Below are 72,089 nucleotides of genomic sequence, written 5' to 3'. Positions count from 1 at the left end.
CCTACACTGAATCAATGATTCAAATGCCATCCAACACTAGTCAAACATATGAGAGATATCTGATTTTCTGTAGTTGCTGTATAAGGGGCATCATAGCCAATCATTCTTCTAAAACTATCCTGTCCAATTCAATAGCCTCTAGATACCTGAAGCTACTGAGCACTTAAAATGTCACTAGTATTAATGGAAATGTTATATAAGTATAAAATACACACTGGATTATCAGAGTGCATAATATCATGCTAATAATTGTATATCTACTGTATGTTGAAATAACGTGTTGGATACATTGGGCTAAACAAAGTACATGATTAAAATTATTTACCTGCTTCTTTTCACTTTTTTTTTTTTTTTTTTTAGTGTGCCCACTGGAAAATAAGAATTAGCTAAGTGGCTTGTATTATATTTCTATCTGACAGTATTGTACTAGAGTCTTGAAGCTCTATTCCCATGATAGATCATATGATAGAGAGGGCTCTTATGATTGAGCCATGCTAATCTTTCTTTGGATTAGGCTGTCTCAGCAGATCTGTCCAGCTATGTTTCATAAATACTTCCAAAGGTTTCCATGCTCTGTTACTTCTCTGGCTGCCTTTTTTCTTCTTATATATATTTTTTAAATATAATATAAAAACACTGAGTCCAGATTTTGTATTAGTAACTAAAAATGTAAAATTTAAAAACCAAATTATAATAGCATTCATATTCATTGGCAGAAAACAGTAACATCTATGGTATGTGACTTAATGTGGTGTACATTCCATGTATACTTCTAGTTAGTTCTCAGTCATTTGCTGGAGGGCCCATGTTATATCATAGAAAAGATTATTAGTTTAGAAAAGAACTCTGTTTACAATGCATGTCTAGGAAATGAGAAACTAGATTTGTGTGTCTTTAAAGAACAAGAAACAAGATTTGTGTGTCTTCAAAACTAAAGATTCCAAGTAAAGACCTGTTTCACCAGCTTTTCAGCAGGTGGTAAAAGCAACAGATAGCAATAGTAAGTCATTTAGAAATGAGATGGAAGAACAGAAGCATAATTTAGAATAGGCAGCTGTAACCAAGCAGCAGATGGTCAACCTGCCTACAGTCTGCTAAGGGATAGAACTGCAGGAATCAAGCAACATGAAGCCAGAAGAGAGACAGACCCAACTGGAGGCCATACTGGTATGATATGGGGTTTTGTTTGTTTGTTTTTGTTGTATAAGGGGAGGGAAACTTATCCCTTTAATTATGATGGAGGATTTCACACTATGCCCCACATGCCCAATCACTGTGATGGTAGAAGGAACTTTGCAATAAGAAAACTAAGTAAACTATGCAGGATCATACCAATAAAGAAATGCTGGTTTATTTCAGCATTCCATCCCTGTTACCAGTTGTAAGGTCTGAAATCTCTATTCAATCTTGAAATTCTTGCCATTAGAAGGAACAAAGAATTAAGATATACTCTGAATTTTGTATGTCAGTACCCACATTTGCTATGGAGCTCAAGACTAAGAAGCAATGCATGGTCTTCAACAGGTTGCATTCTAGGATAAGCATACTGTGCCCTATAGTATCATTTCCTACCAACAGTGTATTTTATGGTATAGCTATAAAGGAACAATGCCTCTATCATGAATCTTACTGGATTAAGGCATTGAGTAATTTTAAAAGGGCTAAGGATAATGTATGTCTGACGTGTCATGTCAATGAAAAAAGAAGAAATATGCTCTCTTTCCTTCTGATCCCCTCTTAATTGTAAAACCAATCAAGCTCTAACATTAATCTAACGCCTTTGGTACTATGCATCTGATTATTCTGGGATATTTTCCCCCAGTGATCTCTTACCTCTTTTATAACGATTTGTAAATTCTCCAAAAAGAGTTGTGTGGACCTACCATAGAAGCACTGCAACATGCTTCTCTGCTGGCGGTGACCTAGTTGACTGGTCATCCAAGGAGACCTGGTTTGAAGACACTGGCTAGGAAACCAGACAAATGGTGTAAATGGGGTTCTTACTACCAGTTGGAAAAATAAGTGGTTTAGAGTCTTCATAAAATGAAGAAAAATAATCCACTATATAATCACCTCCATTTTTACACATTTGGAAACTAATATAAAAAAGTTAGAATAATAATCCTGCGAATATTACGAGCTTCCAAGGTCAGTAACAGAAAGAGGAATGACAGTTTTGTGCTTTGGCTACTAGTTGAATATACTGCCTTACTTCAACAGAAACTGTCTTACCTTAATGGAATCCAAGTATTCCCTAATGGAAAGAGAAAGAGGTTTTTCCTTTTTAGTCCTCCAACCTTTTATATACTCTTTACTTTGAAAATAAGCCCTTAAAATATTCAAAAATGTGAGTTAAGCCTGACAGGTAATACATAGACTTGAGTAAAGTCAGTAAATGTCGTCTCTTACATTTTCATCCAAATCCTTAATATTTCTGCCTCACAGTTTTCCTTACTGAAAATAATTTTTAAAATAACAGTAATAAGTAAAGTCCGGTGCAAATAAATAGTAAATAGAGGAGGATTGGTTTGAAGCAAATTTCAATTCATGTGAGCACAATTAACAAATAAATTATCTGCTGACTTGAATAAATCAGTCTTAAGACACTGACAATAAAGGAAAAATTCAATAGTAATATGCTTACCACAAAACTAATACACATTCAAATTAAAAGACCTCCAATTTAATTCCCAAATCTATTTTGTATATGAAAAAGTAACCTTTGCTTAGACTATTATAAATGATATTTAGCCAATTTGCTTTACAAATGATTCCTTTAAGATCTTTGGAGATCACACAAGTAGAAAAATCCCTACTTTCCTTTTATTCCATAGTACTCAGCGATTCATTTTGATATATCCTCACACCTAACCAAAGCAATAAAAATATGTATCTGAAATCAGTTGTCAATCACAGCAGCTACAAATCTCCAAGAGGCAGCCTGCCAGTTTTCTAAATATCAAAAATAATCTTCCATCAAAGTGCCTCAAAGTCTACAAATAGGCAGTACATTCTAGAAATATTAAAACCTACTGTGAGGTACAGAAACTGAGTTTGTATTCTGACTGGATCATTCCAGGTTTAAGAAACTCTGTGCCATTTTCAGGAACTGGTGTGTTTCGACTCCGCCATTACCCTTCTGATACTGGAGTTATACTACACAGAACCATGGAGATTTCCTGCCAGTCTCATTGCTGTAGGAAATTTCACTTTGTTTTTTTCTTGCCCATTCTCTCTTAGAAGCATAGTAATTACCTCAGTAAAACTATCGTAAGGAGAAAATTTACTTTAACGTATCTCCCCCCACTTTACATATTAGAAAATTAAGGGCAAAAGGATTAGATTAAAGCCAAGAGGCCAAGATCTCATAGTTCATGGAAAAGCCAGGCTTTCTAATGCCTAATTCCTAATATTTCCTCTAACCCATAATGCCACTTGAACCAGGAATGAGCTGCATGCCCTAGTTGAAATGGAGATGCATAGAAGAGCATGTGCTTCCTTAACCTGGATACCATGGGTGGGTCACAAGGCACATCATCCGTACCAGGATTCCTATCATTTGCTGCTTGAAGCTGTGCCTCTTCCACCACTAAATCATCACAGTTTAAATCCACATTATAAAGGACCAGTGAGGTGACATAATCTGGGGTTATATCAACCTGCTCAATATTATGCTCTTCACTTTGTCAGGTTTGTTAAAAATCAAATGACAAAGAATGAAAACAGCGTTGGATTACTTGGTTGTGCTGCCTCCTGTTGGCAAATTAAAATACAGATTTGTTGCGTTTTGTCCCAAAATCTACTAGTCTATCAGCTAAGGAGCATTTTGTTTTAAGTTCCATCCCATTCACATTAGTCCTCAGCTCTCTTATGGAAGTCAATCCATGAAGAAGCATAAAAGTAAAGGGCACTGCCCTGCCTGAATAAGGTGAAAAACGATCTCTAAGTATAGCTGGTACCTAACTATACGTAGAGATCTTTTTTTGGATAAATACCAAAAATAACTAGATCCACTTTGCATTTTCCATATTTTTCTCAAAAATATATTATTTTAGCACAATGTAATGAAGTCTACCAATTATAATCCTTTATTCAAATCATTATTATAGATGGTGTAATTAAAACACAAAAGAAAAAATGGTATTGGAGTCAAATGAATTAGGTTGTTGATCTGACTCAGTCCTGGTCCATGGTGATTCGACTACTTCGACCCCCATGGTCCTATCTGCAAAGCAGTGTGCAAAACTAGATGATCTCCAAGAACATTTTGCTTCTACAATATGTAATTGTAACACAATGATGAATATAATATATTTATTTATTTGACCATTATGAGTTAAAAAAATTCTATCATGTCTTTACATTATCATGGTAGATTAAATGAGGCTTTTCAGGGGAAATACCCCCATGCTGTGAGGAAAGCAAGCATCATTCTCTGAAATTGAAATGCTGGTTATTTATGGTCTCTCTAGGTTTTGGTCTCCAAATTAAATAGCAGAAAGATCCTTGTCCATTAAGAAATAACTACCTACAGTACTTGCTCCTGTGGCCTTTATTAATGTATCACTACAGGGGATATATTAAGATCTGAATTATTTTGACATTTACAATAAGGTTTGTGCTTATAAACACAAGACGATGCCATATTAAAACTTATTAGCATCTTATAACAGATGAGATGCTTGCAATGTGCAAAGTCAGTTGGTTCTACAACCCCCTTGGGGGAAAAAATCTAAGGGCAATAACAGCAATAATCTCAAATCACAGAAATGCCTTAGAAAGTGTGTCCCTGGTTTTATAGCATTAATTTAGGAGGAAAACATGGATAATAAAAAGAAAAATTTTCAATTGAAGTCATTTTTTAAGCCATTCATCAGCACCAGAATACAGAGCCAGCTTGTCTCATAATTCAACAGGATAGTTCAAGACCTGCTGACTGGGGCATCTACACAAAGAGACGCAGGAGCGCCAGGAAACTTGACAATGCACATGCATGTGTGTTTTTCCTCTGACAAGGGAAGTGCTAATAGGTTACTTCTTCTTGGGTTCATAAAAATGTATGTATATACTCACAATAAAGAGGTGAACAATTTGCTTTTCAGCATATGAGGAATATGTTTTAAAAGCCATGGGACCCTAAATTCCAGTGCTAAAAAGACTTTGGTTAGGTTGCTAGAATTCTATTTATCAAAAGTAAATAACTTCAAATAATATATTAAATATAAATATCTTCGAATAATAGTTAGAATGTATTCATTACCACATGCCGAGGATTGTTCTAAGCATTATATATTTAATGTCATAATTCTCTCAACATCCTTATGAAAAGATGTGTTTATTATTTCTATTTTTCAGGTGAAGAAACTGAGACAAAAGAAATCAACTTGCTCATGGATATACAACTAATAGGGGACAAAACTGATGTTTATAGCCAAAAAGTCTGGCCTCAGAGCAATTAATCCATCATACCACCCTTGCACACGGGCTGTCTCAGACACACTGCTAAGCAATTGCACTCACTGGCTCCTCCCAGAACCTAAATGAAAGGGCCAGCTCCAAAGAAAAACAACAGCTGGTACAACGAAAAAGTACAGGCAAATCTGCTCTTCTAAGATGGCGTATTATTGTACTCTAACTGCCACAACAAAGCACCACAGGCTGGTGGCTCAAACAACAACAAATTATTTTCTCATAGTTCTGGAGGTTCCAAGATCAAGGTGTCGGCAGATTTCGTTTCTTCTAAGGCCTCTCTCCTTGGCTTATAGATGGCTGTCTTTGCCTTGGGTCTTCACATGCCCCTTCCTCTTTATGTCTGTCTCCTAATCTCCTCGTTTTATGAAGACACTAGTCAGACTGGATTAGGGGCCACTTTAAAGATGTCACTTAACCTTAAATACAGTCATATCAGGAGATACTGGGCATTAGGGCTTCAACATATGAAATTTGGAAGAACACAATATAGTCCATAATGACTGTTTCTGTTAATTTTCATGAGAATTCATGCAGGTCAAGAAAAGGAAAAAAAGGTGATGCAAAGGTTGGGTTCTTTGAACATGCTCCAATGAGAACAGATGTAATATAAGTAATTATCATCATATTTACTAAACATTCACACTGTGCATAGTTCTATACTAACCACTCCTAAAACGATGATGAATTTTAGTACATATTAATGCGGTTGTTCTTTGGACTGTCCAGGTGCATAACACTCTGCTTGGCGCCATGAGAAATGTGAAGAAATGTAAGGGCCCCAACCTCTAGGTTGTAAAGAAAAAAAAGTCTTGGAAAGAAACGGAAAAGATATGTGTAAAACACACAAAAGCACAAAGCATTACAATAAGTGACAAAAAGAGTTTATAATTACAAACAGGTGAGGATGAGGAAAGCACAGTTTGAATTTAGAAGAGACAATACAAGTTATAAAGAAGATATCAGGGACTAGGAAGGGTATGGGAAGGAAACAAAATTGATTTATGGCTTCAAGTGGGACAAGATTGAAAAGACAAAGAGAAAAGAAGGCATTTCAGAGACACCAAGTCCAGAAGACTGATGAGAAAATGTTTACTAAAATTAAGGGTTCTACAGGAAAATGATAGAAGTTGATTAGAAAGATAGATTGGAAATGTCAAAAAGTTTAGTGAATTATCAATGGTTACAGTGTAGTAAAGTAGGTAATAAACAGCAGAGTTGAGATTAGGAAGACTTACTCCAAGTTTCAACAAATCTACAAGAAATTTTGGATATTGGGACAAATATACCCTGGAAATATCTTCATGTTTCTTTCCACCTAAACCAAAAATAGAATTTAATAATTTTTTGAAATACGTCCATTTTAGGCTCTATAATACAAAGACTCCATTATCAAGTTCACTATTCAAATGGTATAGAAAGTCTTTCTGAGAACCGGAACTAAACACTATTTTCAGGCTCAGCTTTAATTGGAATAGGAATGTAGTAGGATCTCTGGGTGTCAAGAATCCTTTGTCTCCCCGCAAAACTTCTTTTAAATGCTTCTGACGAAGAAGCAATGCCTTCCACTTCCCTCCTCGTCCTGTTTGGGTGTCTCTTTCAGTACTGCATTACATGTGCCTCTCATTGTCAGGTTGGGACCCACTGACTACACCTTGAGTGCTATGGAATGAATACATGAACAAAGTAACTATGTTAATTACTTACTAAAACATTTCAAAATTTGGTAACTCTGAATGGACCTAGGAGGATAACTTACTGACTTCCGTTCAGCCTGAGCCAGTGGGATGCAATGGAAAGATAGTAGGCTCTGAAATCATGCATACCTTGCATGGAAATTCAACTCCAGTTCTTATTATCTGTTTGACGTTGGGGAAATAACCTTTCTGAGCCACCATTTTTTAGTATGAAAGTGGAAGGAATATTTAACTGACTGAGTTGTCATAAACATCAAATAATATGTAGAACAAGCACTGTGCTTGATACATAACGGCTGCACAAGAGATATTAACTTCCTTCCCTTTCTCCATTCTTATGAGCTCTGTTTGATAAGAAAAAGGAAATAAATAACAGTTACACTGGGCATCTGAAAGAATAAGGATGAAATTTAGACAATCTCATCAAGGAGAAACAGGGCAGTGTGTGCTGGTAAACTGCATTAAAAAAAAGAAAAAATCCCTGATGTGTAGTATTTGTCAATTTCTGTGTAGATACACTCCACTATGACTAATTCCAAGCTACCAATAGTATAACTTCCAGTTCTCAAACTTCCTGAATATTTAATAATTAGTTCTCATAGCCATAATATCTGGCCCCACACCAGAGGAAACTGATAATTATTTTCCTCATGCAGTGTTGGGCAATTCCGTTCCTGTTTTCTGTCTTGTCTTCAAAGCCTGGGTGTAGGGAATGGTTAGGCTGAATTCAGAAAAAGCCAAAGTAAATGTTGATAGTTGGAAAGAAATACTAATAGCTGAGCAACTATAATGCCTACAGGCAAATATAGAGATATATAACAAAATAGTTAATTATGACGTCCCAGAGTTATATCTTCAGCACCTCGGATAGGGCTCGGCATGTAGTTTTGCTGTCTACAATCCTTTTATTGCAATTGCAATCAGAGTCAAGGTTTGCATTGTGTTTTTAGGTAAATAGAAGTTTCAACTATAACTGACATAGTTATGGTTTGTGGACACCAGGCATATCAATCTGAAAATTGGGATGATACATATTGTGCAGGATTGTGTAAATGATTAGGCCTAGAGATTCACTGTGAGGTTGGATGGCAAAGCATATAAGTGATGGGCTTGGAAAGCTACATTGCCTGGGTTTACATCTTCGCTGATCTGCATATTACCTGTGTAAAATAGTCTAGTGACATATTCTCCGTCTGTCTTGGTTTTCTCTTTGTTAAGATAAAAATGATAATGATACCTACTCACAGGATTGGTCTGAGAATTACAGAATATAAATTATGTAAGCTTCATAAAACAGTGTTTGGCACAGGGTAAACTAATAATACATGTTACCTATTATTATTTATAATATATGACCAGTAAATGTTTGTTCTCCTGCCCTTCTGTTTCTTCTTGCTTATATTAGTCTTCATGGTCTTAAGGTTCTTTGCATTCGGCCCCAGTTGCTAATTTAATCTTCGGTTCATGCTGTACTTCCATAAGTACCAATAGTTCTCCTCACAGACTCACATTCAATACCAAGCTTTTAGGACTGTCAGAAATATCTTTCCTACTTTCTCCCACTCTTCTAAGTCTTACCTACCCTTGCTGGATCAATCTTCATTCCAACTCCTGTAGGAAGAAAACCTGTGCCCCATAATTAATCATTTAATTATGTTTCCCCTGTATTTTTTTTTTCTGCTTGAGAAAGAGAAGTATGTTAGATATTTATCCTACCTCTAGAATTGTACAGGAAAGATAGTACTTCCCTAATAACTATGCATTAATTGATCTATTATTTAGAGTTAACTTCGACGTTATGGTATCAATAGAGCATTTATGAAAAGAATTTTTGTTTGCAACTGATACCATCTGTATTAAAATGTCAGTCATGTAAGAGTATAGTTAAAATATAATATTTAACTGTGTAACATTATTAAATCATTCATTGTACTAGTATGCATTTAAATGCCAGATATCTGTAAGGTTTTATTTTTTTAAGTCTATTATGGAATCAAAATCATTATATTATGATAAAAATTTATTTTAGTAGAGGTGGAAATTTTACATCCCAAATTGGAATGAAACTAGGCCACATGTGCTCTGATTTAAATTGCAACATAAAAAAGAAACAAAGAAACACCCTTAGCTGGATGTAACCTGAAGATTTCACTTTGATGGTGATGAATAAAGTGTGGTTGTTCAGGCTTCTAAAGTTGTAGAATATCACCCGGGATATCCTGAGATAGCAGAAAAAACAATTAGGAAGAAGTAATGTGCTTCCAAAGGGCTCAATTCTGCTCTTAAAAGTAAGCGAGTGCTGATGTCGGAGTGTCTGGGGAAATGCACAACTGCGTGGTGGGCTCATGTGCAGTTGCTATGTGAGACACACAGCAATGTCTGCCAGTTTATTTGCAGTCTAAAACTGATTTGTAATTTTCTTTTTCTTTTTTTGTTAACTCTCCTTGGTCCCATGAGATGAGTCTTTTGCCATACCAAAGAAATTTTGCGACTGCAAAATTAAGGCTATTTAGACCTGCAAATGTCACACATAATGTAAGAAAAGTACATTATTTCAACATTTAAAAAATTAAACTAAGATACACCAGGGCTCCTCAACTAATGATTTCCTGAATTAGCTATCTGGGACAGAGGATTTTCTTTTTTTCTTTAATTCCTTTCTGTAATGGACTCCATTTCTTCTTTATACAATCCTATTTTTCCAGGAAAGCAATGCCATAAAGCAGGCACTAAAGAAATGTCTGTTTCTCTATATTCTGACCTTTACAACATAGAACAACAGACTGAAAATAATCAAACTCTAAACCAATTACAGAGTGTTTACTTGTACACATGCAAATTAAATCTAAAATACATACATTTACAAAACTAAACACTCAAACACATACAGAATTTTAAAAGATCATGGTGGCTAGAAGCTTATAAATTTTGATAAGTAATACCAATCCAATTGGATAGTCCTGGCAGGAAACTATCGAGAAATTTGATGCTGGTTGCAGCATCTTGGGTGAGGCTAACCATCGCCATACATTACCTAATGTAGGACAGGTATCCCAGGGGCAGGACCTTGAGGATTGCATTTCCCTGGTATCCTCAGAGCCAAGCAGAGTGCCTGGCTCTCAGCAAATGTTTGTTAAAAGAATTAAAGTACAGTTCACCCTTGAACGATGGGGTTAGGTGTGCCAACACCCCAGGCCACCAAAAAATCCATGTACAACTTTTGGACTCCCCCAAAACTTAATGACTAATACCTACTGTTGACCAGAAGCCTTACTGATAACGTAAACAGTCTATTAACAGATATTTTGCATGTCATATGTATTGTATATTGTTGTCTCACAATAAAGTAAGCTATAGAAAATAAAACATTATTAAGAAAATCATAAGGAAGAGAAAATATATTTAGAGTATTTATTGAAAACAAATTTGAGTATAAGTGGACACTTGGAATTTAAACTCATGTTGTTCAAGTGACACGTGCAGCTAAGAAAAAAGAAAAGAAGGATTTCCAAAGTGACAGAATGGGAAGTTTTCTATTAGTACAGGCTAAGTTTCACACTAGGAAAGGGATGGGATGGAAAGAGAAGGGAGATCACTTTAACACGTGTCTCTCTTTTTGTCCCCTTATTACTCATTTCTCCCTCAGTTCTTTTGCTATTCTACTTTCTTCTTTATTTTAATGCCCTTTTGTCTGCTTCTATTGTATTTCATTGCTTTTCTTTATTCATTTTTTTTCTACCTCTCATCACCAGTACTACTGACTCTATTCTCTAACTTAATATTAATTATAGTTTGTTCCAATGTCCTGAAGCAAAGTGGCAATACATTGTTTTTAACAGGAATATTCTGTCAGTTTTCAACAGATTTAAATAGTGATAGATGAAAGTGTCAGGCAAAACCTGCAGCCAATAAAATAGAGAAAGAGAACAGTTATGTAAAGAAGTGCTCCTCTTCCTGGCATGAAGAGGAAATGGAGAGGAAGTGACGAGATCTTACTACTCAATCGTAACCAATTTCCAGAAACAAGCATCATTCCATTTGGTACTTTCATACTTGCAAAGCTCTGTGGAAGGGATATTTGTTACATGTGCAATCCTTTAGCAGTGGCAAAATTGTAGTAATTCCACAATGCTTCTTTAAAATGTAACCAAAATAAGGACATCACTGTAGATGAAATAACAATTCTTCCAGGTGAAACTCTGAAAATAGGTTTTACCTTTAAACCAGTTTGCTGAATGGATTTAATAGTTTAGAGAAATATGATTATAATTCCCAATAAGAAAGCATTCAACATGTAAACTTGCTATTGAAGTACAAGATACAGAAAAGAAGACTGATCATATGTATACAGAAGGGTGACTTTTCAACAATTATGTATCTAGTTCCCAAATCAAGAAACAAATCATTATCAGAATCCTAGAAGTAGCCGTTTTCCCTGTCCAGTTACAACATATCACAGCCCATGGGTAACCCCTGTCCTAACATCAAACACGATAGTTTCCTTTTGCCTGATTTTGTACATCACACAGTATTTAATATTTCATTTATTATTTATTTTACTATTGCTAATGTTTAATAGTTTTAAACAGTTTTCATTTGAGCAGGTTATTTTTCTTGGACGTAACATGAATGGAATGGAAAATCTCTATGAATGAATAACTCACATAAAAATTTACCAATAATGTGATTAACTTTGATATTTTTAAACAAGCATGTGAGTGATTATGTTGCATAGTTAGAAAATTTTATGTAATTCCAAGAAATCTAATAAATGGAAGGAAAAGAGAACTATTTCACTTATCAATAATATAAATTTATACACAAACACAACAAAATGCTTAATTTAAGCATTTTGTCATTTATTAATTTATTGTCATACTATTAAATTAATCTAAGTAATGTTTGCTTTGAAATAACAATGTGGAAGTTATTAAAAATGAACATGAAGTTCTATATTGTTTTCCAGAATTTTGTAAATAAGAAAAAGATAGATGAAGCCTGAGTTTGATAACACATTATGAGGAAAAGTCCTGGGAGATTTAGGTGATCCAATTACTTGTTCAACTTCTAAAAAGCTAATGTAATCCCAAACTGTAGTAACAGAAATAAAATACCCAAGAAGAGGAATCCTCATATAGTCTGAAACTGTCATATCCTTTCTCGAATATCACATGTTCTTGGTGTACCTTAAAAGAGACATTTCTAAACTAAGTTGTCTGGAGGAGAGCAATTAGTTTCATCCAAATGAGTGGTAAGGGTTTTCTGTAATGAATGGTTGAAGGAACAGAATATTTAGTGGGTAACATGACAGTTGTCTCCAAACATTTTAAAAATTGTCATGTGAACAGCATAGTGGATCTAATATAAACTTTCTTGAGGGTAGAATTTGCAAAAATTAAGTAACACGGAGAAGATTTTGCTAAATATTAAAAAAATAAAATGCAACTAATAATTATAGCTGACCAGCAGCAGAATTGGCTGACTCAGAAGACAATTTCCTACTAGAGTAGAACTTAACCTTCAGGAAAATAATTTTCTCCAAAGAAAGTTCCACGTAACAATTGTAATTTTCAACAACAGAATTTGCTGATTCAAAAAGGCAATGAGTTTCACAGAGGCAAGACCATATTTAGGGTTGTTTCTGCCTATACAGGGCAGTAGAATAGATAGACCTCTAAGGTCTCTTTGAATTTTAAGTTTCAATTATTTTTATATTTCCTAGTCATTGAGTAAATTTCCATATTACCTATTTTTCTTTTAGAAGGGTGATATTATGTGGTTAAATTGTGCAATATGTTTTAAACTTTGGGTACAATGTATCTTCTTAAGTAACTAAACCTATTGAAACATTCTGCACTAGCAATTAGTGAATTGCCAAATATTACCCCTTGTATCAATCAGGATGATCCAAGTTGTGATGCAGTAACCAATGGCCTCCCAATCTCAGTGGCTTTAAAGAATAAAATTTATTACTTTCCCTTACTACATGTGCATAGCAAGTTGCCTGGATCTAATCTCCACCTGGATCTAATCACATCTTCCTCGCCCCTGGGCCCAAGATGGCAGAGGAGCCATCCTCTGCCACATTGCTAGTTATTATGTCAGAGGGAGAAAGAGTGGCAATTGACACACATCTGCTCACATCTCACTGGTTAAAGAACATTTAATAATTAGGAAGTTTAACAAGGGCGGGAGGACCTCTCAACTACACTTCCTCTATTTTGTTATTTTGCTTAATATCAAGCCTACTCCCCAGTAGGATAATTCCTGTTTACATATGCACTGGGAAACACCGCCTTCCCACAATGATTCCTCTGTAGCCTTAAAAGCACTGTGCAGCACATCTATGACACAGTGTTCAAACTATAGCTGAAGTTGGAATGAAAGGTACTAGAACTTTGAAATCCGTATATTTTAGCTCATTTCATTTTCTTTCGGTGTATTAAGTAATGAGAGTTCTTAGTTATTAATTTGGTATTATTCAGTGATTAGAAGTGAACTTTTTCCGGAGAAATTATGAGGTTTACGTACTAATTTCATGCTAATATACACAAATCTTGAAAAGATTGTTTGATCTGTCTCACAAGAAAATGAAGTTGAACAATTGAGCTCTCTCTCTCTCTCTCTCTCTCTCACACACACACACACACACACACACACACACACACACACACACACAGACTATGACAAAAAAGCCTCACTGGTTACTGCTGCAGGAACTAAGAAATTAAATAAATTTTCATATATTATGACCCTTCCCTGCCTTCTATTACTGTGATTTTCTATCTGGAAATATAAAACAAAATTTAAAATTCTCCCCAAGGATGTCTATCTTGATTTTACCAAAATTCCATGTTTGGAGGCAACAAACTGGAAGATGTAACTGTGAGTAGGCTATCCCGTTACAACAGCGAAACATTCAACACACTGGGATATTTTAAGTTATCTTCAAAGGAAGGCGGCAGTTATATGTTGAATTTTAATGTTTTCAAGATCATTTCCTGCATGTCTCAAACATCTGCCTGTTTCTCTCCACATTTTTCCTCTCATGTGTTCTTTCCACTCACTCCTGCTCTGGAGGGGACTTCCTCTCTTGTTTAAATCATCTATCATTTTAAATGGAACTGGCTCCAGACTTGTCCTGACAGATTCCCACAAAGCTATAACCATTGATAAAAAGCCGTTCAGACAGTTTCTATACTCAACAAATCTGTGTGGAGGGTCCCCATGTGTCAAGGTGGAGACAAGGTGAAGTGATCTGGCCTCCAAAAACAGTCCTATAGGAGAGATTGAAAACAAACATGCATTAATAATGGAGTACCTCATAAATGTAAGAATGTTTCCCATCTTCATTATTTCATTTTCCTCAAGTATTTAAACACACTTAGTCCCAAATGGAAAAACCACTTAACACTAGTTCCCAAATATCTCTGTCCTAGAACTAATGCTGACTATCTCACCTAAGATTCCCAGTGGGGGCTTGTTACAAATATAGCTCTTGGGGTCTTTATCAGATAATTCAGATGTATGAGTCTGGAATGACTCCCTGAGAATCTAGTTTTCCCAAAGCTCCCCAAGTGATTCCTCTACACAAGCAAGTTTTGGAACTCCTGCCTTAGCATAGGAGTTCATATATGAGTCCATATAGTATAGTAAGATGGCCTCTCACATGAAAACAACTACACAACAGGATAAAACAGGCAATGAAGAACATTTTCATGAAATTCAGAAGAGCATACCAGTGTATTCCCATAAGCCAAAGTATCAGAGATAATCTAGGTCTAAGTAAAAATAAAAATTTTGTGAGTAACTTGTGGATATGAGAAAAATATTGTTTCTTAACATGAAGTGGTTAATATGGAGCAACACCTTACTTAAGTTGTAGTGATATGAATGACAGATTAGGAATATACAGAAGAGCTAAACTACTAACTAAAATGAATTGTTACCAGAGTAATATTAAATGGATAAATAGTTTATGTAAAACAAATTTTAGAGTATTACACAATGTAGGCGGGATAAAATATATGTAATCCTAAATCTATACAAAAGCTAAGAAAATGGGAATTGCTAAAGGATAATTTATCTTTCCCCAATGTTAGGAGGCTCATCTAGAAACGAAAGTACCCTGAATAAAAAATGGATAAATAAGAAAAACAAGAAGAATCAAGTTTGAGAAAGAGGCATTTGGGAGAGCTAAAAAGATTATACAATGAAGTTAAGGAAGTGATAAATCAATCAATATACATCAGCGGCTGGTAAGGAAAGGGAGATTGTGCAAGAGTTGGAAGTACGTGCTAAGGCATTTCTCAATTACCAGAGGAACTGATATGAAATTTTATTGAGCAAAAAGATGTACAGAATGCACATCTCATACATAACCACACAGCTAAGTCTCGTGCCGTGGCTTATTCCCAGAGCTGAATATGGGAACTCAACTAGCAAAGTGGGGTTTGGGAGAGGATCATTTAAATTCTATTGTATGTCCAGATACCATGCCCTGGGAATATAGCATCCATCCACAAAGAAAAGAATTGCAAATATTACATTCAAACCAGCTGATGGTGCAGAACTGAAAGGCATCAGACAAAGAAGAAATACAATAAACTCCATCAACTCATAAATAAACTAGGAGAGTCTATACAGTTCCAATAAATCTGTAAAGCCATGGAGTTAATGTTTAGGTTGAAATCAGCTGAGCTATATGATATCACAAAAGGCTATCACATGAAAAAAATGTGTATATTAATTCATCAAAATCAGAAACACAGAGTAAAAAGAAAAAAGACACAATGCACAATTTATAAAATTCAAAGCAGCCAAGTAATTGAGGGTTTAGTGAGACCTACAGTTGCAATGTTTTGCATAGTCCTTGAAGTAGAACATAATATTCTAGAACATATCAAATGCTCTCCAAGTATAAGAACACAGATTAACACTGTAAGCAGGTTTGAGAATTAAATCTGGCTTTGGAAAATTATGGACAGTTTGGGTCATCTCGTTAGGGGATTGGTCACAGTCCATTATGTGACATTTGACACTAACTGTTTTTAAGCACAGGCCTGCTTCTTCTATTATTAATTTCTACCTAAGGGCGAATGCCAAGAGAACTTACTTTAGTTTCTGCCTCCTGCTGCCATTTCAACTGTCAGGAACAGCAGGAGTCAAAAAATGAAAGGCACCACCTTAAAGAGAGACTGTGCCACAGTGTCATTTTTAAAACTGACAGCTTTGTGCAGTCCCAAATCTTAAGGAAATGGGGTTGTCACTTGTGCCTCCCATTGCCATTTTGACAAAGGAAGACATTCTCCCCCATCCAAAGGCAACAGTAATTTCAAAATGGCAAGTAGAGACATGTTTGCAAGTGGCAGGTGGGAACTTCTTTGCCCCAATGGCTAAACTATTGTGGGACAGGAAGCAGCTTAGAGTCTGTTCATGCAACAAAAAACAAAAACAAAAACAAAAACGAAAAAAAAACAAAACAAAAAAAGAGGAGGAGAAATAAATTTTTTGTCTGACTTTTAATGTAATAAAGACAGGCTAATTTACCGTGTGAGATAGCCATAATAAGCCAAGACAATTTTGGTTAAATTTACCAAAAATAATAAAGAGAAAATATATTAGCTGGGTAATTTGTAGAAAACATAATTAGGAAAAGATAGCTCTGAAGGAGTCGAGCTGCTGAAATAAACAGAGTGGGAACCGCTTCAAGGCTAATTGTTAAAACAGGATATATTTTTATTAAAAAAAAATTATTTTCAAATATCAAAATTCAATGTTTAAAAAGGGCCAAAGGGATTCTGGAATCGTTTCTTTCCTTCAAGTGTAGTTGATATGAAAGAGGTAAAGAAGTAGAATAGTTGTGATCATGAGGCAAAAGTGTTGTGGGATAATTGTACTAATTGAAAGGAAAACCAAGGTAGATATACATCCTTTTTCCCTTCAGACAACTATTGTCACAAAACATAAGCATTTTTAAGGAATACAAATTACCATAATTACTGGCCTTATTTTATAATAAAAGATGCATTGAGTTCAGTTCTGTCATCTTCATATGAGAATGGACAGTATTTTCACATGTGAGAAAACTGCAGTGAAAACTCTGGGTACTGTGTATGGCTGCACTGCTTTGGCATTCAACTGCAAACAAGGGGGATGGAGCCTGGGATAGAGAGAAACAGGGCCGAGGAGAGATGTCACCTTCCTCAAACATCTGTGTCCACGTTGCTACATTCCACTGGGATGTATAGACCCAAACCCATTTCAGAACTACACACCAGAGTGTATCCATGGGACAAAATATGTCATTCACGAGTGAAATGTATGGGAAGCCCAATTTGATTAGATCAGATGGAAAGATGGCCAAGGTAGCCTGGTCACCCACCCTCCAAATGTAATATGGAGTCAGATTATAAGAGGAAAATCACCATCACCAACTGTTGTAACTAGATGGCACAGAGCCATCCTTTCCCACAAGAAGTGTATTCTAACCTGAGTCGAGCAACAACACCATGCAGAGAGCTGCCAAAGGTTATCTTCAAAACTGCATGAAGTCGGCGAATGTTCACTTCCACTGAGCCAGTATTAGGATCTGCTTTGAAAGGATGAGCTGAGCATCACTCAGTAACTCCAGTCACAGTTTGTAAGGACCAGAGTGGTATATGAGGTTACCCGGGACAATTTTCTGGGCACTCTTCTTCTACCATCTTCTTTTCCAATCCGAGGAACCCCAAACCACCTTCATTCAGAGCAGCCAAGTAATTCAGGATTTAATTGTTATTTTCCTGTCACTGCATGGAGAAACAGATTATATTCTGCTTCTTTAGGAGCTTTCTGCGTCTATGAGTAGCCTAATTTCTGGCTTTTTAGCATGTGAAATAATAGCTACTCTTCTGACAGCAGCTGCCTTAAAGGTGTTGATCACAGCCTGCGTGCTAAATTAACTCTCCTATGCCACGATGCTATGAATGCACATTAGTAAATCTTAAATTATTTATGGCCTTTGAGTGAGAAATATCAAAAACAGGCCTTTCAAAAGTCTACCATTTGCTAATAGAATAACTTTGGAAAAACCAACTAATATCTTTCACCCCAACATGAGGAAAAGCCAAACCTCAAAGAATGGGAAAACTAAGCTATATAAAGTTCTTGGCACTTAAGCACACAATAGATAGCTACTTAATATGCCTTCACTGAAAATTCTTGATAGGAAGAAACATAATAAATTAGGCCTGAGGAGAATGTGTCTCTTCCTATGGGACGTGGCTACAAAAATTCACTAGTAAAACTGATTGTTTTTTATGTTTTAATTCATTTTTGCGTAAAGCAACTGGGTGAGTGTCCCTGGTGCCCATGTTCACCTGAGATCGAAATAAATCAAACTGATGACCCCTGACGCCCATCCTCAGTCCCTAAGTTCTGGGCTGCCCTCACCCAGATACCAAGTTTGGGCTCTTGCAAGAGTAAGGAGTGAATGAGGACTCCTGTGTGTCCAGGATGTGCCTGTTTCAATCTCCCCTCCTCCCTTCCCACTTGCCTGCTTTGTGGACTGCCCTTTCATGACCTACAAACAGCATGCGGTCTTGGGCTTTTGAGAAATCTCATTGCTTTGACTTTCTACTCCTTTCGACCTCTACCTTCTTGACCCACCTTCTTTTCAACCCAGCCCCAGGTTTAATTCTGAACTTTGAGCTTGCTCTCTGAGTCCAGTTTTCAGGTCAGCTCCAGCGAATGCTCAGGGTTGGTTGACAATTTAACATGAGATGGGTGTGTTTGTGTCATGATTCTTAAAAGACTTAGATATACGTTACACAGGGTATTTGAGCAGGTTTTACAATGAGGGGGACTTGTTCAATCACGGCTACATCATGCATTGTATGCCTGCTATTTGACAAGTGGCAATCAATTCTGTGTTCCTTTTTGGCTAGTTGCTACATCCACCCTCTATTTTGGAGCTTCTAAATAATATGTTCATTCCTTACTTTTTGACTCCTACCATAAATGTAGCAAATCATCCTTTTTATTCTTGCTATTTTTCTGTGAAGAAAAATACAGTATCACTTTTTATTGTTTTTCTAATCTTCTTATTTAGATGATCTAGAAAGTGATACACAGTGATTTTCAGTGTTTCTATTTCTTCCAGCCTCTTGAAATTGCATTGTTAGTGGTTACCCGTGACATTTTCATTGTTCTTATCCTCATTTTCTGTATTCCATGCCAGGCCATATATGTTGAATAAATACAAGGGGTGAAACAAGTAACCAGAACTAGAGCAAACATAGCACAAGTTTAAGGAGTACCAGAGGATGGATGATTTCCGTCCCAAAGCAATTCATCCTAAGGACAAGAGACACACCTGTCTGCCCATCAAAAATTGTAGGTGAGCAGCATATTCAAGTTCCAGGTGGGCAGCAATGCCAAAAACCACATTAGATTCAGAAAACAAAGGAGGTCGAGTCCAAGCATTATTAGATAACAGAGCTTACACAGAGTTAACAAGTTGTTCCACAGTGGGTTAAACGCCGACATCTGAGGATTAGCTATAGGAAACATGCAATGATCTACAGCCTGGACGAAGGGTGCTTCGCACTATCTTTTGCCAAGAGCAGGAACCCATTTCTGAGACTATTTGTGGAGGCAAAAATTAACTGGAGCAGGGAGTCAGAAGGTGGGAAATAATGACCGATCCTGACACCACCACAGAAGATGCTAAAGAATTTTGACCATCAATTCTATCTTAAAATTCTTCTTTCCTTTTTTTTCAAGACATGCTAATTTTCCTCTAACTTTTTTATTTTTCAATCTCTATATTCTTTGAAAAATGTCTTCTTTTTCTGAACACTAAATTTAGATCAGACTTTGGTTCTTAGGTAGATAGATAGATAGATAGATAGATAGATAGATAGATAGATAGATAGATAGATAGATATAGATAAATACATACAGATATAGAAGACAAACTGCATACAGAGTTAAGCATGTTGTTCCACAGGGGGTTAAACGTTTACATATATATGTGCATGTGTATGTATGTGTGCCTGTCTGTATGTATATATAGATATATAACATGTATAAAATATGTATTTGTGTCTATACATATTTTATATACACATGCACTATAATGTGTATATTGTATATGTGTAGGTGTCTGGGTCTTGGTACACGGGGGTGTATTTTTACTTTACAACATGTTATCTAATTATTATAAAACTATGACATATTAAGGTAGATAAATTGAGAGATAGGATAATTTTGTCATAATCTTACCATGACGGCATAGTCCTACATCATAGCAACTGAATGACTAGATCCAGTTTTGATCACCTACAATACCTCAAATTTAACATATCTGATACTAAACTCATCATCTTCAAAATCAACTTAATTAAGTTTTTTAAAAGAGGGTCGCAGAGGGACATTTATTGAACCCTATAACTGAAAATCTCACCGTGCACAACTGCATACAGATGCACATATGATGTGACTGAACATTCCTCTTTCCTTCACTGGGCTCTGTTTTCTTACATGATGGCTCCCTTCTCACTCAGGCTCTCACCTCACTGCATCCTCAGATGCTCCACAGTTACATCTTTCCAGGTTACCCCAATAGGAAGACAAAATTTTTTTCCCAGTAGATCCAATTAAAGGCCAGAAATTCAATGACATTTTCCTATTTTGGTTTAAATGTTCATCTTCAAAGAAATTATGGCAGCCAGACGAATATTGACTACTCAGTTGTGCACCACAGGGCCCTGAAAGATGAACCCAGATGATGCATGAGAGTTGTTCCCCAAAAAAGTGAAATGCCATTCCTAGATGTGGGAAATGAATACTGGACAAAGAAAAGAGATTTACTTCTAAAATTGTTTCTTCTTTTACTGTCTATGTAATCATATAACATTTTCTTGGCTAACTTTTCTAAAATAGGCTCTCTTTTAATTGCTTATCTTCACACATTTCCTTCATATAACATAATATTTGTAATTTTAAAAATTAGTTTTCACTCATTGATTATCTGCTAAAACACTAAAAGCAAGCTCCATGAGGGCAGAAACCTTACCAGTCTTTTTTTTTTTTTTTTTTAATCTCAAGTGACTAGCACAATACCTAGTACATTTTTTTAATTCAATATATTTAAAAATCAAATATATATATATATTTAATTAAAGTTTATCGGGTGACAATTGTTAGTAAAGTTAAATAGATTTCAGGTGTACAATTCTGTATTACATCATCTATAAATCCCATTGTTTGTTCACCACCCAGAGTCAGTTCTCCTTCCATCACCATATATTTGATCCCCTTATCCTCATCTATCACCCTCCTCCCCCCTTACCCTCTGGTAACCCATAAACTATTGTCTGTGTCTATGAGTTTTTGTTTCTCATTTGTTTGTCTTGTTCCTTTGTTGTTTTTGGTTTATATACCACATATCAGTTAAATCATATGGTTCTCTGCTTTTTCTGCCTGACTTATTTCACTTAGCATTATAACCTCAAGATCCATCCATGTTGTCATAAATGGTCTTATTTCATCTTTTCTTACCACTGAATAGTATTCCATTGTGTATATATACCACATCTTCTTTATCCATTCATCTATTGAAGGCCATTTTTGTTGTTTCCATGTCTTGGCCACCGTAAATAAAGCTGCAATGAACATTGGAGCACATGTGTCTTTATGCATAAATGTTTTCACATTTTTTGGGTAGATACCCAGGAGAGGGATTGCTGGGTCATACGGTAATTCTATTTGTAGTTTTTTGAGGAAACTCCACACTGCCTTCTATAGTGGCTGCACCAGTCTGCATTCCCACCGACAGTGTATGAGGGTTCCTTTTTCTCCACAGCCTCTCCAATACTTGTTACTATTTGTCTTGTTGATGATAGCCATTCTGACTGGGGTGAGGTGATATCTCATTGTGGTTTTGATTTGCATTTCTCTGATGAGTAGTGATGTTGAGCATTTTTTCATATGACTATTTGCCATTTGTATGTCCTCTTTGGAGAAATGTCTCTTCAGGTCCTCTGCCCATTTTTCAATTGGGTTGTTTGTTTTTTTGTTGTTGAGTTGCATGAGTTCCTTGTGTATTTTGGATGTTAGCCTCTTATCAGAGGTGCTGTTTGCAAAATCTCCCATTCAGTTGGTTGCCTCTTTCTTTTGTCGATGATTTCTTTTGCTGTGCAGAAGCTTTTAAGTTTGATATAGTTCCATTCATTTATTTTAGCTTTTACTTCCCTTGCCTTTGGAGTCAAATTCATAAATTGCTCTTTGAACCCAGGGTCCATAAATTTAGTACCTATGTTTTCTTCTATGCAGTTTATTGTTTCAGGTCTTATGCTTAAGTCTTTGATCCATTTTGATTTAATTTTGGTACATGGTGACAGATAGCAGTCCAGTTTCATTCTTTTGCACATGGCTATCCAATTCTCCCAACGCCATTTATTGAAGAGGCTGTCTTTTCTCCATTGTATGTTTTTTGCTCCTTTGTCAAAATTATCTGTCCATACTTATGTGGTTTTATTTCTGAATTCTCAATTCTATTCCATTGGTCTACGTGTCTGGTTTTCTGCCAATTACATGCTGTTTTGATTATTGTTGCCCTGTAGTACAAGCTAAAGTCAGGGATTGTAATACCTCCAGCATTGTTCTTTTTTCCTTAGATTGCTTTGGCTATTCAGGGTCTTTTGTGGTTCCAAACAAATCTGATGACTTTTGTTCTATTTCTTTAAAAAATGCCTTTGGGATTTTGATGGGGATTACATTAAATCTGTATATTGTTTTGGGTAATATGGCCATTTTAACTATGTTGATTCTTCCAATCCATGAGCATGGAATGTCTTTCCATTTCTTTGTGACAAATATATTTTTTAAATAAAAGAAGTGCACACAGTGCATACGAAAAATATCTAGCAATACGTATTTTGGATGGTCAACAGATATCAGTATGGTAAAATTCTGGGTAATTTATATATATATATATATATATATATATATATATATATATATATATATATATATATATATATATGCTATTTTCTTTGTTTCCGAAATGTCTAAGCACATTATAATGTTTAGAGGTTTTTTTTTTCATAAACAACATCCCATTTAAACACGTGTGTTAAAATTGTAAAAAGTCATGCAACTTTGCAGAATTTCCAGCAAGCAGGTGCATTCAAGGGGCAGGTATAGTTTCCCGGCAAAGATAGGAATGGCCTGGATTAGGTGGGGCCAGAAGATCTAGAAATTGAAAAAGAGATTCCATCAACAGCTCCCATCCCATTTTAACTAACGCCTTTGTTATTCTACCAAAATTCAAAGTATTTACCAAAAACCATATCTCACTCATATAATTTGGTTCATTCTTTGTATATATCCTTCCTTGAAGGTATATTCCGTGCTTCATTTTTATAAACATGTGATGCAGACAGCCCACAGAGCATATAAAATAGGCGATGTGGCAAAGGAGAAACAGCAGAACCTTTACAAACAAATACTATGAAAGGGCAAGTAGGCTTTGGCATCAGAGAAATGTGGTTTGACTTATGGGTCCCTGCACAAGCCACTGGACTTCATATTTACAAGTAGGGGACACTGAGTATGTATCGCATGTGGAGAGTTGTATGAGAGCTGGGATCATCAGTCATCTTCGAATATTCTCTTTCCCTTTTCTTCATGCTTACCAGTTACAAATGTCTGAAAATGTGTCCTTTTTACTGTATCCTTAAGTGACTTTCTTTTCACATCTATATCATCCTTACCTTATCCTGTCTTAATTGCCTCAATAAATCCATTTTGGGGCTACCCTACTTGTCCTTATATTTAAGTCCTTACCAAGACTTTCCCATTGTGATATGGTACTCAATCACTTAATCTGGTACAACAGTGAACTGGGGAGAACAGGAGAGCCTGAAATGACCTCTATCAAAGTGAATGTCAGATGCTTACAGAGACCACCAAATCGAGTCAAATTTCTTTTTTTTTAGACAAATAAGTTTAACACAAGCTTCATCATTTTTCTAGAGGTTTGATCTCACAATGACAAGTGTTGGATGTTAAAGAAAAGATTCTTAAGAATCACTTTTTAAAATATACAGTAAGTGGTTACATTGCAGAGATAACAAAAATACAACCAAAAAACAAATTTAAAAAAATAAAAGTAAATGAATTACTTTGTACAGGGATATATTTTCCAGTGACGCCATCATACATTTTAAAAAGTGCTTTGTCTCCAGTAACTTGGATGGAATTAAAGACTATCAGCTCTAAAACTTATGTGCCTGATAATGTATCTCAGATAATTTAGATGGAATTAAAGACAATCTGGTCTAAAAACTGTGTGGTTTTATGATAAAAACTGTGTGAGATACTTGTAGTGTAAAATACATGAGAAGAGTTTGAATAAATTGTTTCATTGAAATTGAGAAAATAAAAAATGTATTAATTTAATGAATTAAATTATCATTTTATATAATACATGTTTATAAAAACTTATCATATGACAAATGTCAATAAATTAAATATTTTAAGTGGCCTTTGACTATCTCTGCTACATCTCACAGAGAGGCAGTAGAAAAGAAGAGCAAGCATCAATTCTTAAGCCCGCCTCCCTATGAGTCCACACTCTATCACTTACAACCTCTCTGACCCTGGTCATATTTCTTAACTTTTCTATGCCTTAATTTTCCCCTTGGTGAATCAGGGATATAGATCTTACCTTGTAAGTTTATTCTAAGAATTCAATGAACTAACTTCTCTATATGGCAGCTAGTATGACTCTATACAAACTTACAGAGCATTTCTTGTCTATTCTACTCTTTTGGCACTTACATACCAACTTGATATTTAGTGGCATATTCATTTGTTTTGTCATTGTCCTGGTGAACTAGAAGCAAAAGAGAACAGAACTCATGTCATACATTTTCAGATCACCATCACACTACAAAATTTCCATGTACAATGAAGACACTCAACAATACAGTTAATTCATGAAATCTGACTCCTCACCAGGCACCGCAGCATTTTAGGAGTCATGTGTCCCACAGAGTTTATAAATGCATCAAATCAATTATTTTACTAAACATGTCAGACAGTGTGTTGCTACAAACTTGCAAATCACACAGAGAGACTCTCAGGCACTATAATTTTTCCTGCAGCTATCTTTATCTGACTTAAATAAAATTGCGCCTTTCCAGTTGAATCTAAGTGTTGATATTTGTAATGTGTGAATACTCCTAGTCTGTCTCTTTTAACAATATTTGCGTCTTCCCAGAAAGGCCACATAGGCTAAGGGTATGGAGTGGGTTTTTGTTCTTCACATGTATTACCTTTAATCGGAGACTCCATCATCTGATATCCAGCCAATAACCAGGTCATAGGGCAGACAAACTCATGGGAATGCAAAGTATAAGCAATTCGCAATCTACATGCTGTGGTTTTCAGTCACTAAGAATTGTCCAATTCCCAAAAGCCTTCCCTATTCTCTCTGTCAATCTCCCCTTTGCTCAGTTCCATTGCCTGGAATACAGCAAATAGAAATTTATTTGTATTAACAATCACCTAGAAATATAAGTAGTCTGTTAAATTCAAATATCCTAGAGAGATATGCTGATGGGAGAAGAGAGGGAGGCAAGTAACAAATTACTTATAAGCAAGTAATTCTGATTGAAAAACTTTCTCCCCCCAGAGGAAGTAACTCCCCCAGGAATAAGAAAAAGGGGGATGTCCTGAGAGGAAGTGAACTAATGAGGATGTTTCAGGAACATCCATGAGAAGTGAGCAAGGCAAAATAATAGACTTCACCAGTCACTATTATGACACAAATATTATATAGCAAAAAAGACATTTGTAATTGCATTAGAGAGTTTTACTTGATTTTACAAGATTTTAGTTTTACTAGAGTTGCTAGATGCATAAATGATATTAAACGCCTTTGAGTTTTCTCAATAGATGACAATCATAATTACAGTACAATGAGTTTACGGATATAGAATAATTACCTATCGGAAGAGGCTAGTATTGTGCCCAGAGAAGCTAAATAGAAGTTAATTAATTGGAGTAACAGAATTAAATGGAGTAACAGAATTTTTTTGCCACAGGGGTCACTGGGAGGACTGAATGAGCTAATATATACAACAAGAGCTTTAGAAAAGGTAAAGCACCAGAGTGATATTCATTATTATTGCTACTAGCAGGAGAACTATGTCTGGTCAGTTGACAAGTATCTGCGTCTCCAAACTGAGCTAGAAGGTGGCTGTAGTCGGTTGTCAGTGTCATAGAAAAGTTCCCTTCCTGGGAATCAAGAACCCTGAGTGTGATGTTAGCTCTGACACTTCCTACCTCTGTGACGAGGTCACAACATAACCAACCCTTGCTTTAAACTTTTATGAAACAGCAATAGTTATGATATTTAAGCAAACTTATGAAGATGAAAGTCCTTTTAAAATTGCAGGGTGGAAGCAGGTCAGAGATAAAGCTGTAGCTGAGTTGGATTCTCAGCTCTGAAGCCCAACGAATTGCTTCACTTGTGTTTTTCATCCCCGCAAGATCAATACCTCAGGTTCATTGTGAAGATGAAGTGAGGCCTTCCATCAGCACTTCTCAAAGGTTTCAGACAAGTCCCTCTCAGAGCAGAGGAAACTGACCTGTATGGCCACAGGAATCAACTGGGCATATGGAAAGGGTCACAAAAGCATGACATTTCTGAGGTTTTTAAATTAAATGTTACTATTTTATGTAAACATGCTTTCTCCTGCAGAATATGAGTGTTTATTTTAATTAAAAAAAATTTTTTCTCCCCAACCTGTCAATAATATAAATTTTCTAGGATGAAATACTGTATTTACCCACGGATTTAGGATAATCCAGTGAAGCCAGTTGGAGAAACAGAATATTGTAGAAAGACTTAATAGAGCATGGATTATGGTAGTTATGTCATCAGTTTGTTCCTTCTACATGGCAGCCACACTGTCCCTATCTGAGGTTTCCTGGCTCATCAACCAACTGTACCTCCTCCTTGTCTCCCCTCCCAGGGAGGAGGCAACCCCAGAGCTCTCTGCAACACACATAATCCACCCCTGACAGCAGGTTCTTTCCTAACCTAACCTCCTTCCAGAAAAGTGTGTTGTTTCCCTCTGAACATTTTATGGTTATATAGAATGCATCAGAATTGTTTGTTTGTTTGTTTGTTTCTTAAATTTATTGGGGTGACAATTGGTAGTGAAATTACATAGATTTCAGGTGTACAATTCTGTATTACATCATCCATAAATCCCATTGTGTGTTCACCACCCAGTCAGTTCTCCTTCCATCACCATATATTTGATCCCCCTTACCCTCATCTCCCAGCCCCCAACCCCCTTACCCTCTGGTAACCACTCAACTATTTTCTGTGTCTATGAGTTTTTGTTTCTCATTTGTTTTTCTTGTTCTTTTGTTGTTTTTGGTTTATATACCACATATCAGTGAAATCATATGGTTCTCTGCTTTTTCTGTTTGACTTATTTCACTTAGCACTGTACTCTCAAGATCCATCCATGTTGTCATAAATGGTCCTATATCATCTTTTCTTGCCACCGAATAGTATTCCATTGTGTCTATATACCACAACTTCTTTATCCATTCATCTATCAAAGGACATTTTGGTTGTTTCCATGTCTTGGCCACCATAAATAAAGCTGCAATGAACATTGAAGCACACGTGTCTTTATGTATAAACGTTTTCAGATTTTTTAGGTAGATACCCAGGAGAGGGATTGCTGGGTCATATGGTAATTCTATTTGTAATTTTTTGAGGAAATTCCACACTGCCATCCATAACGGGTGTACCAGTCTGCATTCCCACCAACAAAAAAGTGTATGAGGGTTCCTTTTTCTCCACAGCCTCTCCAACAGTTGTTACTATTTGTCTTGTTGATGATAGCCATTCTGACTGGGGTGAGGTGATATCTAATTGTGGTTTTTATTTGCAATTCTCTGATGATTAGTGATGTTGAGCATTTTTTCATATGTCTATTGGCCATTTGTATGTCCTCTTTGGAGAAACGTCTCTTCAGGTCGCCTGCCCATTTTTCAATTGGGTTGTTTGTTTTTTTGTTGTTGAGTTTCATGAGTTCCTTGTATATTTTGGATATTAGCCCCTTATCAGAGGCACTGTTGGCAAAAATCTTCTCCCATTCAGTTTGTTGCCTCTTTCTTTTGTCGATGGTTTCTTTTGCTGTGCAGAAGCTTTTAAGTTTCGTATAGTCCCATTCGTTTATTTTAGCTTTTACTTCCAATGCCTTTGGAGTCAAATTCATCAAATGCTCTTTGAACCCAAGGTCCATAAGTTTAGTACCTATGTTTTCTTCTATGCAGTTTACAGAATTGTTTTAAACTCAAATTATGGGGTGGTTAACTCACAGATTATTTTGAATAGTAGCAGAGCATTCAATCTTGCATAGCTATATCCCAAATTATGTAATCTAAGAATGCAAAACTGATTGGTTGTCTTAAGTAATTGTACAAATTACTGTCATCCTGTGTGTTTATAGATGTTTCTGTCTGGATCTGGGCTCCAGTGTAGTATATACGTATAGGCTATTTTCAACTTGCAAATTAAATCTATAGAAACACTTAGTTAATGCTGTCATTCTGCATTTTAGTGACCCATTTTTTTATGTCTTAGCTGTAGCATTAAAACTGTATATTTCTTGAATGCAGCCTCCATGTCTTGTTCAACTTTGCATCCTGCCTATCACTTGGCAAGCAGCCTTGTCCATAACAGGAGCTTGAAAAAGCTTTGCTCAATGCATGAATTATGGATCTTTCCATAAGTGCCCTTTGAGATTTAATGACTAACTTTCTCTCACACACCACTTTATGGACACTATAATTTAACCTGTGACTGTAGCCTTCCTTCATCACAAAAATTTTGGAATCAAACCAAATTTGTTTTTCTGAAGTATTGTGATTTATTGGGATTCTTTATGTCTGGGTCATTCAAGTTAAAAAGTCTATATATTACAATTGGTAGAATCTTCTCTAATGAAAAGAAGTTTTCACAGGCGCTCTAAGAATTTTCAGATTTTCTATTTAAAAATATCAGTAAATGGTTTCAACTAAACACATTTTAAAAATCAATTATCTTATGTAACTAAATCTAGCATGTTCCCACAGGATTCAAGTCAATTCATGTTCTGCTCTATGACTTTTCATTATTCCGATGTTTTGTGTGGTAACAGTGTGACTCCTTATTAGCAACCTACAGACAGTTCAGGATTTTTGTTCTTATTGGCCCTGACTGATGAAATTTGGCTTCATTATTTAAACATCAGGCATCTATGTTATTTTGTTCATGATACAATTTTTTATCTTCCTATTATTCTTTAAAACTCAAGTAATGTCTTCATCTTGGTTCCCTTCTTTGCTGACTGATCCTAATTTGTCAGTTATTTTTATGGAAATAAGTGTGATTTGTGTCTCTCTCTTGAATGTTATGCCTTGTAACCAAAAAATGTCTTTTATTTTTAAATATTCTATCAAAATATTTCATGCTATTTAATAACTCTATTTTAAACAAAAAAGATATTAATAAGTAGGTACTCTGTATTATATTATACCATATTTCAAGTAGATATTGTCCTCACCTTCCAAAGGCCAGGAGTCAATTTTTTGGATCTCCTAAAGGCAAAATGACTACATAATACTGCCATTTCTTTTTAGAGATACCCACCAAAAACAAAACAAACCAAAAAATTCTAAACAAGTATAAATCCCCAATTTGGACATAAAACTCCCATCCTTGCTGCTCTCTATATACTTCTTTGGCTATGTATTTGCCAGCTCTCCTTCCTAGTAATACTAAAATGCAATTATTATGTTATCAGTTTATAAAAGAGTGCTACCTTATTGCTTTAATCTACATGACCAGTAGGTTTACAAAGTATTACTATTATAGCTACTATGTCCAGAGTTACAAATATTTTCTGGTTATTATAAATAATCAGAGGCGTCTTTCTAAGTCTTGTTTAAAAGGAGATCATTCAACCATTGACCTCAGTGGAGGCCATTGATATTCACTTGATGAAATTGAGTCTGATTCTGTGCACAGTGATTCTATGAATGTGAGTTTGGATTCGAAATTTATTCAGAGTGCATATTATTGCAAACTGGAAAAGGTGCAAAGATCTGAGGAGAAAAAATAATGTGAGGGTAATTAAATTAGACAACAAAATGATTATGATGTAAGGTTGTGATGAAACCACACTCCCTCTATTTGCTTCACTTGTGCATTTTCTTATAGAATTAGTTATCTTACAAATTATGTAGTATGCATCGTGAGGATGTTTATTTTTATTTTGAATGAAAAAATATTAAGCAAATTTGGGACTATCGAGTATGAGTGACAATTTAGCTGATAGTAGATGACATGAATATACAGAAGGAAGAGACTTTCTGGGAGAGGAAGATTGGAAGTCCTGTTATGAGAAAGGACTCTGAGTGTCATGTGCCTGATTGAACAAGAATGAGCAACATGGATGATCTACACTTGCCTCCACCAAGTTTGAAATCCAGTCACAGGAATGTTTTAAGTAAGTAAAAGGGTGTATGGTAGGTGAGGGAGCGGTTGCACTGGGAGAGTACAGAAGGGTAGAGGAATCAGACACCTGGAAGGCAAAGCAAAATGTTTGAACACAGCCTAGGATAAAAAGGGGGCCCAGAAAAGCATGCGTAGACTGGCAGAGTAGAAAAGTTTTAGAACTTGAAGGTCCTGTCCAAAGGGAGTAGAAAGTTAGGAATTTAGGCAACATTGTGGAAGGTTTGGTAGATACTGAGCTGCAAGTCAGAAAGGACTAAGCTTACTTAGAGGCCACAGAGACTGAGCAATGCCTTAAAAGATTTGGGTCCAAAGAGTACCATGTTTCCCTGAAAATAAGACCTGGTCTTATATTAATTTTTGCTCCAAAAGACAAATTAGGGTTTATGTTCAGGAGATGTCACCCTGAAAAATCGTGCTAGGGCTTATTTACCAGTTAGGTCTTATTTTCGGGGAAACACGGTAGTCATTTTTGTCTAGCAATGTGAAATAAAAACAAAAGTCCACAGAGACTGGGAAACTGAACAACTAGGAGGACCCTGAAGAATCATTACAATTGATGTTGAAATAACTAAAGATACAGAAGAAATGTGGATTGTGATCCAAGTCCTGCAATGATGACATAAACTGGAAATTGGTGAATTAATTCTACTGAATTTTCATTTTAGGGCTTATTGAAAACCAGATTTCGTATGTGAATCTTACATAAGTTGCATTTTAAAGAAATCAGCTCAAAGGATAGAGCTTTTTGAAAGACAACCAAACGACATCAAGCCAGTAAGCACATCACCCCTTTTCTGCTTGGGAGATACTCTCCGGTTATAGTGATGGTTTCCAGTTCACCCAGGAAGGAGACACGCTGGGACATGGAAAGCCATGAACAGAGCTCTCTGAGCATCTTAGTCCCCAGTCAGGCTTGCCATACTCATATTCACCTATTATGGTTGCAAATTACTTCGATAAGCCAAATTACCCAAATCTAACTTCCAGGTTACAGGTACAATCTCGTATAGACTCCCAGTGCCATATGGCTGTGTTAGACAGGATTATACAGTAATGAGCAGGCAACCTGCATGCACCATCACATTATAGTTACATTTTAATGGCTATGATATGGAAACAGACAATCATTTATCTTCTGCACCACATAGCCTGGGGAACTGAGTGCAGCAGGATGAGCTGAGATCTATCACCACAGGTTTAAACAAAACGGGAAGGCCTGGAGGGAGATACCGGGGTATATAGCTCTGATGGAATTTGATCCTAGCAATAAAGAATTCTTGATGAGCTTCTGGTAAGGGAATTTAAGAGAGACATTAAATCTTGAGCTCTTCAAGATTACAAATTTTTACTATAATACTGGAAGAAGACAGCCATCCTCAGGTAAAACAGACAAATTTTCTAAATGAGTCTTAAGTGTCCAATTATTTCTTTATTCAGAACTAATATTTGTAACACTGTGTCCTATCTCCAGTTCCATCCTGGTCATCATTTTATTCACTATCTTTAAATGGGGACAGAAGACAAGCAACAAATTCTAAGATCATATAAAATAGGACAAGTTTTTTAAATGTACTGAGCAAAAGTCAAAAAGCAAAAACCAAAACAAAACAAAAACCTAAAGGCTAAAATAATGAGCTTAATAACATAGAATATTTCATTTGGGGATAGAAATAACATATTAGTACCAGATGCATCATTTATGGTTTTTAACAGGCCACAGCTGCCTTTCTGAAGGGCGTCCCGCCTATTATCCAGCCTGCAGTTGTGTTTTGTACACAATAAAGCACCAATTGGACACAGAGGAATCAAAGGTGAGCACCTGATTCAAGGGCCCTCTCCACAGATTGTTCAACGAGTGATGGGGGGAGGAGGGGAAGGAAATGACAGGATCAGATTGTAACGCTTTTCAGAATATCACACGATAATTTTCACATGACAATTTTCAAGAAAAGCGAAAACTGAAGCAAAGCTAGAGGAACCACACAAAAGAAGAAATTACATTCTTTAAAAAGAAGAAGCTGTAAAGTAGAAAATTATTAAGAATACGAAAGCGCTCTGCATCCGGGTCAGGTACACGGCTGCCGCTACCATTGTTGCAGCTGTGATGGGGACCCTGGGCCCTCGTCTCCCCCGCCACCTGAAGGGAGGGGGCTCGGCTAGGCGCTACCTTCTACCATCTCGCCATCAGCCCTGCATTGGCAGCTTCGAGGGGTGAAGAAGACAAAGGGGCCAAGGTTTGCTCCAGGAACATTTCCTCCCTGGATTCTGAGGAGTTTGTAGTTGACATTGCGTCCAAGCTGAGGGTGGCAAGTGTGGAATTTAAGGAAGGATGGTAAGATGAAGATTTTCCAATACCTTTACCAGAAGATGATAGTATTGAAACAAATATCTTGGCTGGATCTGGACCAGAGAGCCAGCCTGACTCACTAGAGATTAATGGAAATAAAGCAAGAAAGAAACTAATGGCTCCAGACGTGAGCCTGACCTTGGATCCTAGAGAAGGCTCTGTGTTGTCAGATGATTTAGATGAAAGTGGGGAGACTGACTTAAATGGCTTAGACACACCATCAGAGAACAGTGATGAACTGGGAAAATAATCTTCCAAAACCCCAAACTCCTGACGTTTTTAGGAGAGGTTCAATTACTGAATACACAGCTACAGAGGAAGAGAAACATGAATGACACTAGCATATTTTCAGAATTGGAGAACAGGACCACAGGGTTGACATGAAGGCAACTGAATCCTATGAAAAAGTTATCAGCCATGGAGGATGGATTAAATGCCATTGCTGTGTTTGCTGTCTGTTTTTTGCCTGAAAGTGGTCAACCTAACTATAGATGCCTGATGGACAATCTCTTTACGTGTGTTATTGGCACTTTGGAGTTGTTAGTAGCAGAAAACTACATGACAGTTTATTTAAATGGCAATGACTTGAAGAAATATGCCCAGTTTGGGATGGCTCAGGACATGCTACCAGCAAACTGATAGAAGGTTACAGAAAAACCTAAAATCTCAAATCATCGTACGTCCCTCTTGGTTTATCAGAACACATCCGGCTGTTACAAGACCTTTTTTAGCTCAAATTCAGTAAAAAAATTAGATACACCTTTAATTTAGCAGCAGTAGTGGAACTTTTCCCTATGGAATGTGTTGGCATACCAGAATGCAGAAAACAGCATGTTTTGTTTTATTTCTTTAATTGTATCGGATCTCTATATGTTGATGAACAAAAGGTAAATATTTTGCATTACTCATTTTTTCTCACTTCATATATATAAATATTTAGTAACTTCTCTTGTTTTTGTAACAAACAAAAGAGGAAGGAACAATTTTCCAACACCTTCCCCATAAGTCACTATTTTCTTCAGGATATCAGTTGAAGAACTAGGAAGATTTATTTCTGGCTGTGATTCATTTATATTTGTAAAGACTGGTTATAGTCTAAGAGATGATTTCCCAATTGGTTAGTACTAAAGAACACTCTCCAAATTTAAACCTGCTGCTCTCCTAATTTGAGTAAGCTCATCGTGACATTGAATAATTATATTACTAGAGAAATAAAATATTATTTATATCAGTATAACTTTAATGCTTTTCAGTGATTAGAATTTATTTTGTTTACCAAATTCACTTGCTTCCATCTAATTTTAAAAGGACTTGGTAGAGGCTGTTAACGTAAATATCTGAGTATCACAGTGTTATAAAGTAGAAAAAAGTTATTTTGTTCTGTTTATCTGAGGTTTTAGTCTGTTTAACATGTCAAAGCCAGATTTCTCAAGTCAGTTTTGACTTTCTACAGTACTGTGTTAAATATTTTTTGGTTTTGCATGCAAACTTCGGTGATTTTATTTTTAGTGACTTTTTTGAGTTTTGTTCATCTTCATAACATATATATTTACAGAAATAACTCCCCTACCAAGGTATGAAGAAAAAAAGTTAAAAACGAAACAAAAAAGGTTTATGCACATCCTGACTGGGTTGCATCTATACTAGTTTATTTGCACAGACTAACTCTTCTTTACTGGTTGGTTAGCTTACAGACAAAGATAATCGCATTTGTAAATATAAATATACCCCCAAATCCAAATACAGAGTGAAACCAAAGTTCCTGATGGTGAATATGGCTTGAATTCATTCTGTTTTAACACCATATATAATGCCAATTACACAGCCTGGCCTCCTCTTTTTTGGTATACCTACTGATAAAACTAGAGAAATTACTAGGAGTACTAGTTGAAAAACTAATTACTTTTAAGAGTTTATCAGTTTCACTACGTTTTTTTTAAATCTTTAACTTGTCCTTTTGAAATATTTGTGGTTTTTTTTAAGAAATCAATTTATTTCCCTGGGGCTGATGATTATATTTGCAATACACGTATGCTTTGGCTAACTAACATTGATTTCCTTGTACGCTTAAATGGCCTGCTAACCACTCAAAGTCTACATGTGATAAAATAGCTAAAAGCTCAATGTACCATTTAACAGTAAAACACATTGCTTTCCATCTTAAATTTAATTTTGAATACTTCTGCTTTGCAAATAACAAACTATTATCTATTAATATTTTGGCATAGAAGATGAAAGGCAAGGGTACAAAACAGTTACAATTTTATACAGTAATTTTAAAACGCATACGATTTGGATAACTTGTTAATATCCAATAATATTCAATAATATTTAAAAATATTGACAATTAGCAAATACAGTTTAATACAATCTTTCTTAAGAGTTAACGTGAGAAACTTACATGTAGTTATCATTTTGACCATTCAAAGGAACTAATTGTAAGTAACCGGAATGGAAACATTCTTAACCTTGGAGATATTTTGGTTCTGTTGATGAGCAAGAATTCAGTTGACCATGTGATAGTATCACAGCTTTAAATTTCTATGTGATACAGTTTAACAAACATTTTAACATAGAAATACAGACAGTGATTTTGGATCTTTCTATTTTCTCATTCCTTTCTAGGCCTTGATGTACATTTGCCAGACAAGTGGCTGTAATTAAAAATGTAATCTGGAATTGTAGAGTATTCTGAAGCCAACTTGTTCAGGGATTTCAAAATGAATTGCCTTTAATGATGAAATATGCTATATTGTGCCTTTTTTTTTAATGAAGTTCTTAGTATTTTACTACCTGTGAAGTAATTCAGTAATTAAGTAATAGAGTGGAATTTATTTAAATATATTGGTTGAAACCTACCACTATTAGTTTATCTTGGGTTTTTTTTGTTTGTTTGTTTTTTACTTTTGTTTAACTTTAAATGGAATTATTACGTGTATCTTTCAGGTACTTCTTAGTTTTTGTATAAAGTTTTTGTAACCTTAAAAAAAATAATAAATCCTTGTCAGCTTCAAAATGATAACACTCAAGTTTTAAAAATAGAGGGGCATGTTTGTAAAACCACAAGTTATCAGAGGCTATGTGTCAGGGAGCTTACTTAAGGTGAAATCTGGTGATAAGGAGGATACAAAACTGAGTGTTGAAGTACAGTCATGTGTCGCCTAATAATGGGGTGTGTGTTCTGAGAAATGTGTCGTTAGGCGATTTCATCATTGTGCAAACATCTTAGAGTGCACTTACATAAACCTGGATGGCACAGCCTACTACACACCTACGCTATACGGTAGAGCCTATTGCTCCTAGGCTACAAGCCTATACAGGATGTTACTGTGCTGAATACTGTAGGCAACTGTACCACAATGATAAATGTTTATCTAAATAATATCTAAATATAGAGAAGATACAGTAAAAATACCATATAGAAGATCAGAAAATGGTAGACCTGTAATAGGGCACATACCATAAATGGAGCTTGCAGGACTGGAAGTTGCTCTGAGTGAGTCAGTGAGTGAGTGGGGAGTGAATGTGAAAGCTTAGGGGACATCACTGTGCCATATTGTGTTGTGCTATGACATCACCACATCACTCCATTACGATCTTATGGGACCATTGCCATACATGTGGTCCGTCATTGATCGAAATGTCATTATGTGGCACATGACTACAGTGGCGTTTTAATAATTCACTTAAAATCATTTTCTAGAGAATTGTTTTTTCTGCCACTCTCTTATCACTACCCCAGCTGTTCTACAATTCAACATTTCAATACGTATTTTGTGTCAGGTTAGTGCGAAAGGAATTGTGGTTTTTGCAATTATTTTTAACTTTTTAAGCCGCAATTACTTTTGCACCAACCTAATAATTTGAACTTTTCATAAAGTTTATGTGCATTTGAACTTTTCATAAAGTTTATGTGCATTTGTAAATATATATATATATATATATATATATATATATATATATGTATATATGTATATATGTATATATGTATATATGTATATATATATGAAAGAGAAGCAGAGAAAGAACTAAAATCAATTTTGTGCTGGTAACTGATTAATAATCGGTGGGATGGGGAAGAGATCTCTGATTTGCAGCATTTGACAATTTGCATGGTGTAAATATTCTCAGCCTGGCCAATTTAAGTCTCCCAATGTGAAGTCACCAAATGTGCAGTTAAGAAGAAACACTGCAGCTGCATTAGGAAGAAACACTGCAGCTGCATGCACCACACCTCTGAAAATGAAGGTCCACTCTTCCTGCTGCTAAGCTCCAGGGAGTTGCAGAAATCTGTTTCTAGTCTCCATGAGATTTGAGTTTTATATACTTGTTGTTTGGGAGCTGCCATTAAATTGAAATCTCCCTAATTAAAACCTAACCTAAGTGAATCGATAATCACTATAATTAAAAGAGCCCCTCAAAACAGTATTTTTTAATCCAATTAAAAAATGCAAGTACAGGGTGTGGAAGTTGCAGTTTTTCAGTAGCACAGGCTAAAAATATTTAGGTGCTTTAGATGGGAGGATGCTGTGGGGAATTCTCCATCTCTGTTTAACATAAGCTGTGAAAGCGGAATTTCCAGCTTCCTTTATTCTTTTACCTTTTCGGCATAAATGGAAATGACAATAGTAACATAAGTTGTCTTTAAAGGTACTGCAGTTGCTTGAAAAGAACTGCAGTAGCAAAACTCTCCCTGCTTATCCCCCTTCTAGGAAGAATTGGGACTGGGGTGGGCCGTTGAATCTATTCTGTGGCCTTTTAAGTGTTCTACTGTAGCTTCTTGTATGCATCTCTGCTGTAACACCGTGGTTTTCAGAATGTCACCCACAGACCAGCAACAGACGCCTCACCTGGGAACTTTTGCAAACACAAATTTCCTCTGGCAAACCTACTAAATCAGAAACTCTGGGGATGGGACCCAATAACTTTTGTCTTAACAAGCCCTCCAGTAGATTCTGATGCATGCCAAAGTATGACAGACTTTAACACCTTGTGCCTTAAATATGCAAATATGGTATTACTCTTCCTATGGGTGGTTCACGGGTTGAATGAAAGAAAGGCTTCTTCTCATTTCCTGTGCTTTCACAGTTAACTCAGAGTATGGATGGTGGGGACCACTTAAATTTTCCACGTAATGATTCCTGTTATTAACAGTAATAATTCAAATTTCACTGGCTTTTGCTCTGTTCACATCTGCCTAACACACAACCTTATATTCCCTCAACTGTTCCCACTTCTGCTAGTCTTAGAGGACATCTCCTGCTAGTTTCTGAGAAGCACACTAGTATTTTCTGGCTCTGACACCCCCTGGTTATGTCCACTGCCCCTGTAGCCACTTGGGAGCTGCACCAGAGCAATAGAACTTCCAGGCCACAGGGCCGGGGGCAGCAGGCTTGCTGGGAAAGGGGCTAGAGATGTGCCTTTAAGTTACATTTGAGAAACAGGTACACTGTTTTTACGTTATTCATGTTACAGAACAAAATAAATGGTGTCGTGTCCAAAGAAGTGTCCATGCACATTTTACGTTAGGTCCCCAAAATGTCATTTTCTCCATCATTTTGCAGGTGACTGGAGAACTGATGGACATATTGGGAAGGGGGAACTAGAGCTCCCTGCTCTATTGCCAGTCAACTCTTTAGTGGACAGGAAATCTAAGAGAGTTATTAGAACTCACAGGAGTTTCGGTGAACTAGTTAAAGGAGGGTTTATAAAACCTAATCAGTGAAGAAATGCCAAAAGCAATCATTGTGGACAAGTCCAGCGACACTGCTGATGGGGAAAAGTTTAGGGACGTGATAAACATCTATTAGGAAATAAAAAGTAGTTCAGAGTTAAGCTAATTTCCTTGGCCACCACAGTAACTATGAAAGTCCAAGCAATATTTTAATTTCCACAAAAGACGATAAAAATAATTTATGGGCCCATCCAGCTCCTTGTTGAATCTTTTGTCTTTGTTGTAGAGTAATTATGTCAACTTCCCCAAATGTGAACTCTCCTCAGGAGAGGCAGAGGCTGAGATATGGAGGTGAAAAACTGCATGTACTTTAATACCTCTGCCAAATGCATTTACTGTTCATTCTCTAGGAAATTTTTAAACTGCAGCTTCAGTATTAATTGAGTTATAGTAGAATATGGTTGCCTTGGGTGTATTGATCCATGTTATAGGGACTATAATAAAATAGCATAGTAATTTATTTTAAATTTAATTCTAATCAAAACCATTTACATTTAAACTGATGTGGTAACAATTCCTAACATTCAGAAACTTTAAAGAAATGAAATGTAACAGATATTATGTATCAGTCAGCAGACTATGGCATTTATATGAATAAAGAGGAAACTAAGAAAAATTTAAGTGGACAAAATATAATTAACCCAGTTGAAATTTAGCCAGATTATTATAGTTTGTCTCAGTGAACCTTATGGCAGTGTTGAACTTTTCAGTGCCAGTGCCAGGAATTTTTCTTTTAATTAAACCTCAAAAAGGTAATCCAACAGCAAAACTTCTACTCAGTGAATATCTAAGAGAACTAATTTCAACATTCATTAGTCTGCAATATAACATAAAGCAAGTCTTGTATAGCATTCTTTCTTTTTTTAGTGAAGCAGCTGCAATGTTGATTTTAAGAAAATTTCTCAACTGAAAACTGTACTTTACATTTTGAGGACCCTGTCATACTGTGCTCCCTTCATGCCTTTGCTGCCAAGAAGGAGCATATCATACACACATGGAAATGGACCGAAGCCTTCTTTTACATACTTTATAGTAGACTCCAAGCAAACAACAACATGAGGACATGAATTAATTAGCAACACCCCAAAAATAAGAAAATACAGACCCCTTAATTTTTGCAAGTGCTTACTTTTAAATATGTTATTGCCATTGCCATAATATATACAGATTTAAGAAATCAAATTCTAGGTATCTGATGAAAAGGTATTAGTAATGTTTTTCAACCACAAGTTAATATTTATTTTTTAAAATTGAAATGAACTTTTGTGTGTGTTTTGAAATATTTTGACCTTGAGTAAATACATAGCATATTCATACCAGAATCTGTAAAATATAAACACTCTTAGAATAGAATAGTATTTTTCTAGCTGATAACAAAAAGGAAGTATGTTTTGCTTAAATTGCGGCTGATGCCTTGTACCTCAGGGTAAGAGATTATTTTTCTAAGCACCAGAAGGGGAAGAAAGTAAGTTGATACACAGTTCAGTTGCTGTCTTTCCTGTCTGAAAGCTCAGAGAAACAAAGGTAACATTGTCATTGTTTTATGATTTTAACTCTGCTGGGAAGCTTCTCTAGTAAGTTTCAACTGCAGGAGATACATTTGATGAAAATCTTGAAAGCAATTGAGTGATATAAACTGTTGACTTTTATCCTTCCCTATCATGAGTTGCTTATTCTTTTGAAGGATCTTTACCTGGGAAGCTTTCAACTTCCATTGTCATGGGAAGCCTCCAGTATCCAGAGATAAAACAAAATTAACTTTTCAAGGACATGGTGGTCTGGAAAGAAGAAAGTTATTTAGGAACTAAACATAAATTCAAAAATTTAATCAGTTCCTCCACTGAATTTTAAGTTTTGTGAACAACGCATTTCCTCTCACAGCTGTAGAGATTGCATATGAAACTCTACAAAAAAAAAAAAAATAAATAAATAAAAAAATAAAACAAACAAAAAACAAACAAACAAACAAAACTGCAAAACAGATGATCTATACAATTTAATGAATTCTGGAAGCCAAGTATTGGCACTACAAATTTTCTAAAAATTTCTTAATTTTAAGTGTTTTATACTGTGCAAATTATAGCATAACTACTGTTTTCACCTCAATTATAATAAATATGCTCTAGAAGAAAGGATTTCCTCTTTTCAAAACTTTTATTTTAAGGCTAGCATTACTCCACATTCACATATAGTAAAGTCAACTGAAAACTAAACTCTTCAACCAACATTTTAAGTTGGTTAGTAACAGGCAGCCAAAACTGAAAAACACTGGCATCTTCATACACTTGTAATTACACATACATGTGTAATGATTCACGTTCATTACAGATGAGAGACTGAGGGAATGGGGATTGTTCTACTGATAAAGACATATACAACTATTAACCTCTGAAGAAGAACATTAATAATAATACTTTTTCCCTGAAAATAAGACCCAGCCGGACATCAGCTCTAATGCATCTTTTGGAGCAAAAATTAATATAAGACCTGGTTTTATTTTACTATAAGACCGGATCTTATATAATATAATATAGTATAGTATAATATAATATAATACAATACAATATCATATCATATCATATAATAAATACTGGGTCTTATATTAAGTTTTGCTCCAAAAGACATTAGAGCTGATTGTCCGGCTGGGTCTTATTTTCGGGGAAACACAGTTAACTAAAATTTTTCACGTAAATGTAGAGCAAAAATTAAGTCAAGACTGGGCTCTTTCACACATTTATTCAACCTGTATTTATTAAATGCCTACTCTGTAAAATGCTTTCTAACTATATTCTCCCAGTATCCCACTGCCATTTCATTTCAATCTGTCCCTTGAAGTTGACTAGTACATTATCTTTTATCACGTCTTAACACTTTAATCTGTTAATGAGATGGCTTTAACGTTGAGTTATAGATGTTATTTATCCCTCTAGTCCCTTCAATGTTAGCAAGGGTGGAAATTAAAAGTATACATTCCAGAACCTTAATTTATACCATTTTATCATTTTATATTAATGATTTTTTTGAGGACTTTGTGGGCAACCATGTCTGAGCCCAACTCCCTTGTGCCGCTCTGTTTTCACAAGCATTTTTGAACAAGAAGGCAAATATTTCTGAGCCACAGTAAATCAGATTATTAATGTCAAAAGATGTCAACAAGAGAATAACTGGAGAGAAAAAAAATGAAGAGTCTAGGCCTTGCTATAGAAAAGTGTTGAACAGATACAGAATTTAGAAGGCGTAAATAATACATTTACGCTTATGAAGAGACTAATTTAAAGAGTTCTAGTTACTTGTCTGGCCAAGTTTATGACAGGACAGAGCTAGAAACCAGGTTTTTGGGGGTTTTAGTCCAGTATGTCTCCCATTATTACTTCCCTCTAGCATTACGGTTTCCATAGAGAAAAATTATCTATAGTATTCAATAATTTACCTGAGTTATTTTTTTAAAAGAATGAGGGAGATATTATTGACCTTAAATCAAAAGTAATTTTTCATTATCTAATTAGGTATCTGCTCTTCGCATTACTGTATTTACCAACTCCACTTTTTTATCGAATTTTACATTTCAATAACACTCAACTTCACGTGAATGTTTTATTTTTCTTTGTCTTTCATTTCTACTTTCCCTCCTTTATTTTTCTCTCCCTTTATTTTTAAGATTATAGATGTTTTCTATCTGAGCAGTTTTGTCTACAGTAGCAAATAAAATGGTATGAACAACTGGTAAGTATATAGATACAGACTTTGTGGAACATGATTATATCAATATGTATTCTCCTTTTTGTTTTGCAGTCAAGTTGTCGCTTCAGGTAGTGATATCTCTTTGTGTAAGTGGAACTGAAAATGTCTGTGTGTGATCAGTGCAGTGCACGTTGTGAACATAATAAGCCTGCTGTTTGTCTTCCGCACAATGTTAATTTCAGATTGAGGTGATATTCTTCAGTATCACCAACTCCTGTTAAAACCTGAAAGCTATATTGGGGGTGCCAAAAAATGTCCACATTGTAAGAGATGTTATCTATGTATTACAGTACTTTTCGAAGTTGAATTGAATCACAGGAGAAATGTGTAGTATAATGTCTGCTCAAAAGATGGTGTTAATCGAAGGCTAGCATCATTCATTGCATTACAATTTCAATACAGTTTTTCCCTTTCTTAAAGTGTGTACACCTTTTTTTGGCACCCTCTGTATTTACCTCCTTCCTCTTCCTCATTTCCCAAAATTAATTGATCATAAAGTCTTTCTAATTTTTCTCATGAATAATTTCCAAATTTATTCCTTCTTTTCCATCAGTCCCTACACTCCCTACCCTTTCTATCTCTCACCTGGGTGATGGCAATATATTTTTAATTGGTCTCTCTTGCTCCCAAAGCCCCAACTCCATATTGCTACATACTACTATCTAAATTAAAAATCTGCCGAAAAGCCATCAGTGGCACTTAAAAATACATCCAACCAAGCTTGTTACTCTCCCACACATAGTCCTCTAGGATCTACCTTTCCAGTGCTTTCTCACTGTCTTCGCCACCCCTGCCCCATGTGAACCGAGTTCACTTCAGAAATTGTGAACTGCACATCATTCACTAAGCATTGTTTATGTCATTCCCTCCTGCTAAACTTCACGGGTTAACTTCATAACATTTTTTTCAACTCTGTTTTGGCATCACTTCCTCCAGGAAGCCTTCACTGGCTTTCCAATTCAGAACTAAGTAACCTATCTTCTGAACTCGTAAGATAACTCCAGCCATTACTCTAGTAACATAAAAGCACTGTATTGGAACTATCTATCTATAGGTCTGTTTCTCTTATAAATTAACAAGCTCCTTTCACAGCATGAAACGATCCCCTGAAACATGGTAGGTGTTCATTTAAGATGTGTTGACTTCTCTAAGCAGTTAAAATTAATTAATAAGGTGTTCTGAAAAAAACAAAACAAACAAACAACAAACAAAAAAACATGATCTGTAATGAATATTTAGGGGAGGAAAGATCATATTCAGACAGGAAAATAGAAAGAAAGGTTTCACAATGGCTGTGGCAACTGATATGAACATAGTAAAATGCGAGAAATCCAATAAGCAATGTTCCATGAAAGGACATGTCAGAAAAAGTTGTCAAACACAGAAGTGAGAAAATTATCAGGCAACATGATGGAGTCCAGCTTAGCAAAAATGAAACAGAGGGTTGGTGTTAAAGAGCAGTGGAAGTTAAGTCTAGGACAAAAGGAGGGAGGGTATTTACTGGCAAACTAGAGATACTGACCTATAGTCAACAAAAATAATAGTTATCATTTATGTCATATGTATTTTGTGCTATACACTATTCTACCCAGTTTAAATGTGCTCACAATTAATCCATGAGTAGGTGCTATAATAAACCTATTTTATAAATACAGCAAGTAAGACATATAGGGGTTAAGCAACTAATACAAGATCACATAGCCAGTTAGGATAAGACCAGGATTCAAAAATTAGAAAATTTGGCTGCAAAACTCACACTCTTAAAAATTCAGAGGACTTTAATTCAGAGAAAGAGAAATAAAATCTTAGGATTGGTTTATTTTTAGCCAATGTGAGCTGTTGTTGCAAGTTCTGATTATCCACTTGACTGGTTGGTTGAAACCACGGCCCAGGATGATTAAAGTTGAGAGGACAGAATTTTTTTTTTTTTTTTTTTTTTTTTGAGTAATGTGAAAGGAAAACAATGAATAGGGAGAATAAATCATTCTGCTAAAATTTTAATGAGTGACCCACAAACCCACCCCTTAACTCTATCTTCTAAGAGCTCTGATGTTAGTCCCTTTGTCAAGACGCTGAGAACTATACTGGTGAGGTAAAGTATCAGCATTCTTGAAAAGTACTATTATTATTTGTAGATAAAAGTAGGAGTAAGTTGCACGAGCAAACAACTCAAATTCTCACTATCTCTATTCTTGGCGTACTGCCTCCTCTCCCTTTTAGAGTCTTATGAGGACTACTCTTCCAGTTGATTGAGGAAAAAAACATGTGAGCTTGGTTTGCATATACATGCTACATTAGAACTGTGCAGACGTAGACTGATACGGCAGTTCAGGACCATCAGGGAGCCCTGGGTGGGCAATAGGGAAGATGTATCCTCCCAGTGGGTGCCAATTCCAGCGTGGTTGGGGAACTGTCCTTCAGGTTTTGATATATGCTTCAAACCATCATTTAGTATGTGATGCTATGTCTCCCAAAGCCAAAATGCACAGACCTGGGAACCAAGGAGTGACACAGACAATAGTTTAGTGGTTACCAGAGGGTAAGGGGGGTGGGGGGTGGGAGATGAGGGTAAGGGGGATCAAATATATGGTGATGGAAGGAGAACTGACTCTGGGTGGTGAACATACAATGGGATTTATAGATGATGTAATACAGAATTGTACACCTGAAATCTATGTGATTTTACTAACAATTGTCACCCCAATAAATTTAATTAAAAAAAAAAAAAAAAAAAAGTGGCATCTCTCACTCCTATCTATACCTACTGTCCGTCTCATAATATTTTTGCTCCCCGTCCCTGGAACTGTGGTATCTTGATTGTTTAGAGGTTTTAGTACTGTAGCATAGACTGATCATTTCCCCAAGACCAAGGGATCCCTTTCTGCATAAGAATGGAACACCTTCTGAGTATTTGTTTAGCACATGGTTGCCCAGTTAGACTACCAGTTCCAGTTTTCCAGTGCATCTATGCAGTCATGTGATTAAGTTCTAGCTAATGAGGTGTGAGCAGAATGATGCATGCCGCTTCCAGACCAACTCCTTTACAAAAGAAAGTGATTGAACTTGACTTCCTTTCTTTCCACATTCATGTGCGCTAGAATTCATAGGTATAATGCAAGTGAGCCACTTCTGACCAAGCAGACAAGACCCCAAGGCATTACAGAGCAACCAGATAGAACAAGATTGATGGAACTCTTGAAAAATCTCATTAAGCAGAGACTGTTTTATGCCCTGAACCACCTGCCAACTCTGAACTTATGTGAGAAGGAAATAACTATCTTGTTTGAGCCACTCTATTTTCAGATTTCTTCATTATAGCAGGTTAGTCTGTATTGTGACTAAAACAGTACCCAACGGGGAGGAATATTCTCAGCTGAGAAAATAAAAATGGTCACATTGCACTAGCATATGAGATCTGGTCATTTGGGGGTCCACATGGCATTGGACCAACACAGGGAAATGGGGGTTACCGTGTTTACTGGGGTGATCGATACAGTTTAAGGGAAATAGAGTAACTGCTATCTTGTGAAGATAGGAAAGAATATGTCTGGAAAACTGGGGATCCTCTGGGTACCTCCCAATTCTGCTATGACTGGGAAGATTTGAGTCACCCACAGAGAATAAATGCTATTTGCTTATTGTCATCTGAGGGAAAAGGCAGTTTAGAATGGATGGTGTGATGGTTAATTTTGTCAACCTGACTGGGCCACAGATAGTAGGGCAAACATTACTCTGGGCATGCCTGTGAGGGTGTTTTTGGATGAGATTAACATTTGAATTAGTAGGTTGAGTAAAGCAAACTGCACTCCTTAATTTGGGAGGCTCTCACCCAGTCAGTCTGAATGGAACAAATAAGCTGACTCTTTTTTGTTTTATGTAAGGGAACTCCTCCTGCCTGACTGTTGAGCCGGTGGGACATTGGCCTTTTCCAGTCTTCAGACTCAGACTGAAACATCAACCCGTCTTGGGCCTGGAGCCTGTAGGGTCTCGGACTGGAACTTACATCTGCTCTCCTGGTTCTCAGGCCCTCAGGCTCAGCCTGGAACTCACACCATCGGCTCTCCTGGGTCTCCAGCTGACTGCCTGCAGATCTTGGAACTTGTCAACCTCCATAATCATATGAGTCAATTTCTTATAACAGATAGATAGATGATAGATGATAGCTAGATAGCTAGATAGCTAGATAGCTAGATAGCTAGATAGCTAGATAGCTAGATAGATAGATAGATAGATAGATAGATAGATAGATAGATAGATAGATAGATAGAACCAGATCCTACTGGTTCTGTTTCACTGGAGAACCCTGGCTAATACAGGTAGTAAAGGAAATAAGTTATGAATGCCCCCTATGTCCTCATATAAGCTGTAGAAAAATAGGGCTGTAGCAACTGCAAACATTTTGTTAATTGCTCTTAAGTATGTGATATTCCTTCTTTATCCTTCCTCCTTTTTTTTTGCTGCTTTATAAAAGATCAATTTTCCAAGTAGCAGTTAACTTTACAATGTAGTCCACAGCTTACAGGATGAAGGGAGGAAGGGCTATCACCCAGAAATGGATGTAGGGATGGATAAGACTTTGGATAGCCCTCTGGATAGAGGCTATTTTGTTGTTTGTACGAGCAAGAGTTGCATTTGGGTAGGTAAGAGCATTTTTTTCTTGTGTGTCTATTATTGTTTTATGGAAGATCAAGAATGGGAAGCAGGGAGTGTATAGTTACTGACAGAATCAAGAGCATGACCAATATATGAACTGGCTCCATCAACACCAATCCCAGCGCCCAGCTAGTGTTCCTTTCTGCACTGCCAGAGCTGAAAATCTACAAGACAGCTGGAAAATGACCATCCATCTACAACTCTCCATGCCCTTTTAGAGTATGCCAAACAAGTAAGTCATTCCAGATTTAGACTAGAAGTTGATTAACATTGGGAGATGCAGATCACCCACTTAGCTGATGCTAGAAACAAGAGTTTCTTGAGCCGGGATCTGTAATGGTATATTCTGGGTTCAACAGATGGATGTCCTATTGGGAAGCTTCCTGATTTCCACAGATGTGGCTTGGTTTTGGAGCCAGAACCGAGTGTCAACTTCCTGACGATGGCAGAGGCAGCAGCTTCCTCACACAGCCACGCTGATGGGGTTTCCTCCATGGAAGCTCAACTCTAAACTTCAGTTTTCATAATATTATGTATCTCTTAGATTGATTTCCGCTTTTAAATTACCCAATTGTTGTAATACTCAGCTGCAAATATCAAGCAGGTGATTTTATAATAGTATTATGATTTTTTTTATTACTACCTCTCCTTTTTGATAATTTACTTGACTAAATAACTAATGCAACTAAGAAATATTTAATGTCAAAGTTTCTCTAAATCAAAAGTATGAGGTGTAGAATTCAGAAGAGAGATTTGGACTAGTGATTAAAAAAAGAAAAGAAAAAGGAAATGTTTAAAATTAGGAGAATGGCTATAAAGGCCAAGAGAAGGCTGTAGAGGGAGAAAGATGGCCCGGGTGGAGTTTCTGGAATAACAGAGGAGAGGAATTAATAGTCACAGATAAAGCAGTGAGAGATATGAGGACTGTCAAATGCTATGCTGAGAAAGCCAGAGTGATTGACTTCTGCAAAAGGGATGGGGGTGGGGAGGACATTAGTGTTACTTATCAACCGCTTTTCAAGGAGGATGAAAACTGCAGAAGGACCACTCACTGTTTGTGTTACTATACAATCATGTGACTGTCAGGATTGCAGATCAGATGTTACACAGTTGAGGTGGAAGGCAGATTATTGAGGGTTAAAGAATGAGAGTGTAAAGTAGGAGTTGAGGTATTGAGGGTGGAAATTTTTCTCTTTCAAAGGATTGTTTATTAAAAAGGAGGATGGCAAGCCAGATCCCTAAAGAAATAGCATGGCCAAAAGAAAATTTCAATTTTGTTTCTGTTTCGAAATAAGGGAAATGTAGGCATGTGTGTAGACACAAGGAAAAGAGGTTACAGTAGGGAGGGAGAAATTGAAGCTGCAATAGAAGAGAGGATAACTAATTTTTTTTTAAAAAGTGTTCAGAAATAATAAGGAAAAATTAGGATGAGAAGCTGAGGTCATGCAGATAATTTAATCAGAGACAAGAGAAATAATTATTTCCTCCAACAAAAATTTATTTACTGTATAGGTTTAAAAAATTAACCAATAAACCTTTCAGACTAAGTTTCTCTACTTTTTCTGTTCTCCGAAGGAATACAGAAACCAAATGTTTGTTGTTGTTGTTACAATGTTAGGAGATTGTACCTTACCGTTCACACTCCTGAAGAAGAGTTCATTGCTACTAATTACAATTCAGAACAACTCTCTGTACCTTTCTGAAACACAGAATTGAAGAATGCTGCAGCTGGAATGGACCTTGCAAGAGAAAGTTAAATTTTTTACTCCTCATTTAAATTAAGGTTTTAAAAGAGGTCAGGCACACTATAAGCACAGGAATTCTAATTGGAAAACACCCATAAAGAAAAAAAAAATGTTTTCTCTTCCAAATACACTTCAGAAATAGTTTACAGAAAGCATGTGGTTCAAGGAGAATTTTCTAAATTTATACAACTTAAGTTAATTGGTAGTAAAAATCTCAATTTTGTGTGTTTGATGGAACTAATCTGGACAAAATAGAATACAATTGACCTTGAAACAACACAGGTTTGAACTATGCAGCTCCACTTACACATGGATATTTTTTTTCAATAGATACCTGCACTGTTTTCATATTGCAGTTGGGAGTCCGCAGATGCAGAAGGCCAACTGTATCCAGTGACATATGTCTTTTTATACAGGAAGCTTGAACAGCCATGGATTTTGGTACCTGCAAGTTGTCCTGGAACCAATCCCATGGGGATACTGATGGACAACTACGTTTCTGGAGAATCAAAAGTTATATTCAGATTTTTGAATGCAGGAGGTGGGTGGGTGCCTATAACGGTCATGTTTGTTGTTTAAGGGTTAACGGTATATCTGGATACTTTAGGGCCAAATAAAATCATAGCAGCCCTTATCTTAGAATATTATTTCCCTCTTTTTGTTTCAAATGATATAGGTTCGTTATCCTCACTAAATTCAAAATGCACTTGTTATTACATCATTTCGTGATTGACCCTCACGGTTTGGTTTTAAGTGAATGATTAAAAACAGAACATGGTTTCTTATAAGGGTAAAAATACTCCGTGAATCAGATTTTTGGGCTTTGAGGACAAAGAAGCCATTATGTTTTGGTTTCTATAAGAACTCTTCCAAATGCCCTGGTCTTAACTAAATTCTCTATGGGGAAGAAAAACAAAACAACCAAACAAAAAACAGCAACAATAAACCACACGCAAAGAGAAATTTAAGGAAAGGCGGTCTCACCCACGCCATCTGTCCACACCTGAGTCACATAAGAATGGGTGACGGAAGGAGAACAGACCCTGGGTGGTGAACACATAGTGTGATATATAGATGATGTATTACAGAATTGTACACTTCAAACCTATGCAACTTTACTAACCATTGTCACCCCAATAAACTTTAATTGAAGAAACCAAAAAAAAAAAGAATGGGCCCACACAGCCTATGCCGGGCTTATCACCTTGGGTGGGAATAGCTGTCTTTGTTTCAGGCTCAGCGAATACTCTTTTGTTCTGCTTAGCCCTGGTGTCCTGTGGCACCTGGCCAACCCCACTGCTTCATCTGTCCTCTGTGGGGTGGAGATGGGCTCCTTCCACTGTGGCATGAGAGGCATGTAAGTAAGTAAATTGCTCTGGGAAAGACAGGCTGGCCTGGGCGACTGATACCCACTATTAAAGCTGATCCGGCTCTGTTTCTTCTCTATGTGAGTAAAGGGTTGTTCCACCCAGTGCTTAACTGTGTTACATTTTCCTTGCTGCTTTGATATCAAGACACAATGGTCAGAGGTGTTTGGTCTTCAATTTCTGGTAGTTGGCACAGTGATGACCCCTGCTGCCCTCCATGTACTTGGATCCCTCCCCTGGGATTGATGATTGGTGCAGGATATTCTACTCCATTAGGGTTCAGAACCAGTGCCTGGTACTCGATACTCTGCCCCACAAGAAAGAGATTCAGAGAAAAGAAATGATATAAGCTTCCAGTGCTAGAAGACATCTATTTGGCAACCTTAAAGTAACCGGAGGTCTTTGGATCTTTCAAAGACAGACGATGGACTAATAGAAAATGTAATTAAACAATCTGGCATCTGAAACAAAATATTATTTGGTCAAATGAAGTACACTCAAAGATTTCCAAGTCTCTGGAGATTTTAAGACACTTCAGGTTCTCTATTAATGGACATGTATGGTATACAGCATTCATAGACTTAAAAATATGTCGATCATCTCGGTGATTAGCAGCCTTTAAGGTGGACCCCAAAGAAATCCACGTCCCGCCATTCACATCCTTGTATAAATTTCCCCCCCCTGAGTGCGGCCTGGGCCTAGTGACTTGCTTGTAATGAATAAAATCTACTAAAAGTTATGGAATGTCATTTCCTAAAAAAATGGTGGCTTCCATTTTGGTGGTCTTCCTCCCTCCCTCCATCCTTCACTCTATGGGGAAGCCAGTTACCACATTATATAATGATCTATGAAGGGCCCATGTGGCACAGAACTGATATCTCCATCCAACAGCCTGTGAGGACCTGAGACCACTCAATAGTCATGTGGGTGAACTTGGAAGCCAATCCTCCCCAGTCACGTCTTGAGACAGCAGCCTCCTCTAACAGCTTAGTTGCAGGCTTATGAGAGACCCGGGGCCCGACACACACATTGCTAAGTCGTGTCCAGACGCCTGACCCACGAGAAACTATAAAAGAATAAATGTTTAAGCTGATAGTTTTGGGGATAATTCATTACACAAAAATAGATGACTAATACAATCTTGAAATGTCTAATGTTAGATTTGTCCTTGGGAGAAGTAAGACTATTTATTTTTAAAAAACTATTTGAATCCAACCAAGCTCTATTCTAAGTACTTTACAAATACAAACTCTTTTCATCCTGACAACAACCCTATGAGGTAGATTCTGTTATTTATATTTTGTAGATGAAGAAACAGACATCAGAAAGATTAGATCGCTTTTCCAATGTTCAGCACTTTGAGTAGTAAAACCTGAGTCCCAGCTTTTAACTATTACACTATGCTGCTTCTAAAGCCAGTAAATGTTTATTAGTTTCATTGTTATCTAGACAGAAACTTCCCCCCAAATAAAATCCCTACAACTGAAATATTCTAGTCAAATACAAGGTTAGTTTATGAGTTCCTCAAGCCAAGGACTATATCTGTATGCTCAACTTCTGCCATAGCACCCACCACACAGCATATGTTCAGTAACTGTTGAAAAATAGTGACTTAGGGGATGCAACAGCAGTGTGGTCATGTAGAGAAAAATTCATTCTATGTGAAATGAAATATCCAGAAGCTAATTTTATTGCATGTCATCCCTATAATTATTTCAACCAGTGTACAGAAGGAAGTCCACCCATGGATTTACATACATATATGTATTTTGTACCTCCTTCTGTTTACTTCCATTTTGTACCAGTTGGAAGGAAAGGTTTATTAGCTGGTCAATGACAAAGCAATTTATAAGAACTGGAAGTCATTTGGGGACACCAGAGCTTACCTGGGTGTTGTGAGACCGTATTATGCTGTTAGCACCTGTGCTATATCACATTTTCTGTATTCTCTTTAAAGCTAAGTAAACTGGCTCTGGATGAAGCCTCATGGGTGTTTTATAGTTAATACACAGAACCGCCGTCAAGTGGTGAGCATTGCATGAACATGCACAAATCAGTGGTTCATCTCCGAGACAAGCGCCCCACTTAAAAATATTCTTTTTCTAAAAATTAATACGTATAAGTTTGGCTATGAGGTAATACAAGCGAAAAGAAGGAAAAATTCAGTAGTGAAAAGTTTAGGGAGAAAACACAATGAATCAAGAAGCCAAAAAGCCTGTGAGCTTAAAACAGTTCAAGGGGAAAGATGTCCTATTGTTTGGATCTGGGTCACTAGGTTAACTGCTTTATTTGGCCTGCAAAAAGACTTGGTCCATAGAATTAAAGGAGCTCATTTGTGATTCTCTAAGAAAAACTGCAGATATGCTTGCTTTCTCAGAGAAAGAGAACAATTTCACAAAACAGAGTAGAGACCAGGGGAACCAAGAGGGGAATGAGATTGCATGTCCCATCCCATTCTATATGGTACTACCTATACCCACACTCCAGCATTTAAACATCAAGCTTCCCTTGCTAGGAAAAGCTCAGGGATAAATTCAGAAACGCCTCTCAAATCATCTGAAAAAAAATAATCTGATGTTTAGTCTTTGTAATATTGAAGACACACTGTAGAAAAATATAGAAATGGGTGTGTATTAATCCCAACACAATTACCAGTATATTTTGTGACTGTCATGCTGATTATTTTTATTATCATGAACTTACAGAATGAAATATTTCAAAGGGGGCTTAACAAAGGATATTTTCACTTCTATATTTACTGCTATGTTTTTGTACATATTCAATGATTTGTTTATCATCTGACTTTTACTAAGATACATATGCATTGTTTTATACTAGTAATAAACCCCCAAAGTGGAAGAGAATATATAGCAAAAAAAAAAAAAAAAAAAAGTCTGCTGTTAATAGAAATTGTGTGCTTCAAAATTAAATACTGAAGTTAGTTGCTAAATACTTTGATTCTTGTCAATAAAAGCTTTCCTCTACTACAGCATAGTAGAGGAAATAACTAACATGCAAATAGTCTCATAATTTCTGAAGTGTTTTTATATTTCTTTTAATCCTTACAAAAGCCATGTGAGGTATAATCTACAACTACATATTTGATAGATGAGGAAAGAAGCTCAACCAACAAAGTGATTTGGCCAGGACTACCACACTTTTCAATTTCAAATCTCATTTTTATTTCCCATTCCACGCTGCCCATAATTATACAGCTAAGGAATGTCCCATGCTCAGGAGGAATAAAAGTGAGGTACGTAGTCACTAAGAATATATCTATTTCTTAAAATAGGTATTACTGATATTTAATTTGCATAAAACTGCTGTCACATGCCAAATATGGCCAATAGGGAAAAAGGGAGAATAATTATACTGCCTCTAATACATATGACCTATGTGTGCCTAGATAACAGAAAAAAAAAAACATTGAAAAGAAATAGGAAAATGCCAGTACATAAAGAAACCAAATTACGCACTGCATTCAGAAATACAGGCCCTTGTTTCTATTTCAATTTCCAGATAGTGAAAAAAAAGTAGAAATGCATATTAGACTTACTTTCAAATAAGATTGACACAAATATGGTGATCTGAGAATTAATGGTAAAAATAATATCTGTGAAAAATGATAAAATATTTTTTAGAAGAGATCCTATACAATAGAACTAACATTATAAGGAAAAAAACAAAATATTTGTTTTTTCTCTTTCACCAACAAGGGACCTCTGGGATTACGGCTAAGACGTTACCATGCATAGCAGAATGTGCATAAAAATTAGTATGCATTTAAACAAGATTCTATCAACTACGTCTATTTTAAACAGGAGTTCTAAATATTAGAATGCTAAATTCTAAGTCTTAATATTAGAATGTTAAAGGACTTTCAAAATATCCTGTCAAAGCCACGTAGAATACACAGAATGAATACAGTAGTGTTGAAAGAAAGCAAATTAAATAAGCCACTTTAGTCTTGACCTAAATTCAATGACAGTTCTGATATTTTGAGTCTGTCCAGAAAAAAATATATATATTCTACAATTGCTTGAAAAAGCTATGGGGCATAGTGATTTATAATAGTAGTTCTGAACAAATGAAAACCCAACATTTTTACAGTTGAACAAAATTGGCTTGGACAATAGGGAACCTGAAACTCATTTGGATTCACGCAGTGTTTCAAAAACACATCCCTAGGACCTCTTACAATCAATCCTGGACCTAACTGGCAGCCAGAACCAAAATCTCCAAGCAGCGGTACACGTGGACCAGATTCTGCATGCTTAAAATCTCAGGGGTTGCATACTTGTACAAGCTATCTTTTCTTTTTCCGGTGGGACACCTGAAGGAGACCTGTAGGAAGAGAATTACTGTAATCCGAGTAGGATATCATAAAAGCATGAATTAAAGTTTCACTGCCCATCTGTGACATTACATTCTAACTCACTCTATTTCTAAACTGATTATATACAGGTTTTCCCCAGTAGACTGAATGTAATTCAGGAAGAGCAGCCATCAATTAACGTTTACGCCTTGTGCACAGATAAGAGAATGGCAATCATTTTAGCTTTGTAACAGGAAGAGATGAAAATCTGCAGGCACAGAGCTTTAGGAGCTTTAGTATGCATCTTTTTCATATTATCTGAATTGTATTTCACGATGTCGAAGGTCTCTGAAGCTAGGCCTCTGATACCATATGATATCGAAGCAGGTGTTATTCCAAGCTAATGGTGAAAAATACTCTCTAATAGCTAGGTCAACTTCACAATTCTATTCTTTTTCTTTTCTTGGTCCTTAATATCTATTTATTCCTGAAACACTCAGGCACATATTGAGACAAATCGTCGTAAAAGTGATAGGAAGAAAAGAATATCTAACTTCTGTCCCTTTACCAGAAGGGGTTGCAACAGAACTTAAAAGGAACAAAACTGGATAAGGGGCAATCCAGACGGATAGAAGTGGATCTGATCCTCCGTAGGCAGAGGCTTCTAAGGCCTCACATGACACAGAAGAATATCAAAGTTTCTAGGCTGCATTCAGGAAATCCAGTTAATATTACCTTTTAGCCTGAACACATGGTTTGAATACAATAGATGGTTTTCATTTTTGTGTTATAAAGACATATGGTATCTTCGTATTTGACCCAACTATTCAGAACATTTATACTTTTTCCATAAAAGTAAACTGATGGGCATTTTTTCATTACTAATACTGGTCTACTTTTCTAAAATTGATTAAATATTTCATTTCCTAAATAATGCCAGAGAAGTACTGTTTTCTTTCATCTTCTTTCTTCATTATCAGAAAATCTTTATAATTTTATTATGCTATCAGAGCAGAAGTTACTAACCCATGAAGTTATAAGCCATGATGGTGAGTACAGCCTGGGCCTTGGAGAGTCCAGTGTACAAAAAGATTATTTTATAATAAAGATGAATTTGATAATGATGGATATACAACTAATGCTTATATCCAAAAAGTCTTAGCTCCAAAATGTTTACTTTTCTGGCCTCCTTCTCAGAAATCTCCAAATTAAAGTTGTGTATCTGCATGATTTTCGTGCTTCTGGAACCAAATAATCTATGGCTATACCTACATAGTCAGAGCAAATGGGAGTTGTAAGCAATTACCAAACTGCGCAAGTGAAAACAAACCTATACAGACCTATCAAAAATGCTACGCTCTTTCTAAAAAGGAATTTTCCTTCTAAATCCCATAGATGAAGGCCTGGACTCCTCACTTCCCTCTTCTTTTGCAGAGATAACTTAAATGTGTTGAAGCACGAGGTACACTCTGGCTAATATACTTTTTCCCAAGCCTAGTACATTTTACTGGGCAGGCCTGACAGAGCGTGCCGATCACCACTTTTCCAAGTACTGATGTTTAATCTAGTGTTTTTTTTTTTTATATCAGAGCTATGAATATACTATGAAATTTTATTTTAGCATTTTATGTTCACTCCAAGTTTAATCTGTATAGATTTTAAACAAGAAAACATACTACATAAACTTTATTTCATGCCACCTGCTATAATGGTTTTATTTTAACATGAGGACTTATTCCCTTTATTCCCCTTTATATACCCTAAATAATATATATTACATATCATTTTCTTAAAACATCTCATATTTTACTGCCTCCATGGTCTTTGTCCTGTCTTCTTTCTACTTGGATTGTTTCTCCCCCATCTTTACCCATTTTAAGTCTTTTCAAGAATCAGTTCATCTGCTAACTCCTCAAAGATTACTCCAGATCAACATAATTTCCCCCTACTCTGGACTTTTATAGCATTTTAGGCCACACTTGTTATATTCATTTAGATGGTTTTTTTCAAGTTAATTATAGTAGGCAGGGGTAAGAAGAGGGGTAGTAATATGTTATCACCAGAAAGCACTTAATGCATACCTAGTAAGCAGCACTGTGTCTGGACAATGAAGAGCAAGTCACATTTTAGTACATATTTCTTATTAAACGCCATTTATTAAAAACTGTGAATTGGTTTTAGGGAAAAATGACATGTTTTTTCTGAATTTATTGTGAGCACTGAAGGTGGCCTTTTGTATCTAAAGTCAGTGTTCATCATCCAAAGATCTGTTAAAACTCTATGAATACCAGAAACTACCGACCAACATATGACAATAAAAGGAAAACAAATTCCTCTTTCTGATAACCCAGTTTCCCTAACCACTAACACTTTCCGTGGTGCCTCATCGTAATGAAGTGTGAATCAGGAGGCAAGTCTAAGGGATCTCTTCTATTTTTCTTTCATTTTTGCTATCCCTCCTTGGGAGTCAAAGACTATCTGAGTAAGAGAAAAAAAATCATCCCATATGCCTCTTATTTAGGGTAGTTTTAAAGTTTTCTTCTCCTATTCATGTGTGTGTGTTTGTTTTCACATGTATCGAGTTTTAGTCTATGCAGCCTCTTTTTTTAATCCATAGGTATGAAAGTGAGTTTTATATTAAAATGTCTGATGTTTTAAAAAATCAGAATTATTTATTTTTCAAATCATGAGAGTTTGCCTTATCTAAATAAAATCCCTGGTTCTTTTCATTGGTTTATTCTTGAAATTGGTGTTTGAATTTTCTCAATTTAAAACATTTAAATTTCATTTCCCAGCAAGAAATTCTTAGTGTTCTTCAAATTTATCTGCCTTCTCAATATTTTCCAGAATCTCAAAGGCAGGGTCGTCCTCATGTAGACTATTATGCCCTATGGCTAGCAACCTTGATCCAGGCATAATGAATCAACAGAGTATCTGATCTGAGTTCTCAGCATCAACCCAATGAAAATTTTTAATTTTATATAGTCTATATTACTTAAATTATGTAAACTGATTAGATTTATTAATAATAAGCCCCAATTTAATATACCTTTTTTTACTCAATTTTGAGGCCTTTATGGATGCTTCCCAATGACTATGGAAAACATTGTTCTAACACTTCAGGTTAAGGGCCTGTAAACTTGTTCCATAAAGGGCTGGATAGTAAATACTTTAAGGTTTGTGGGGCATACAATTTGGATCAAAACAACTCTACTCCTCCACTGTATCATGAAAGTAACCATAGACAATATATAAATGGATGAGTATGGCTATGTTCCAATAAAACTTGTTTGACAGACACATAATATTCACATATTTCAAAATATCTCTTCTGATTTTTTTGAACCATTTAAAATGCGAAAAAGAAAAAGAAAAAAGAAGAAGAAGAAGAAAACACATTTAGCCCCTGGATTGTTCAAAAACAGGTGGTTGATTAGATTTTGCTCTCAAGCTGTAGTTCCCCAGCTTTAGGAACATAAGAGAAATCAGATTTACTACTAGGGAAGGAAGGATATGTAGACAAAAATAGTAGGCTAAAAAGTACTGTAAAAAATGTCCAAGTTATTACGAGAGTTCAAAGAAAGCATGAATAAAATTGTATGATGTATCATTTCATGCATAACTCTGATGGTTATCATTAATAGAATATTTCTAGTAAAGTAAAAGTGTGTGTGTAATATTGAACTGAATTAACTGTAAGTGCAGTACCACAAATTAATACAACCAAAGAATTCTCAAATCTGTTAATTAACAGGACACAATCTGAATGAGTAAAACACGAATGATGGAAATAAGTCGAGTTCCATGTCTAGAAAAATGAAGAAGCAGACAGAGCAGAATACCAATGTAAATATGCAACATAGCAGGAAACAACCCCTTAAAGATACTGCTCTCAAGCAAGAAATAAATATCAGACCAGTACTATCTAAGGAACTGCAGGCAAAATGAAATGCAAACCAGTAGAAAACATTCACTGACTTCTACTAATGTAACTGACTTCTACTAATGTTCATAAATGGAATAACTTAAAAACAACAATGGTGCATCCATACCATCCTCCAAACTGTTAAACATGTCAGGTTTAAAGAAAAAAAAAATAGTTCAGTTATACGAAATGTATGATAGAGAAGCCAAATCAAACAGCACAAAATGAGCTAGATGCTTCACACTGGTGAAAGAAATCATACTGAGGAGAAAAGGATTTGAATTATTTCAGGTAATGACAAAATCAAAAGTCAATCCAACCATGATTTTCTTGTCAAGATGACAAAATAGGTAAATGCCTAAATGCTGTGCTTGTTTCCTCTCACAACCATATCAAAATTACAACTAAACTACAGAACAACCATCCTTGATAATCACCGGAGAACAAAAGCCCTGCAACTATGTACATATAGAAGCAGGAACAGAGATGCAGAAAGGGGTTGGTCCCACACCTGTGTGTGACCACTAAAAATTAGTAAGGATATCTCAGCTGCAGAGGTCACCCTTGAGGAGGAGCAAGGGGTCCCAGCCCCACACCAACCTCTCCAGCCCAACGTTTCAGTGCCTGGAAGAGAAGTACCCATGTCTTCTGAAAACCAGAAGAGATTGTGGTTGACAAGACAGAGGGCAGCTGAAGTCTCAGGTGATCCTCTTAAAGGGCCCACACATGGACTTACTCAGTGACGGACTCACTCACCCTGAGCTCCAGTGCTGGGGCAGCAGCTCAAAAGGCTCCAGGGACATATAGGCACAAACTGCAATGTCTGGCTTCAGGGCAAAGGCTGGAGGGCAGCTTTCTCCCAGACAGAGGAGCTGGCTGTGGCCATTGTTTCTTTGTTGAGACCTCTCCCTTCCTGGCTTGCAGACACAGGCTGCTGTCTTATTTGAATCTCCATCAATTGCCCCACCCCCTGGTGATTGCCTGAGACCCCGCCCAATGCATCTTTCGGGCATACCCAAGCCACTGCCTGTCTTGGCTCAGGCTATGGACTTTCCTAAATACAGACTTTCCTAAATACTTTCCTAAAAATCTCCCAAAGGTTCGCAAAACCAGAACAGCAGATCTGGCTTCAGCATGTCCAGTACCTGTTGCTGAGCCCGATACTAGCAAAAGTAGGCCTCGGTTCATGGTTTGGCCTCTTGATACAGCTCCAAGCCTAGCACAGGTGGCAACCATCTGTGGATTGCTTTGTAGTTCATACCAGGTGGCCCCAAGCAGGGCACAGCCTGTGGCTGAACTTGGCCTGCAGGGGGGCCTTTCCCAATGGGCCCCGAGGCTGGCATCCCTAGAAGCCAGCTTCAGATTGAGTTGGAGCATCACCGAGCAGCTTCTGGGGAATGACACACCCAAAGGGCAGGTGCCAGAGCCCTACTAAAGCAAATTCTGCTCTGTAAGGTCAACGCCTGCACAAAAGCTCCTCCAGTGTACTCACGGCCAGTCCTCACAACTGATCAGTTAAAGGGTCAATCCCTCCCACTGGTGCGCAAACAGCAACCAAGATTCAACTACAACAGGACAGCACACAACCCACACAGCAGACCCATCTAGAGCACCCAGCTCAGGTGACCAGGGAGAGACTGCGCAACTGTGCCCCACAGGACACCTACTACATAAGGCCACTCTACTAAGACTGGGTGACATAACAGCCCTGCCTAATACATAGAAACAAACACAGGGAGGCAGCCAAAATGGGGAGATAAAGAAATACGTCGCAAATAAAAGAACAGAACAAAGCTCCAGAAAAAGAACTAAACAAAATGGAGATAAGTAATCTACCAGATGCAGAGTTCAAAACACTGGTTATAAGGATGTTCAATGCTCTCAGGGAGAACTTCAACAAAGAGACAGAAAACACCAAAATGAAGATAGAAAACATTAAAAAGAACCAGAAATAAAGAATACAATAACCAAAATAAATAATACATTAAAAGGAATATACAGTAGGTTAGATGAAGCAGGGGATTGAATCAGTGATTTAGAAGATAAGGTAGCAGAAAACACCCAATCAGAACAGCAAAAAGAAAAAAGAACCCCCCAAAATTAGGACAGTTTAAGAGGCCTCTGGGACAACATCAAGCGTAATGACATTCACATCATAGGGGTAACAGAAGGAGAAGAGAGAGAGCAAGGAATTGAAAACTTATCTGAAGAAATAATGACAAAAATCTTCTGTAGTCTGGTGAAGAAAATAGACATACAAGCCCAGGAAGCACAGAGAGTTCCAAACAAGATGAACCCAAAGAGGCCCACACCAAGACACATCATAATTAAAATGCCAAAGTTTAAAGACAAAGTAAGAATCTTAAAAACAGCAAGGGAATAGCAGTTAATTACTTACAAGGGAGCTCCCATAAGCCTGTCTGTCAGCTGATTTCTGAACAGAGACTTTGCAGGCCAGAAGGGATTGGCATATAATATTCAAAGTGATGAAAAGCAAGGACCTACAACCAAAATTACTCTACCCTGAAAAGTTATCATTTAGAATCAAAGTACAGATAAAGAGTTTCCCAGACAAGAAAAAGCTAAAGGAGTTCATCCCCACCAAACCAGTATTACAAGGAATCTTAGAAGGACTTAAGACAAAAAAAAAAAAAAATCAAGAATATGAATAATAAAATGGCAATAACTACATATCTATCAACAATTACTTTCAAAGTAAATTAATTAAATGCTCCAATCAAAAGATAGGATGGCTGAATGGATAAGAAAACAAGACCCTTACATATAATGCCTACAAGAGACTCACCTCAGATCGAAAGACACACACAGACTGAAAGTAAAGGAATGGAAAAAGATAGTTCATGAAATGAAAATGGAAACAAACAAAAAAGCTGGGGTAACAATACTCATACCATACAAAATAGATTTCCCAACAAAAGCTATAACAAGGGACAAAGAAGGACCCAACAATCCTGTTTCTGGGTATTTTTCAGAAGAAACCCAAAATGCTATTTTGAGGGGACATGTGCATCCATATGTTCATTGCAGCATTGCTTACAATGTCCAAGATGTGGAGGCAGCCACAGCATGGGTGTCTGTCAATGGAAGAATGGATAAAGAGTGGGAGGTACATGTATATAACAGAATATTGCTCAGCCGGGGAAGGGAATGGGTTCCTACCTCTATGGCAGCATGGATGGACCTGGCGGGTATTGTGCTGAGTGGAGTATGTCAGACAGAGAAAGACAGATGCAATATGATTTCATTTATACGTGGAATCTAAAGAACAAAACAAACAAACAAACAAAACAGAAGTAAACTCATAGATACAGAGAACTTTTTGATGGTTGCCAGATGGGAGGGGGGTTGGGGAGCTGGGTGAAAAGGGGGAAGGGATTGAGAAGTACAAATTGGTTGTTACACAGTAGTCATGGGGATGTAGGGTATAACATAAGCAATATAGTCAAAATATTGTAATAACTATGTATGGTGTCAGATGGGTACCAGATTTATCAGGTTGATAGACGGAAGGGTGTTGGGGAGCAGGGTGAAAAAGGTGAAGGGTTAAGAAGTACAAATTGGTAATTACAAAATAGTCATTGGGCTGTAAATTAAAGCATAGGGAACATCATGGAAAACAAAACAAAACCCTCAGTCCAACCACGATTTTCTTTCTGGGAAATACCTACTACTGCTGACACTCAGTTGTGCTGTGCAGACATCATTAATGAGTAATTTATTCAGATACAATCATTTGCTCTATTAGAATATCCTTATTTAGGGTTAATCCAGTATGATTTTCATTTACTATAAATTTGCCATTTTCTCATTTCAATCTTATTTCAGGCATATGGCTGAATAGTATAATTATAAAGGGCTATACCTTAGTGAAAGTCAAAATCAGACTTCTTATACACCAGTGTTTTGACTTTCTGTCCATTTAGAGTGGACATTTTTCTTTTAATTTTTGCTCTCCTGAAGCCCACACCCAACAGTACCAAGCCTGGAAATTCTTCTCCATATCAGTTTTATTCAGCCTTCTGTGGATTCTGCACCTTCAAAGATAGCCTACTGAACTGAGAATAGCTAGTTCTTGTTTCCTTCCCTTTACCCAAACTTGCAATGCTCTTCAGTTGCCCTCCAGGGTAGCAATCTCATTCTTCTTGAGTTGGGGTAAATTTTTGCATAATAAAAACAAAAAAGATCTAACAAAGGAAGTTAATTGTCCAATTAGATGTTATCAAAGCCTAATTAGGGGGAACAGAGTATACGCAGTGACCTAATTCTTAGGAGGTCAATTGGGACAAAAACATCATGTTTCTGTTAAATGCAACCACTTGCAAAATCTTGTATGTTAGCTCTGCAGAAGTTCTTCCTTGTAAAACAGCTCTCTGTAGAATTATTGGTTAAAAAAGAAAAAAAGAAAAAAAACCTGTAAATCAAACAGATTTCTCCTGTAGGCTCTGTAAATCACCAGTTATTTTGTTAACATTTTATGATTGTAAAATTTGGGTTAGGTATCAACACCCATAAAGGGCTTGCATTTCACAGATCCTTCTAGGAGAAAGTGGGCTATTATTATAAAGTATTTATAGAATCGGGTTCCTAAAGGACATTTCATCCAGGTCCCCAAGACACGCTAAATAAACCTTACATAAAAGTGCTGGCATCAAAGAGGGAAAGGAAAGGAAATAGCATTTATTGAGTTGTTCCAAGGTGCCAGGCCTGGGGACCTTAGGTGCTTTAGATATGTTTCAGCATTTGATCCTCTCACCCCAGTTAGGTAGATGTCATGATCATTTTAGAGAGGCCCAGAGACTGATTTTCTAAGGTCATGCAGCTCCTCACTGACAGCGCTGAGTTAGACGGCTCCAAAGTCTACATGCTTTCCACCACAGAAACACTGCTGTGTTTATTAAATTGGAGGATGAAAAGGATGAGCTTGGGATAAAAAAGGAAAGCACAGCTGTTCTTTCTAAAATTTATCTTTGCTTAAAACCCTACCCATCTTTCCATGTGTAAATCAAATACCTCCTTCTCCATTCTCTTCCTTTTCTCTGAGTCACAGGACAGAAGTGCTCTCTCCTTGCTAATACTTTCCAAATATTTTTTTCAATTTGATCACATCATTAATATATCATAGTCATGGTAGGGGGCAAAACATAGAGTCCCTTCTTAGAGTCACAGACCTCTCGCACCTGTTTCTTTAGTTTAATGGTCACAATGTTAACTGATCAGATGTTCAGGAGAATTCTCTGGCCACAGCTCAGAGTGAGTAAGGGCTCAGGCTCATTGTAATGTCTCTGCATATTCTAATCCACGGTCTTTAATCCTCTTTGTCCCTCCAAAAAAATGGAATTTGGAAGAGTTTGTTCAAAATGATAATAATCATCTTATAGATCTCATAGATGCTTACTTTTCTGTGCTTCTAAATTTGTTCCACAGCCCATCATGTTTACCATGTTTCCCCGAAAATAAGACCTAGCCAGACCATCAGCTCTACTGCGTCTTTTGGAGCAAAAATTAATATAAGACCCGGTCATATATTTTATCATATTATACAAGACCCAGTCTTACATTATGTTAAAATAAGACCGGGTCTTATATTAATTTTTGCACCAAAAGATGCAGTAGAGCTGATGGTCCAGCTAGGTCTTATTTTCAGGGAAACATGATACACATGCAAACTGCCAGATAGATTTGTGGGGCCAGAGAATGTGGGGAATCCAAAGTTCCATTCTATGGGGAGAGCCCAGGGCCAGCAGGAGGGTTGGAGCAGAAATATGGGGCCTAAGTAGCCCCACAGGTTTTCTGTGTGGCCAGAGACAAAAAACCATAACTAACACAAATCTAAATCATGTTTCATTGTCATCAAATTGAATTGGAATTGCAGAAGAATCTGAAATTTCAATTCACCTGATATATTTTAAAACTCTCACTTCCCATTTTCTCTTGTTTAACCTTTCTATAGTTAATGATGCGCAAAGAATAATTCCTTACACAAACTAAATATAACTAAGCAAGAATCTTATTAAAAAACAATTGGTTGAGCTGTAAATTTGGTCATTATTTCAGTTAAATCATATCCCTCAGATTGAGCAGGATGGATACCCCGTCTCAATAAGTATAACCCAGCCTCCTATTATGGGGCCTTGATTTCTTGATGGATAGCAAGGAGTAAAGTTCTCATAGAAGGGAGGAGAGGAGGGCAAGAAGGAAAAACCCCGACATAATGCAGATTTGTTGAGTACAACTTAGATCAGATTAGTTTAGAACAAAGCCAGTTAATGTAGCAAAATTCTCCCTGGGATGAGCAGGAAGAAAGCGCAGCCATCTGTATAGGATCATGTAGCTATTTTTCAGCGGTTCCTGAAAGCAGGTGTCTCCTTTTCTTTCTAGTCCATTAATGTATATTTCATATATGTCTGGTACTATGAATTAAAACCCGAAAATGAAACATTACAGGTAATTCCTAAGTTATGAACAGGTTTAGAATTCTAAACATTTTCTCATTTGGAGCTTGTTTTGTTTTGTTTTTTACAAGAACATTTTACGTAAAAGTCTACAATTGAAAAAAAAAATCTAGCATTATACAAATAAGGAAGATTTGCAACTGGTATGAAGGTGATGAAAGAATGCATTGAAGAAGATGGAATTCAGAAATAAAAACTTTCTACAGTTTGCAGTACGTAGTTCTCCATAACGAACAATGAAGTTTATATAGAGGGTTCAAATGCACGTAGACTGACTCCAGGTTATGTAATCTTAACCACTCTGCTGTGCTTTTTGTGCACCAAGACACCAGGCATAAGTATTTGAGCTCCCTTCTTAATAAACCTTAGGCTTTGCTTGCATTTGCTTAAAATATATATCTTTAAAGCATGAGTCTACATCAACTAACTGCTATGAAAGGTTTGCTCTTCTAATTAGGCTCTGGGTATAACTATAGGGTGCTTCAGCTCTGTGTTTCCAACCTGAGTCCTAGATGTCTATAATTTCTCAAAGGGTCTGCATTTTTCTGGGTATATTAGGAGGCTTGGGATTTTAAAGAGCTGCCTGCAACTTTTTCACTGGACGGGCTCAAGTGTGTCATGACGATTCCCATTTATCACCACTAAACAATCTCTTCTACTCTGGGAATAGTGACTCAATACTTACCATTTAGACACTTCCTGCCCAATATGGTAGATGTCATACCTATATTCATGGAATGAGTTTTTAAGGTCATCTCTTCCATCCCTAAGTCTTCTGAAATCATTACATTTACTTCATGTCAGATAAATGGGAATGTTTATAACCAACAGACTGAAGAGGGTAATTTCTATTCTAGTATCTAATATCTTGTAACGCTCATGGTCAAACATTTCATGTTTAAATAACCTAATCATTTAGACTTTGTCTTAACCAGATTTTCTTTCAATTTATCCTCAACAGTTAATGAACTTGAAATGTAACCAAACATGTTAAAAGGGATGAAGAACTTGGAAGATGGGACGAAATTTTACAGTGACTTGGAATAAATTATTGAAGTGATGAGAACTTTAAAAGTAGCTTATTAAGATCCAACAAATTATATACATATGAGATTATAACCAGATAGAGCATAGATTCAAGCAAGTTGATTGCAGTGTTGCAAAGTCAGGTTTTTATATGTAAAAAAAAAAAAAAAAAAAGATAAAATGCTCTTTTATGTTTCTGAGAGCCTTATTTTACCAATAGTGTAGATTTCAGGGCCTAGAAAATGTGGAAATTTCAGACAATAGTAATATGATGAGAAAGGGTTAGTAATACATAGATCAGCACTCTTAAGATTAATGAATACATCTTCATAAAGCTTATCATTTTTATAAATGTCAAGTAACTGTTTAAGATCATTTAGTTTTAGCCCCAAAGAAAATTTTCCTTTGTTCCTCTTTCCAAACAAGTAATGAAGTGATTACATATATTTTGTGTTAAAATTTTAGCTTAAAATCTTCCCTTCAGAGGGAATTATGTCTTCTATTAGATTGTTATCTTGGTGATTACAATCCTTCCTAGTAAGATGATGTGTTCTTTCTTAACCTAAACTATATATTTGGTTAGAGGCTTCTAATCCGTGAATTGGTTAATTTATGATTATTAACCCATGCTTGGTTAGAATTTAATGGAAATTACCTCAGATACTATATAAAGAATTCAAACTGCATGGAACACCACCTTCAGCTCTTACAGTATGGTAACAATACCTTTCCCTTGTATGTTCCCAATGATTATGTAGTCACCTTTAACATATATGTTTACGAAGGCCTGACAATTAAGTTTGTAACTTGCCACCATGTGCTTACACTGTCAACACGGTACAAACAGTACGGTAAGGTTGCATAACTTTGGTATATCAGTGTCTCTCAGCTGTGTTCATGTGGACATGTCGCAATGTCTTGCTGAGTGGCATTCATTATTATTGTTGCGTGTTTGTGTGTGCTGTCGCAAGAATGTCTGAACTTGAAGTAGAGCAACGAACAAACATTAAATTTCTTGTTAAACTTGGCAAGAGTGGAAGTGAAATCAGGGACATGTTAGTCCAAGTTTATTGGGAAATGCCATGAAGAAAATGGCAGTGTGAAAAAGTTAGACAACCGGAACTTTTCACCAACAATTCATGGCTATTGCATCAGGAAAATGCACCAACTCACACGGCACTGTCTGTGAGGAAGTTTTTAGCCAGTAAACAAATAACTGTATTAAAACACCCTCCCTACTCACCTGATCTGGCCCCCAGTGACTTCTTTCTTTCCCTAAAGTGAAAGGAAATATTGAAAGGAGGACATTTTGATGCCATTCAGGACATCAAGGGTAATATGAAGACAGCTCTGATGGCCATTCCAGAAAAAGAGTTCCAAAATTGCTTTGAAGGGTTGACTAGGCACTTGCGTCAGTACATAGCTTTCCAAGGCGAGTACTTCAAAGGTGACCATAGTGCTTGATATTCAGCATGAGGTATGCAGCACTTTTTCTAGGATGAGTTCATGAACTTAATTGTCAGACCTCGCATAAGTATCACAATCCTTATAATCAATTGGTAATAGTTTGAGGGGTAGGGGAACATGGCACCACTGTTGGTCAACTTCAACAAAATCATAGACGTGGAAGGAACTGTAGTGATCCACTTAACACTCAATAGGTACATGAGTTGTGATGAGTGGTACCAAGTAAGTCTCTATGACTGATCTATTTTCACATAATCTCAGAAACATTTATTTATGCCTAAACAAAATCTGTTTTTCTGGGAGCAACATCCATTTCCTTTTGTCCTGTCTTCAGGGTATAAAAGAATGTGGAAACTTTGTCCTTCATTGTTCAGGAACTGATTTTTAATATATCTGAGTACAATTTAGGTTAACCCTCCTTAAGTTAAAGCCACTTATGTTCTCTGTACTGTAGTACCCATTTTAGTAGTGAAATGATTGTGTTTCCTTTCACTTGATCATGTTCTAAACTGCTCTGCTCATGTTCTTTGCAAAATATGAACGTCTCTGACTTAAAGTCAAATGACTAGGGAATCTATCATATTTAACATTCTAAATACAATAATTTATTTGGTTTGTTGTTTAAGAGGGAAAGAGCACACATGTGTGTGTTATGTGTGTTTATGCATTTTGAGCCCTGGTTATTTATGAAATCACTGCCAGATATTATTATATAATATGTTATAACACAAAATAATAGTTTGGAGGCACTATAATTTACCATAAAAGGATGTGGTTTCTAAAATCAGACTGTAACCATACATAAACTTCATTTCCTTAGCATGCATATTGCTTTAATCCAAGCTAGAAGCCTGACAGAACTGTAACTCACTTGCAGTCCTTCCCCAAATCCTCCTACCTATTCATATACTGTATGTCCACTCCTTTTGATCATTAAGCCCTCAGGACATTAAGTCTGGTAAACACCAAATTCATTTAAGAATAAATGTTGAGGTCTATGAATCGTGACCAAGATACAATAACCAAACCTCAAACTAGAATAAGGTTTTACTCAAACAAAGATAACACCTTGGCCTCAGTTATGTTGCAGGTCCAGACTCGTGAAAGCAGAACAGCCCCACGACCACATCTCCATGGAAACCAGACAGAACAACGCCATAACTGATACCAGGACCTGATGCCATGATCAACTGCCCCCTGCCTTAGTCCCGACCAATCAGTAGAGCCCACGACCCAGCTCCCACAGCAGCCATGATGAATGATTTTTCCCTTATGTAACCTGGCTACTAGAGGCCATGGAGGAGCCTGGGTTTTGAGAGCAGTAGCTCACCTGTGTCTCCGGGCTTGATGTCAACTCCTTAAATAATCCTTTACTTTCTTTGTTGCAAACTCCTCCTGTTCATGTCTTTTTTTGCTTGGACGCACACAGGCAAGAGGACTCTTTTGAGTCTACGCTAACAAGACGTTATGAATTTGTGTACTGGCTGTATCATTTACTCACTGCGAGAATATGGGCAAGTTATTTAAATTGTCTGGGTCTCCTTTCCTCACCTATACAGTGTGGATAATAATAGTGTTGAGAGGTTCAAATAAATTAACACACAAAATGATTAGAACGGTACTGTGCTCACAGCAAATACACCTGGTAGCTGTTCGTGATCAGGTCCCTCACTGCTGTGTATATAACATAACATACTGACATCTTCAGGCCCCATTTGTATCACAGCTCCTAGTACATCCCCTAACTGGAAACCAAAACGCATGCCCCAGTCAGGGCAAATTACAAAACAACAAAAACAAATCACTTCTCTATTATAAAATGTCTGCATCCACAACATGTCTCTTCATACAAATATGATATTTACTTGGGTGATTTCCACCATTCCCCATTTTGCCCCTGAAAGTTTCATGGTATAACACAAGGATTATATAAATACCCTGATTGATTTCAAGTAGTTTTAAAATTCAATTCAAGAGATTCTCGCCCATCTCCCGTTTTCAAAAGAAATAATTCACACAAAGTGAACAGCCAAAGTCACTGAAAATTAGTTTTCCTTATACTTTTCCCACAAGTCTATCACCTTTTTGTTGTGAAGAAGGGATATTTGCCATCACCAATGGGCTTTTAGGCAGCAGTGTGGAGACTGGTAAAATGAACTTTTCTAAGTCAAATAATGAAGGCACTAATACCAAGTAGCAGCAATGTTCAGTTTTTTATTATCTACATTTTGAGTTACTGAAACATGTAATAAAATTACTTTTTAAAGTAGTCAAATTGAAAAGAACAAAACATAATTAGTCTAAAATTTAACAACTCTCTGGGTTTAATCTGAAAATAAGAGGTGTAATATGAATTTCAAATCTTTGTAAATTTAAAATCATTACAAATTTATGTGTTCTCTCCTTGCTGCTTCTCATGTTTGCTTTGTGATTTCTAGGACCTCAAGGCCTGCCCCTTAGTGCTCCAGGGAGTTGCTCCAATTGCTATGATCAGCCCCATTCAGTCCTGAGAATGGAGTGTAGTGTGTGGGTATCTGTAGAATTTAAGAGAAGGATTTCTTTTTTATTTTGTATTCAAAGTATTAGTAGGGTTTTAAAATATATTTTTTTATAAAAATTACTAAAGAATACATAATCCTGATGCCAATTCTAAACATCTTTTCTGTTTAAATTCTCTTTGCCCAACAAACATATGCCAAAGGCACTATACATGAACTGTAGCAATACACATTCAATAGCTTACCTAAGACCTCTCAGATATTTGGAAACAAGTCCTAAACTTAAACCCATGTTATTAAAATGAAAAGTGTTTCTTAAAGATTTCTGCATTTAGAATTCAAAGGAAAACACACCACCAAATGCGAATGTATTCTGTGGTGGTTCATTTTTTGTGTCAACTCCATTGGCCACAGGAATAATGGAATGCTGGCAAAACATGGTTTCTGGGTGTGTCTATGAGGGTGTTCTGGTAGAGGTGAGCATTCCATTCAGTAGACTAAGAGATCTATACTCACCTATGGGGGCAGAATCATCCAAGGCCTTGATGGCCCAAGTAAAACGAAAAGGCAGAGGAAGGGAACATTCTCTCTCTTCTTGTGCTGAGGCGCCCATCTTCTGCTGCCCTGCAACATCAGAGCTCCTAGCTGTCAGGCCTTTGACCTCAGGCTGGGAGTTCCTGGGAGATACACCATCAACTGCACTAATTCTCAGGCCTTCAGGGTAGGACTGAATCACACCACTGATATTCCTGAGTCTCCAGCTTGCAGACCTCAAACTGCGCGACTTCTCAACCTCTATAACCACGTGAGCCAATTCCTATAATAAATCTCCTATTAAGTTAGTCTCTCTATTTGTCTATCTATCTATCTATCTATCTATCTATCTATCTATCTATCTATCTATCTATCTATCTATCATCTATAGCCCACTGGTTCTGTTTCTCTGGAGAATCTTTACTATTACACTACATTTTCATTTGAAGTTTGCGTTATTATGCTTACCTCCTGTGTTCTGGTTACTCACATACTCCCCCTATAAGATTTTCTCTAAACACATTTTGAAAAGAAAATAGTGTTTAATGAAAAATTTCTCTACACACACCCAAATTCACATTTTCATATGTTTAAATTACCAATTGCAGCTCCCAGAACAAAGTTCCATCTAATGATAAAAGGTTAGTTTTTCCAATCAGAAGCCTCAGGGACTAAATAAATTCATTTTTAAAAAAGAGAAAAACATTTTATCTCAATAGTGGCTAAATTATTTGACAGCTAAAACACGTTAATATATACCATCACTCTATTCTGCTCAGTAATTAATATGTCCTAGTGTTTTTTGCTTTAGATAAAAATTATCTAAGGAGCATTCACTAAAGAAAATATTGCAATAAGTTACAGTAAAAGTCTGTTACTTTAAAAAGTAATAAAGATTAATTCCATATAGTTATACACAGGAATGCCTAAAGATACTGGAACAGGGTAATTTTTCAAGGTCTTTTTCTTCCTCAGGACTCCACAATTAACCACATGTAGAAAAAGGTCAAGGCAGCATTTTAAGGTCCATTCCTTGAAAACATTTGGAATCGAGAAAGGGATGCATCTGAGCACAGCAATGACTATTGTGAAAAACTATTGCTTTCTCCTATTTCACATACCTATAGACAGGATGATTCTGGAAATCAGGCTAATTACCACCCTTGCTGTCTTAGGTTTTACGGACTACTTGATTTTTCTTCTCATTGTTCAGAGAGATGAGTGGAACCAGGCTATTATACTGTAGATTGTCCCTATAAACAAATAATTTGAAGAAAATTGAAAAGCTTTGTTCACTTTATTTTGTTTTATTTCATACAAAGAAAATAAAATGATGGAATAATTTTTTGTTTGGTTTTAGTCTGGCAAATGCTATAATTGAAAGTATAGAACCAATCAATGGCACCTCTGCTTAAAATTTATTCCTGAGGAATATCCCAAAGGAGTGATTTCTGAGGAATAATATGCAGCCTTCAATTTACTTTATCACAGCTGGATATGAAGTTGAATCCCCGGCTGGA

General features: G+C 36.4%; 1 pseudogene; it reads left to right on the top strand.

Annotated features, from left to right (window-relative positions):
- The first annotated feature begins 30,678 nt into the window (after positions 1-30,678).
- Positions 30,679-60,006, top strand: LOC109456900 (BCL2/adenovirus E1B 19 kDa protein-interacting protein 2-like; annotated as a pseudogene).
- Positions 60,007-72,089: the final 12,083 nt, after the last annotated feature.

The sequence above is a fragment of the Rhinolophus sinicus genome, chromosome 16 (assembly GCF_057876585.1).
Source record: "Rhinolophus sinicus isolate RSI-liver-muscle chromosome 16, RSI-T2T, whole genome shotgun sequence".
NCBI lineage: Eukaryota > Metazoa > Chordata > Mammalia > Chiroptera > Rhinolophidae > Rhinolophus > Rhinolophus sinicus.
Note: the sequence above shows the minus strand (reverse complement) of the source record. Positions and strands in the feature narration are given on the sequence as shown.